The sequence below is a fragment of the Tenrec ecaudatus genome, chromosome 4 (assembly GCF_050624435.1).
Source record: "Tenrec ecaudatus isolate mTenEca1 chromosome 4, mTenEca1.hap1, whole genome shotgun sequence".
Taxonomy (NCBI): domain Eukaryota; kingdom Metazoa; phylum Chordata; class Mammalia; order Afrosoricida; family Tenrecidae; genus Tenrec; species Tenrec ecaudatus.
Window position 1 is genome coordinate 16,944,409 of NC_134533.1, and position 69,499 is coordinate 17,013,907.

Genomic DNA, 69,499 nt, shown 5'->3' on the forward strand with positions numbered 1-69,499 from the left:
ATGGGCCCCTCACCTAGAGGCCAGGGACCGTTGGTCAGGGTCCGGGTCCTAAAGGAAGGGGCTGGCCCCAGAGATCTCTAACGTGGGACGATTCTCGAAATGTTTCATCTCGAAATTATTTCATTGTTAGCATCATCCAGGAAAAGAGATGCCTAGTCAGGAACTGCTTTCAAGTCACTTCTAGGAGCGCCGGCCACTTCTCAGGGGGTTTCTGCGACCGGCCCTCTTGGGTACCAGTTCTCTAAGAAGCACAGGCGGGGTTGGGACCCAGAATACAGAAAGAAAAAAAAAAAAAAAAAGGCCCAACACCGTTGTTTTCGAACATCCCGTGACGTTGGACGATCCCTAGGCCGGACTAGGCCGGCTTCATCCTCCCTTACACAGGGGCGTCCGTTCTGAGCCCACCTAAGGCTGTCTGGTGCGAGGAGGCGGCCTTTAAGTGCCTTGGGCCTGTCCTATTGGGGTCCCGACTCTCCTTTCAGGGTGTTTTCACGAGGGCTGGCAGGAAGGGCCGGCAATTCCTCTCGCCGCCCTTCCAAGGACCAGCCCCAGACTAGCCATGTTGGTTGCCTCCAGGCCCCTCGTGACAGCCTCCCGCCCAAAGCGCTCCTTCGCCTCTGATTGGCTGCCCGCGGCAGCCTCATCCAATGGGGAGGACGGGCTCCGCTGACGTAGGCCGCAAGGCTAATGGGAGGAGAGACGTCGGGCGCCGCGACGCTCGCTACACCCGCCGGGCCGCTGCGCGTGGCCTGTGGCGGGGACGGCAGCCGTAGGCTCTCGCAGCCACGGTCTCCCGTGCATGTGGAGCCGGGGGCAGGAGGCGCCGGCTGGGGCGGGACTGCAAGCCCCGGGAGGCCCGGGGGTGGCGGGGAGGGCGGCACCGTGAATGCGAGCGGATCACCACGCTCCATTCCCAGAAACCTTCGCGCCGAGAAGTCTCTTGAAGGGAGTTGAAGCCTCCCTCGGCCGGGGGGGTCCCAGGACCGACGGAGGACCCGGCTTTGCAAGGCCCACCAGAAGCCCTGCTTTCACGGCAGCCCCCTTTCCAGGAGCTCTGGAGCGAGAAGGGGACCGCCGGGGCTGGCGGCCCACCTGTGCTGTTTTGCTCTGCCCCCACTCGAGGAAACAAGGCCAGCGGAAGAGGGCGCTTAGCACGGAGAGCAGGACCGGAGCAACACCCACGGCACAAAACAGCGGTTCCAGGTGGGGCAGAGAGGTGAAGCCAGGGGTGGAGGGGCCGTGGGGGGTGGCCCAGAAAATCCTCCCAGGGGCTGAAATCTGGGCCTTTGCAATAGTTGCCATTGCCCACTTCCCCATCCCCCCACCCACTCACCCCACCCCCACCCACTCCATCTCTGATCAGAATCACATCTCCCCTACTTTTAATTCTTACCTAATAGCCTTGACCTGAGTTATTTGGACCCTCGGTACCACCTGACAAAACTGCATGCCAGGAAAAGCCACCTTGTGTGTGTTGAGTCGGGGGCCTTTCCCTGGATATGGGTGGAAATTGCTAAGCCTGGAGTCGGGATAAGCAGTTTGCTTTGGGAAGGGTAGAGTGCTCAACCAGCCATGCACCTATTAAGCAGACTGAAAAGCTCAAGGGTCAGAATTCTTTGCCAGCTTCCAGGAGTCCTTTGTGCAAGACATCTGAGCCCAGAGTAACCTAGGTCCTTGTCCATGGTTCTGTAGAGACCTTCCCACCTAGTCCTGCAGATCTCTTTTATAATTGTGCACCCCGTTAGTTAGTGTGATAGAGTGAACTCGGGAAAAAAAGGGGTGTGGTACTTCTTAGAGCTAACTTCATACTCAAGATTGGTGAGGTTGTTTGGGGTTGTTGGTTTTTTAAGTGTTAGGTAATGATACCCATGAACCTGGAAAGGGATGCTCAGGTAGAATATGAGTAGCCAGCACGGCAGGAGTTGAGTTTCAGTAGGTATGTGAATGAGGATAATGATGGCAGCCATCTTGGCGGTGATAGTTATTATGGGCCAAATATGCACTGTGCTAAGCAGTTAATTTTAAAAGCATTGTCTCGTTTAATCTTTAAAACAATATTGTAAGGGCTTATTATTAGCGTTACAAGTACTATTATTCTCTTTCCTCTACTATTATCATCCCCAGAGAGGGGAAAAGTGAGATTCGGATAAGTCAAGTCATTTGCCTTGAATCCTATAGCTCGCTAATGAATAGCAGAGCCAAGATTCAAACTTCGGCTCACCTCTGGGCTCCCACATGTCACTAATGTAATGGTAATTTACTTTCTCATGATACCGTTGGCACAACTTCTGGCCTGGTAGTTCCTCAACTTATTATCTCTCACTTCCAATATTTCCCTGTCCTTTAAAAAAAAAAAGCCAATTAGATATAATCGTGCCTCTGAAATGTCTGTGATTTCACCCACAGGAATCTGATCTGTGAAAACTACCAACATGTGTTCTCCAGGCAGCTCCAAAATCCTGTACCGAAACCCTCGGTTCCTCCAATTTGCATTTTTGCAACTTCGGCACCAGCAGCAGAGTGGTGTGTTCTGTGACGTCCTTCTGCAGGCAGAAGGTAAGAGACTGGTGGGGTCTTAACCGGAAATCCACCATAGAATAAAAGACATTAGGGCTAGAGAGTAGGGGACAAAAGCAGGAAAATGCAATACCATTGTCTCAGCTACTCAGAAAGGAGTAGTTTCTGGGACAGTTCCTGTTTTTTTAAGAGTAAAAATGTGACTAGTCTTTTCTCTTAAAAAAACAAACAAACTCATTTTAAAGCTTTGTCAACACAGATAACAATATAAGGGAATGATTGTGAAGATTGAGTTGACATGTAAAGCCTATACACCAATGCTTTGAAATGTACTCAGCACATTTCAGTGTTCTATGATCCTATTTTCATATTTTCCCATATTCTTGCCAAGCTGCTGCTTAACTTTTTTTCCTTGCCCTTAACTTCATGATTTTTGTTGTTGTTGTTGTTGTTAGAACTAAAAATGTGTAGCTTATCCCCCCCTTCCCTTCATACTTGAAATTGTAAATCAGGATGAGGCACAACCTAATAAAAAGCCCAAGAGGAGTCAGATGTCCTGAATCTTAGCTTTGTGGGACACTAGCTTGCTTTCTCAGGGGCTGTTTCCTCTTCTACAGGGATAGGACAACAAATGTCCAGCCCTCTACAATTTGTAGAATATATCCAATAAAGTTTTCCACTTGATTGCTAGAATAATTTTTAAATAGTATATGATTCTCATCCTACCTCACTAAGTGCCTGTTGTGTACCCCAAACTGTACTAGGATAGGTTTGCTGTATAAATAAGCTATATACCTTAATTCCTGTTCTAAGGAGATTATGCTAGGGGAGACACTTCAGCAATCAGTTCATTACTATGCAGTGTAATACATAATCCCTGGCACACAATGCCAAGTCACTTCCAACTCTTAGTGACCGTATAGGTCAGGGTAGAACTGCCCCTGTGGGTTTCCGAGACTATACCTCTATAGGAGTAGAAAGTCTTATCTTTCTTTGTCCCTCAGAGCTGCGGGTGTTTCAGAACTGCTCACCTTGCAGTTGGCAGCCCAACTCATACTCTGTACGCCACCAGGGCTCCTAAGTCCCTGGTACAGTGGCTGCTGATAGGTCAGTAGTTTGAACTCACCAGATGCTCTATGGGAGAAACATTTGTTTCAGTTGGCTTCTGTATAAAAATTCTTGGAAATCCTGTGAGATAGTTCTGGTCTGTCCTATAGAGTCTGTATAAGTTGCAATTTACTTGACAGCAGTGGATTTCTATGGAATAATAAATGATATGATGGGCTAAGAAGAGATAGATGAAGGAGCCTTGGTGGTGCAGTGGCTATGTGCTTGGGTGCTAACGAGAAGTTTAATGGCTCGAACCCACTAGCAACTTGGGGAAATGTGGCAGTCTGCTTCTATAAAGATTACAGCCTATCCTATAGGATTGCTGAGTTGGAATTGACTTGATGACAGTGAGTTTGGGATTTTGGATTATATATTGAGGTAGGAGTACAGAAGAGAGATTTTTGTTTAATTTTTATCACAAACTATATCCATCCATCCATTGTGTCAAGCACATTTGTACATTTGTTGCCATAATCATTCTCAAAACATTTGCTTTCTACTTGAGCCCTTGATATCAGCTCTTCATTTCCCCCTCCTCTCTCCCTCATGAACCCTTGATAATTTATAAATTATTATTATTTTGTCATATCTTACACTGCCCAACATCTCCCTTCACTCACTTTTCTGTTGTCCATCCCCCAGGGAGGAGGTTATATGTAGGTCCTTATAATCCGTTCCCCCTTTCTACCCCACCTTCCCTCCACCCTCCAGATATTGCTACTCTCACCACTGGTCCTGAAGGGATCATCTGTCCTGTCCAGTGTTTTCAGTTCCTATCTGTACCAATGTACATCCTCTGGTCTAGGCAGATTTGTAAGGTAGAATTGGGATCATGATAGTGGGGGGAGGAAGCAAGCATTTTAAGAACTAGAGGAAAGTTATATGTTTCTTTGTTGCTACCCTGCACCCTGACTGGCTCGTCTCCTCCCTGTGACTCTTCTGTAAGGGGGTGTCCAGTTGTCTACAGATGGGCTTTGGGTCTACACTGTGCACTCACCCACATTTTACAGTGATAACGATTGTTTTGTTCTTTAATGCCTGATACCTGATCCCTTAGACACCTTGTGGTCACACAGGCTGGTGTGCTTCTTCCATGTGGGCTTTTTTGCTTCTGAGCTAGATGGCTGCTTGTTTACCTACAATCCTTTAAGACCCCAGACGCTATATATCTTTTAATAGCCGGGCACCATCAGCTTTCTTCACCACATTTGCTTATGTACCTGCCTTGGCTTCAGTGATCATATCAGGAAGGTGGACACCCACTGATAAGATTTTTTTGTTCTTTGATGTCTGATACCTGGTCTCTCCTACTCCTTGTGGTCACATGGGCTGGTGTGCTTCCATGTGGGCTTTGTTGCTTCTGAGCTAGATGGCTGCTTGTTTACCTACAATCCTTTAAGACCCCAGACGCTATATATCTTTTAATAGCCGGGCACCATCAGCTTTCTTCACCACATTTACTTATGTACCCGCCTTGGCTTCAGCGATCATGTCGGGAAGATGTGCATCATGGAATGCCAATTTAATAGAACAAAGTGTTTTCGCATTGAGTAAGTACTTGAGTGGAGGTCCAATGTCCATCTGCTGCCTTAATACTAAACCTGTAAATATATGCATGAGCTAGGCACGTTGATCTATTTCCCCATCATCCTATATAAATATATTTACATATGTACATGCCTTAATTTATACCTCTATAAATACCCTTTGCCTCCTAGTTCTTTCCTCTATTTCCTTTTACTTTCCTCTTGTCCCACACTCATGCTCAGTCCAGAAGAGGGATTTTTCTCCTAGACTTGGGGACGTTTGGAGGCAGGGGTTATGGACATTATCTTGAGGGTAATGTCCTGAAGGACAAACAGAAGTCAAAGGAAATGGGGGAAAGAACAGGATGTACAAGGTCCAGAGATAAGACCAGGCATTTGTGAGTAATTGGTATGGCTAGAGCACAGACTACAATAGGGATCCTGACCAGTGATCACGCTAGACAAAGAGCAGTCATGTAAGGTCTACAGGCCATGCACAAGGTAGAGAACTTGACTTCAGGACACTGGGAAATGTATTGAAAGATTTTAAGCATCGATGTGATCAGATACCTTTTTTAGAAATAGCACTCTTACTAATGAAGAGTTAATGGATTGTTAATGAGCCGAGACAGCCTGTTGCATAATCCAGAAGAGGCTGGTGGTCGATAATGTGGCAGTAAGAATGAAGAGAAACTTAAGACTGAAGTTGTTAAGGAGCATAGACTCCTGGGCTCAAATCTTATCTCTGCTACTTAAAAAAAAACAAAACAAAAACCATTGTTGGCAAATTAATCCTAATCATGGCAACCTCATGTGTTAAGAGGAGCACTGTACCTTAATGTCTTCTTGGCTGTAGCTGATCACCAGGCCTTTCTTCTGCTGGGTAGGTTCCCACACTGCTTACACCACTCAGGGACTCTGCTACTTAACTAACTGCATAGTCATGAGCGAGTTCTTCAGTGTGGCTGGATTCAGTCATTGCAGTTCACGTGAACCGAATGGATACTGGTAAAAGCGTTAGAATAATGCTTGGCACTCAAGATAATACTAGCTTTTTAAAAAAATCTTATCAAAGAATTAAGGATAACTTCTACCTTTTAGGCTTGGGTAACTTAACTGGGTGAAGGTGGTACCTTATGTGAAGTAGGCACCACAGGAGGTGGCTTTAGTGGGTAGAGAATGAGTTCATCTTCCAAAGGTTCTATTAGAAGTGCTTGCAAGGCATCCATCCATCACATATAGGCTCCAGTGTGCTTATGGTATGAATCTGAGAGCTGGAGGTCCTGGGCACATCACTGTCCTGTAGCAGTGTTAATGCTCAGTAGAGTTGAACCCAGATTATCTGCCTCCACACACGCTTTGTTAAAAAAATACACGCCCAAGTATTTGGTCCTTATTTTTGTCCAGCACTCAATGTGCCCAAGTGAATCAGACAGGCATAGTTCCTGTCCTTACAGAGCTTAGTCTAAACCTGACACTGTGACACAGTACCTTCTTTTGTGCCCAGAAGCACCTAAACCAGAGGAATGTTTTCGGAAGGGAATGATGTCTAAGCTAGGTTTTGAAGGATGAAAAGCTAGGGAAGCAGAAGGTAATGGCAGAAGGAACAGGGTTGTCTCCTACGTAGATTTCCGTGGAAAGAAAATGAGAAAAGGGCCAGTAGTACATTTGGGTAGTAGTCCATGCTTAGGCCATGACTTGCCTGTCTGCATGAGAGAACAGTGTGCGCCTTTCCCTACAGGTGAAGCAGTCCCAGCCCATTGCTGCATCCTGTCAGCCTGCAGCCCCTTCTTCACAGAACGCCTGGAGCAGGAGAGGCCAGCGCAGGGTCGGAAGGTGGTGGTAGAGCTGGGAGGCCTGAAGATCAGGATACTTCGGAAGTTGGTGGACTTCCTTTACACCTCAGAAATGGAAGTATCTCGAGAAGAAGCCCTGGATGTACTCTCTGCCGCCCGCCAGCTCCGGCTACTGGAGCTGGAATCTCTTCAGCTAGAGGGTGGAAAGCTGGTAAAGGCCCCTCAGGGCCGAAGACTGAACCGAGAATGCTTACAGCCTCCTATCTCTGCCAGAGTGGTGGCACCCAGCCGCCACCCTCGAGCCCCAGTACCTGTTAACCAGACACCCTGTAGCACTGGAGCAGTGAGGTTGAAATCTTCAGGGAAGGAAGAAGGTCCCCAGGAGAAAAGCAATCGCCAGAATGTAGAGAACTTGTCTGGCAACCTTCTGCTCAAAAGGAGTGCCAGACCCAGCCCAAATCAGGAAAAAAGCTCTTCACCATCAAGCCACAGTCAGAGGCCTGAGAAAAGCAAGGGTGACACCAACCTTAGCCCAGCAGCTCTTTCCCTACCCAGCTTGTACCCCTCTGTGAGCGACAGACTACCCAGAAAGATCAGGCTAAGCCGCTCAAAGCCAGCTCATGTGTGTGCCTCAAAGACGCCCAGTGTGATAAGTGGACCCAGCCCAGTGCCCACAGCCACTGGCCGGCGTCTTTGGCGACAAAGGAGTGTAAAGAAAGAAGTATCAGAGGACAAACAGAACCCGGGGAGCACTAATCCTCTACAGAGCACTCCAAGCCCATCTAGTGTTGGGAGCAAGAAACGGAGTCCGGAAGGCAGAACCCCTAACTCTGACTCAGTGGAGGAGGGACAAGTGGGGAGAGTGAAACTTCGCAAGATTGTGAATGGAACCTGCTGGGAGGTGGTGCAAGAACCCCCTCTTAAAGACTCTCAAGGTAGCCCCCACATCCCAGAACATGGTGGAGGCTTAGAAGAGCCTGCAGGAACTCAGCCACCTTCACTCATGGAGCAAGAAATGGCATCTGCGCCTGTAGATCCGTGTCAGGACTCCCCCTTGTGCTCTAGTTTTCAAGACATTCTGCTCTCCGCAAGATGTTCCCCAGACCACTCCATGGTGAAGTCCAAGATTGAGTCCAGCCCAGAGCTAGTGGGGAAAGAGGCTGTGCTGGCAACTGACTGCAGAGAGAACTTTGAGTTCGACACAGGACTCCTTGGGCAGCCCTATGAAGCTGAGGAGTACCGGATCACAAGTGCTGCTGCCACCAGTGAACTGGAGGAGATCTTGGACTATGTATTCTGTGGCTCGGACATTGGGCCACCTGTAGGGTCTCTGGAGAGTCCCAGGGCTGAGGGCTGTCAGACCCCCAGTTATCAACTGACAGACACAGGGAAGGACTGGAATGAAGAATGGTGCTTGTCAGACATGGACCTTTGGCCCAGGGAGCTCACAGAATTGGAAAAGGAACCTGTAAGCGAGAACAAAGAACCAGTGGAGCCCTTCAGTCCATTCATCATGCCCCCTGAGAACAAAGAGCCAACCGAGCCCTTGAGCCCCCTAGTCATGCCCTCCGAGATGAACGAAAGTGAAGTACTTTCAATGCGAGGCTCTTGGACTTCAGACCTGGAAATTACCAGCCCTCGCCCATTGGTTGGTCAGAGGGACAAACTTGTCCACATCGACTCTATTGACCATCTGCCAGGGTCCTATGGAGACTTCTCTTCCTGTTCAAACTGGTTAGAGACAGGGTTGGAGGTGTCCCTAACCATGGGTGAGGCATTGTACCCCCCTCCAGAGACAGACAAAATGATCAATGACTCAGAATTGCTGAAGCCATATGCTGACAGCTCTGAAGAGGAGATTGATGTGGTGAACTGGACTTCAGAGATGGTAGTACCCACCAGTGTTCCCTCGGTGTGGCCAGACCCTTCCTCAGAGTCAGAGACAGAGGTCGATATATTAACGTAGCAGAGAAGAGGGCAGGTAAAGGGATCTGGGAAAGGAAGGGAGGTGGTGGGGAACATTAGCTGGCACATGCCATCTTAGCACAAGTGGAGATGCATTAGGCTCTTTCCCTCTGTGGGAACCACACAGTAGCTAAGTGGTACCCTGGGTGGAAAATTAGGAACTCCTTCTGCAATTTACTTTCTAGTCATTAAAAATAATATACCAGGGGTCTCCAGTCCCAGCAGACAAGGCCAGCCAGATTTTAAAGGTCAGAGGTTATTGCATCACTGATAATTCACGAAAGTTGAGAAAAAACATCCTCTGGTTGTGTGTGTTCTGGATAAAAAAACCATTCCAGAAGGTGAAGTAGTGAAGTCTCAGGAGATAAGCAAGCAGTCGTGGAAGGACATTTATCTAGAATTTAATGCACAGAGTGCTTACTCACTGCCAGTCTGGGAAGTCTAGCCCAAACCTCCGTGGGGGCCTAGGAACTTACACTTCTGTCATCACTTCCAAGAAGTGAGTTGAAACAGTTGGGTTTTTTTTTTAAAGAAAAATAAATTATTTACTTCTCTAACCATAGCTGTTGCAAGTGTTTCATATGCTTTGCCATAGGAGTCCCAGATTAAACAATACCAAGAGGATCAATCCCATAAGGCTGTCTTTTGTCTAGGGGTGTAGTGGTTACCTGTTGGCCGCAGTCCTCAGTCAGCAGTTTGAAACCAGCAGCCTCTCCCTGGGAGTATGACAGGAGGGCTCTACTCCCAGGAAGAGTTAAATCAGAACCACAGGCGTTTCTACCCTATCCTCCGGGGCTCTAAGTCAGCATCAACTGAATGGCAGTGAGTTTGTGATTGTTTACCACATGATTAAGTTTTGCTCTATTACAAAAAACACTTTTAGTCAAGAACTTTTATTAACCAAATCCAAGAACTTTTGCAATGCCTTTCTGGAAGGTTGCCTCACAACGGAACCACCATTTCTGGAAGTGAGGAGACTGGGGTTTCAGGCACATGACTGAAGTTTGGCCATGTTCCATCATAAATGCTCCAACATCACCAGGGTCAGGGGACTGCAAAAGTGAAAGGAGGAAGAAAGGTTAGCAAATCAGACCCAGCAACCAAAGCCCTCTGAGAAATGTCTCTCTCCACTCACCCTTTGAGCCCCTCTCCCAACCCCACCCCCCACCCCAAGCTCCAGAAGCCCAAAGACTGTATTGCCTGGCAGGATGTTGGAAAGCACCACGGGCAACACTAGAGAGGCGGCCAGGCCCGCAGTACAATCACACTACACCATGAACAGGAAGCATCAGGGCTTGGGTAAACTAACTCAATCTGTAGTTTACAAAGATCCACAAGATTAAGGGATCCTGTTAAAATGCAGGCAGATTTCCTATCTGGGGTGGAAAGGTGGATTCTCAGCAGGAGGTACAACAGGAAGAAACTGGTTAGAAGCCCACCCAGGTAACAATTAGGGAGAGGGGTAGGAATACAAAAGGCACCTGAAAAGATTTCTGCCAGTGAAAGGAAAGCACGACAGCTGTCACGTGTCAGTTTAATTTACCAATAAGGAACGAATAGCCAGGTGAAAGAATCAAGAGACACGCCCTTATCGGGCATGCGGAAATTATTTCGCAAAGAAATGCTAAACAGCCAGAGGGCAGCAACTGCATTAATCGTCGGCACAATTTTCATTCTACTGAGGTTGAGCGCTTACAACTTGGCACAAATGAGACAGGGCTACACAGAGGACTTAACCACCAAGGTGACGGTCATTTTTCTGCCCGTCTCAATCTCCTCCCAATAAAAGGGGGCAGGGGCATTTCCAAGAGAGGAAATCAGAATGCAAATCCCGTGAGCAATGAGTTTTAACTTAAACTGCCGCTGATTCCCCCCCCCCCCCCGCCCGTAGTCCAAAGTCCAAACCGAGGCTGGGGAACGTCTGGTCCATTCTCCCTACGGAAGGTACTTCTTCAGCTCCTCCACCACCTCCTGAGGGTCCGGGAACTTGAGTTTGCGTGGCGGCCCCTTCTTAATCCCAGTCCACAGCTCCGCACCTGGGAAAAGGCAAAGGTGGCACGCCTCGGCCTCGGGCCCGAACGGCCGGCCGGCCGAGGCCCCCCTCCCCCTCGGCGCCGGGCCCGCACTCACGGCTGCCGTCCGGGCGCAGCAGCGTCACCTCGAAGCTGCCCCTCCGGGGCTTGGCGGGGTTCATCTGCACCGGCAGCTCGGGCGCCTCTCGGCGCAGCGCCTGGCTCAGGGCCGCGGCGTGGCGCCCGTACACGCGTCAGCTCGTGCTGCGGAGGAACGGGAGCCTGAGGGGCGCCCGGGGCACGCCGCCCCCAGCCCCCCGCAACCGCCCCAGGCCTCACCAGTGCTCGATGAGGACCTCCGCCGCCTCCGGGCCGCTGGCCGGCTTCTCTCGCTTCTCGGCCGCCGCGGCCGCCGCCGCATCGGCCTTCCGCTTCCTCCCGCGCGGCGCCATGGCGCCCGGAGCCCTGCAGGAACCGGAGCCGACCCGGGACGGGCTTCGGACAATGGCGACCCTGGCTCCGCAGCCCAGGCCCCGGCGGAAACTGCCTGGCGCGCAGCAGAGGCGCAGCACGAGGGCGGAAAGCGTGGCCCGGGGGCGCGCACGTTACACCCGGGGGCGGGACCTCGAGGTACCAGCACTTGGCTGAGCGGTGGGACCACTCAACCCTTCTAACCGGCGCCCTGGGCTTGGGGTTGGAGGAAGCTCTGTCAATCACCCGGGAGACTGAAACCCACACAGGTACCCATTCTGGCGAAATAGGGCACGCCACGATTCTCTCTGGCATCCGGGACCCCCCACTAGCCAGGGGCAGTCTGTACTGAAACCAGTTAGCTGCCAGCCCCCTCAGACTATGGAGCCATAAGGCTTTTATAGGCTAATTTTCAGACCAGCAGTCCGTTAATTGTAGTCCGATTTTAGATGCTCTATCAGATAGGTCTATCAGGGGTCCTCAAACTTTTTAAACGGGGCCAGTTCACTGTCCCTCAGATCCGTTGCGGGGCCGGACTATACTTAAAAAAAAAAAGCAACTATTAACAAATTCCTATGCATACTGCACATTAACTTATTTTTTTTTAAACAATTTATTGGGGCTGATACAATTCTTTTCACAGTTCATACATATACATACATCAATTGTATAAAGCACATCTGTACAGTCTTTGCCCTAATCATTTTTTTCTCTTTTCTTCTTTTACATTTTATTAGGGACTCCAACAACTCTTACCACAATCCATACATATACATACATCAATTGTATAAAGCACATCCATACATTCCCTGCCCCAATCATTCTCAAGGCATTTGCTCTCGACTTAAGCCCCTTGCATCAGGTCCTCTTTTTTTTCCCCCCCTCCCTCCCCTTTCCCCCCTCCCTCATATGCCCTTGGTAATTTATACCTCGTTATTTTGTCATATCTTGCCCTATTCGGGGTCTCCCTTCCCCCCTTCTCTGCTGTCCCTCTCCCAGGGAAGAGGTCACATGTGGCTCCTTGTAATCAGTTCCCCCTTTCCAACCCACTTACCCTCCACTCTCCCAGCATCGTCCCTCACGCCCTTGGTCCTGAAGGTATCATCCACCCTGGATTCCCTGTACCTCCAACCCTCATATGTACCAGTGTACAGCCTCTGTCCTATCCAGCCCTGCAAGGTAGAATTCGGATCATGGTAGTTGGGGGGAGGAAGCATCCAGGATCTGGGGGAAAGCTGTGTTCTTCATCGATACTACCTCACACCCTACACATTAACTTATTTTGAAGTGAAAAAACAAACGAGGCAAAAACACCCAGCAGGCCAGATAAATGTCCTCGGCAGGCCGCATGTGGCCCTCTGGCTGTAGTTTGAGGATGCCTGCATCTACGAAACTTGTCCAGCAGCAGCCGAGCAGCAGGCAAACCCCACTGACGAGCATGCATGAGAAGCCCAGGCAGGTATCTGGACCCCGGCCTCGGGCATAAGGGAAGTACCTACCACTGAGTGAGTCCTTACACAAAGTAGTATTCTCCTACTCTTGCCAATCCTGGGGACAAAGGTGCACAGCCATCGGATGGAACCAAACTGGCCCTTCTTATACTGAGAAACACAAGGACACAATCAAAAGGAAATCCCAGTCATTTTATTATGGGAAACTGTCCATTGGTGGTGGTAGTAGGAGGGGACCATTGAAGTTAGAGTGTTGTAACAGAGACCACAATCCAGCCTCAGGCCCATACAAAGTCTCCAGTCCCTCCCCAACCCCCACATTTAGGACTCTCCTCAGTGATAAAGATGCGGAGGGAGATTCTCTCCTCAGGACCAGAAAACAAGTTTAGTTTCTACTTCTTACTGAAGGCCATAGCCAAGCTAGAGGGCCTAAGGAAGCAAGGCTCCTTGAGACCCACGAGGAAAAATCAGCGCTGACTCTGCACCTTGGCATCAATCATAGATTCATGTTTAATCTAAGTAGGCTGTACAGCTGCACTAAGGTGAGTGATGGCATAGTGTGGCAGAAACGTGTGACGGATGGACAGCGGTTGTCACACTGACTGACCCGAGCCAGGGAGAAAAAGAAACAAACGAAAGAAATCCAAACTTGAAGGGACTCCATTTCCTGCTTCATTCCATGGGATTTCATGCCCATCTTCCAGTAAGATTGTTGACCACAGCGGGGAGGCCTCTCTGAGCAGTGCAAGACAGTTTACTGGTTGCCTCTTTAAAATCAGAAGCAGAGCCCACCTCCCCCAGGTGCAAGCAAAAGGGGGTGGGGGGACATAAATAACAAAAGGCCGGGCCTAGGACAAGGCTGGCAGCTTGGGAAGAGACTGTGAACAGGGGGTCCTATTTGTCCTTCTTGCTTTCCCCATCTGGCACTGTGGTGGAAGTTGGGGCCTCCGGCTGCTCCTCAGGGATACGGTCTCCTGCTTTTGACAGCTTCTTGGCTTGCTGGTAGAGTTCATTCAGGTTGAATTCTCGGATTACATTCTCCTGCAGAAAAGGGAATCAGGGTTCTTCTCTAGGAACCAGTTGCTGACCCCGGCACGCCAGAGAGCTGTGCTCCACAGGGTTTCCAGTTGCTGACTTTCCCAACTGGACAAAGGGCTTTCTTCTCAGGTGCCTGAGTGCACTACAACAGCCAACCACACCTTGAAGCAGCGGCTTGCTACTTGTGCACTGGACCTCTGTCCCTCAATCGGGTTCCTCTGCGTACAACACACCACATATTTGTCATTTCCACCTCCACCAAAATTGCTGTGAAATTGTGTGAAAATCTCCAAACATCTCAACAGATGCCTGCCTCAAGAAGCAGCAGCTGTGGAAGCCCAGACACCAAGAGGCAAGATCTCTGACATTGAGAAAGATAAATAGGAGATTGTGGAGCAGCACAAGGCTGATTAGAAAGTAGTGCACTTGCAAACTTTGCCTAAAATCAAACCCATTCCCCAGCTCCAAGGCTACATGTGTGCTTTATTCATGCCCACAAATGAAATTACCCTCACAAATTGGTGTTCTAAATTTCTGGCAAAGAATCTAATAACTGATAACATTATTTTTCGGGGGGTAGGGGGCGGTAATTTCATGTCTGCAGTCTTGTAACTAGTCCATGCTTTCAAAGTTAGTGGCAGAGTTGAGAATTAAACCCAGGTTGGGTTCCAAAGCCTACCCACTATTCCACACCCTTTCCTGAACCTCTTGGCCAACTTTTCAGGTACCTCAGAGAAGGTCCAAGAGACAGCTCGTCCTTTCTTGTCAATCTGTGGCCGCCGCATCACCTCCTTGCCACCTCGGAACAGGATCAGGGTAGGGAGCTGCTTGGTGAGGGGTGACGTGCTCACTTTGTACCTAACAAGGCCAAGTAAGGACTCTGTAAATCCATCTATATACATTACACAAAGTGGCCCCTGGCTCAGTCTCCTTGCCCAGGCTCTTACATACCGGGTACTAACATCGGTGTAGCGGCCAACATCCACCTTCCCAAAACTAAGCCCCGTACAGTTGTACCTGAGAAGAATAGGTATTTAACAAACTGAAACGGAAGGACGCAGTCAGTTGAAGGGAAGGAAGGGGGACAGCTTTGATTGGGGTACTATATAAAATCAAGGCCAAACAACAGTGACAGGGGAGGGCCCATTGTCTCAATCTCCACCACCATCTCTCCCCCTGCACTACTCACTTGAGAGAAAGGTCAGCGTAGATAGGAGCAAATGACTGGCAGTCGTTAGACCAATTGGCAAAGAATTCCACAATCCAAGTGACCCTCTTATCCCGCTCCAGCTCTTCCTGCCACACAGGGAGGAAGAGGAAGATGGATTATTTGCGCTACTCCCCACCCACCTCCCTTTTATGGCTTCCCCTCAGCCCTCTCCTCTAGCTCCAGTCAGAAGCCACAGTGCCTGCGACTTCCATTCAGAAGCACTGTTGCATTGCTCCCCCTAGTGGCCAGAGAGTACAATTACAGTCACCCACCAAGGCCCTAGAAACTGAGGGAGGTACTCACTCACATCAATGGTTTTATCATTGAAGTACTTGATGTACTCCGGGCCCATGTACAAGGGGGGCTTGCACGTCATCAGGAACACTAAAGACAAAAAGCAGCAGCCAAGGGAAAAACATAAGACCACACGCAGGCTGAAGGTTTACTTCAGTTACCCAAGAAGACAGTTTGTGAACACACTGGGCATACATTCTCTTCCTCTCAAAATAAACGTTCTAGGAGACTCAAGTCTCATCCGAGCACCATACATCAGTAGTTAGGTACAAGATAGGCAAGAGGGTGGGGAGAGACTGGTTCCGGACTGAGATCTGGCTCCTAAAACCAAGCCTTTACCCAGGGGGAGCTGATCTTACAAAAAAAGGCAGTATCCTCACCTATGCAGAGCGTGAGGTAAAGCAGGCCCATGCGGATGTCCAGGCGGAAGAAGAGAATGGCGTTGGCCACTTTACTAAACATGAAGATGTTGCCTATATGTTGCTCCACGGTAACTGAAACAGAGTTATCATGGGTCAAGTTAGGTTGCACCGTCTTCCTGGGGCAGCTTAAAAAGGAGGTGGGGAGTCCACGTCAAGTTCAGCCTTGGCATGGTATGTGGGACTAGTTCACCTAACACCTCCCCATAGACAACAATGAAAATAAAACAACAAAACACCCTTCTGAACTCCAATGAGCACACCTCCTGGCAAGGAACTGTAAGGACTAGTTCACCCCAGTATCCCCCACCCTCCAAACCCCTCACCTGACTCTTAACTCCAATGAAAGCACCTCTGGATGGCCTTTGGCCCCATCCCGAGAAAGGGACCTTGAACTCAGCTATACTTACTGGATCTGCGGTTCTTCATCATCACAATGGCACTGAGGAACATCAGGATCTCCACTTCTCTCTGTAACAGAGTCAAAATGATCGAGAGGCCCTGAGAGAGGAGGACTCCCCACAGGGCAAACCCGTCAAGATGGTATAAAACCCAGCAAAGACCCAAACAGACTGGCAACCATGATGAGAAAATTGGCATCAGACCCGAAGATCTAGACTCAGTGCCCACCCTGCCACACCCCACCTTGGGTGCCTGTCACCACAGCAGGAGGCTTCAGGGCTTTGTTCAAACTGGCGGCATCTAGTTCAAACTGTGATGATTACGTGAGACAAGGGAGATGAAGTGAAGATATGGTATATGGATGCCCGATAATGGTTTAGCCAACAAAGGGGCTCCAGTAAAAATAAAGCTTTTCTGGTATGAACACAGCATCTGGCTGTTTGTTGGTTTGGCTCAAGTGAAGTCATTCCTCTCCACCGAGCACTCAGCGTTCACGAGCTGAAGGGAACCTTTCAGAGCTCCTTCAGGCCCTTTCCGCACTCTCTGGTTTGCAGTTCTGTCTCACCTTCTAAAATGGAAGTGTGGTGTAAGCCGGTGCAGCAGACAATAAACAAGCAGAGACATTAACAAGCTACTTCGAGAGATTGCAGCAGTGAACAAGAAGCAGGTATTTGCAATAAACCTGCTGCCGCTGGAGTTGATTCTGACTCAGCGCACACCTAGAGTAGTGTACTGCCACGCTGTCGTTTTCATGGAAGCAGACTGCCACATTGTTCCCTCACTGAACAGCTGGGGGGTGCAAACTGCCGACTTCCCATTAGCAGCTGAGGACTTGACCACTGGGCCGTCAGAGCTCTTTTGTATATAACCAAAGCAAAACCTCACAGCCATCAAGGAAGATCCCCACTCATAACCATCCTTCTGAGGCTATAAATTTTGACAGAGCAGACCCCCTCGTCCTTCTCCGTCGGAACCACAGGTGGGTTGAAATAAAAAACCTTGTGGTAAGCAGCCTAACCCACGGTGCCACCAGGGTCCCTTGGAAATTTACAGAGACCCAAGTGATTATTTCTGACAGAACCGACCAACTGATTCACAGTTGGGATTCAAGGACCCAGGATTTTAACTTCAATATTAAAAAAAGACCCTTGTACACCAACGGGAATTCGATATGAACGTGCAAAGTTGGGGAACATGATGGGCCTTGGTAAACATCACACCTTAAACCGAAATTAAGGATTTTCATGAATAAAATCGTGTGGGTTAGAATTGAAACTTAAAATTGTCCCAAAAAGAATGTAAAGAGGAGGCAACTGGTCAAGAAACAAAAAGCCAATGAGGGAGGAGATTCCAACTCATGGCAGCCCGTTTTCCGTGGCTACCTTTCCTTTTAAGAAAGTCGATCACCAGACTGTTCCTTCTGAGGAGCCTTTTACATGGACGTCACTGTGCGCCCAGTTAGCAGCCAAGCACGTAAACTCTACGCCACTGCGTCACTCAAGCACCAACGGAACGTCCCCTAAAGACAGCGACTGGCTGCAAGTACTGCAACCCTCACTTCCTTTCCACTCAGGCATACAATGGCTGTACATTATTTCCCCCCCTCCCTGCATCTGGGGAGGAGCCGTGGAGGCATGGTGGGTTTTACGTTGGGCTGCTACATAAGGTCAGCAGTTGGAAACCAACAGCCGCGCCAAGGAAGAAAAATGAGGCTTTCTATACCCAGAGAGAGTTTCTGTCTCAGAAACCAACAGGGGCAGTTCTACCCTGTCCTACAGGGTCACTGTGGGTCGGAATCGAGTAGATGGCAATAGTGGTATAGTGAAGTTTCTTAATATGGCTTTCCTCAAGGGTTCATGAGGGAAAGGGAGCAGGGCCAGAGGGAGAAAGATAAGCTGATGCCGAGGGCTTACATGAAGAGCTAATGTTTTGAGAATGATGAGGGTAACAAATGTGCTTTATACAATTGATGTATGTATGGATTTTGCTAAGAGTTGTATGAGCTCCCAATAAAATTATTTTTTTAAATATATAATGCAACTCCCACCAAATGCAAACAGGGCATATGGAACACTGATAGAGGGGATTGGTCAGTTTTCGTTACCATCCCCTGGCTATCAGGATGAACCATTTTTGAAACAGCAGCAGAAAGAAGAAATGCTAAGGATCTTGGAAGCACACGTTCAAGATCTCTGAAGTGGCGGAGGCCACTGAGGCCAGATGCATCAATCAGATCGTGGCATGGAGACTCAGAGGAGAAGCACTGAGACGATGGGTACCTTCTTAGCATCTGGCCCTGGAGAAAGGAACTGTAGGACAGAGTGACAGATCGACTGCCTTCCTCCTGGAGGTAAAGGCCAAGAGACCATGTGGCTGAAAGGCTGAGAATCAGACTTGGCTGCTGGCTGAGGAAACCAATGACTATGTTCTTACTGTTTGCTGATCCTTATTTATAGTAACCTATTACTTTCCCTAACAAATCCCCTAATTAGGAGTATCCTAGATGAGTTCTGTGGTCATTGCAAAGAACTGTCAACCCCCGCACAGATGTCGAGTGCGTGGGAGGGATGGGTGGTGTCAGACGAGATAACGAAGGATGGAGAGTAGAGGCATGTGTGACTGACCTTGTGGCAATAGGGAAGCCAGAAGAGGTTAGATATGGTCACCTACATGTCATTTATTGCAGCAGTGAGCGCTGAGCGCGCTGCATCTGGGTAAGATTGTGTGACTAGCACTTGTAAATGAAATGTGAGTGGAAGGGATATGCCATTCTGCACCCAGCTTTCTTGTTCCATCTGCTGACTGGGTGACGTGAGGATGACCTCAAGGACATTCAGATTGCAGACAGAAGGAGCATAGGTCCCGCAGTGACTGTGTGAGGCAAAACTCTCTGAGTGATTGCTTAGGTTTTCGTTACATTGCAATTGGCAGTATGGATGATTTCCACCATATGCCAAAGACAGATACGTCAGCGTGTCGAAGCAGAGTGTCTTAGATGAACTCTGAGAAAGGCACACATGCCAGTCGCTGACCATGGAGCTATTCTCTGTATTTTCTGAGTGCAGAGAACCTGGAGCAGAACCCTCACCCGGGCGTCTAAGTAACAGTCTGAACCTCATTTCCTTCTTCAAGTAGGACAGGACCACCACTTTCCACGGTTTAGGCAAGGCCCTGGAGAAGGTGCTGACGGCTCAGTCCAAGGAGCTGATACACTGTATGGTTTGACCTTCGCACAAGATAAGGTAGACACTTTCCCTCCCATTCCCTGGGAAATTGCTGAAACACAGCATTCTTCAAGAAATCAACTAACTGTACTCCCTATTCCTGGCTTTATCTTCCCCTCGGAGCCACAGAGTAATTGGCTAAAATATTAATGTTTCTTTGTTTGCCTTCAGATAATTGTCAACAGATCCTTTGTTTGGGAACTTGTCACGGAATGCAGGCTATGTGACAAGAGCTGCATAAAAACCTGCCTTGAATAAAGAACTGGGCCTTGGAGTCCCTTCTCCTTGAGCCCCCTATGCCCTGTGTCCCAACTTTGTCTCGTCTTTTATCTCTACTCTGTTTTCTTAATTGCAACCGTGCCCCTCTTGTTCCTGGTCGATGTGTGAGTTGGCTCTCACATTAATGAACCTCTATCACCAAAATTCAACAACAGTCAACATTTTGCTAATCTGGTTTCATTGCTTCCATATTACTCATCCCTCACCTTTTTTCCCATGAAATATTTAAAGCAAATTCCATCCACATCGTTTCACCTATAAACACATGAATATGCATCTTTTACAGATAAGGACTTAAAACATGCACACACAACTACAATGTGTATCATATTTAACTTAATAGTTCCTTGCCCTCATCTAATATTTGGCCCTGACCCAAAGGACCTTGATTGCCTCAAAATGCTTTTGTATAGTTATTTGTTCAAGTTAGAAATGCATTTGAAAAAAAAAATGCATTTGACTGATGTGTTTCTTTGGTCTCTTTAATCTCTAATGGATCTGTCCTCCCTTTTAGCCCAGGCTACTGATTTATGACAGGCGTTGCATCACTGGTAGTGTGCTTTTCTGGATTCATAGTAGGTGTTCTAATAATATGTGTTCTGATAACAAACTTCTATCTTTCATATTTCCTACAGAGTAGTAATGAGATCTAGAGGTTTGAATACAGTAAGATCCGAATCTTTTGGCAAAAATACATCCTAGCTAGAGCATACTTCAGAAGACACACCAACTTTCCATCTGATGAAGAAGGCATCCACAGGTGATCCCTGCCTAGGTTCATTACTTCATCGGGGTTTGCTAAAAGGATGGGTTTAAGGTTCTACCAATCCTTCTGTATTTATCAATTCAATTTCTTCTACTGAAAAAAATCAACTTTCCCATATCAATTTTTTTGCTTACCCTAGAAGAAATGATATTGTAAAAGGCAAAATAATTGCTTGATTCTTTCCTTTTAAGAAATAAACTTTTGTTCTGTTTAGCTGGAATTCTGGAAACTTAACCTGTTACCGTTTTAATACAGACTCTAACATTGCTAACATACACTCTGAGAGGGGCATTCAGGCGACACTCCCTCAGCAGAATACAGACCCTGCCATACAGCACAGGGCCCAAGGGAGGCTTCAACTCCTTTTCCGAAGCAGCCTCTCCACTCGTACTTGGGAAGTACCACGTCCATTTCACATTCCCTTTACACTAAGCCTAACAAGTTCACGTTTGCACCCTCAGGACCCAGCGGAGTACCCCGTATACAGGTTGCTACCTGGTGGCTTGGAGTCCATTTCAATGCACAACCACAGGGAAGGACTGCTCTATAGGGTTCTCTAGGTTGTAATCTTTTTGTGTGCTTTTTGTTTTCTCTCTACGTTGTAATCTTTAGGAGGGCAGATGGCCAGGTCTTTCTCCCGCGGAGCCGCCGTGTGGGTGTGTTCGAACCGCCAATATGCATTCCGGAAACGTTCGCTGAATTCAGAAATGGCTAGTAGAGTGTGCAGATACTATGGGCAAAAATATGGTTTCACATCTCAATCACTAATTGCGTGCGCTCTGACAAGTCGCCTAACCAGGCCGAGATCAATGTCTTCATTGATAAAACGAGAATCCCACTACTTGCCTCATCGACCTTACTGGCTCCTTAGGAGGCCTGACTGACACCAGAGACCTTTAAGACCCGCGAAACGTTATGATGACTTGGTAGGGCTGTGGACCAAGACGAACGGTAAATGGGGAACGGTGGGGAGGCCCTGGGGTTGGTCAGCCTCTATAGCTAACCAGCGGTGCAACCCCGAAACGGTCCTCCTCCCCGATTTTCCCAGCGTAGGGTCATGACAGTCCGGACCCTCCGCTGTCCTCAGAAAGGCGACACCCAGACCTTCCAGATGCACCCTTGAGGCGGGAAGCTTCAAGGTCGCGGGGTCCCCAAGCAGGGATCGCTCACCCAGTCAAAGTCACACGGATTGCCGTCTTCCCGTTGCGTGGGGAGACCGTTGCACAGAGGCGGCAGCTTCCTCAGGAGTAAGAAAGATGCTGAAAGCAGGGCTGACAAGAAATAGTAAGGTCTGGCTAGCCATCGGGAAAGCCGTGGCACCGAGTACACAAGTGCAATCAAAGGTGCTAGCACCGCCATCTTCCCCGTCCTGGCGGCGCCCGCCGCACCGGCCGCCGTCAGTCAGGCCTCCGCCCCCACCCGCCGCTCAAATGCCCATTGGATCAGATCTGCCATGCGCCGACTGCTGACCCGGAAGTATATTCCCATTGCACGCGAGGGCCGCTACGAGGGATTTAATCCCGAATTGATCGATCTAGCTGCTATTTTCATTTGTTTTCTTTTTTTTTCATTTAAGTTTTCTGATTGGGTATACGACTGTGGCAAGCGGGGCTAGCCGAAAAGAATTTGCGTGCTGCAGAGTACTTTCTGAGCGTTCTTCTACAGCGACGGAAGTAGTTGCCGGAAGAAGGTGGGTGGAGACTGCGATATCCAATGATAAACGGCTCCGGGAGTTGGAGGGCGTTTCCTCGGGAGAGGATTGGCCAATGAAAGCCCTCAACTCCAGAGCCCTGGGCTCGGCCGGGGCTGAGGGGCAGGATGGAGAATTTCACGGGCCTCTTTGGGGCTCAGGCGGACCCACCACCGCCTCCGTCCACACTCGGCTTCGGCCCGGGAAAGCCGCCACCTCCGCCGCCGCCTCCTCCGGGTGGAGGACCCGGCACGGTCCCGCCCGCCTCCGCGGGCACCGCTCCTCCTGGCGCCGACAAGTCAGGAGTGGGTTGTGGCCCCTTCTACCTGATGCGGGAACTTCCCGGTGAGTATTAAGCTTGGCCGGGACAGCGCCTACCGGAGGCCCCGAGGGGCGCGGTAACCTAGGCAACGCGTACTCGGACTCCAGCCCTCGCCCCAAGGGACTCCCGGAACGACGTGAATTCACCAGGTGCTGCCTCTCGGAACCGCCTTCCCGCTCGGTCTGTGCTCTGTCCCGGACACTGGTGTGGTGTTAGGTTCAACAGAACAAAACACCGCCCGATCTTGCGCCGTCCTCGCAATTGTGATGTTCGAGCCCCTTGTGCATTGTGCATTGTCGTGATGGAAGGAAAATGCTTCAGAGCAGCTTTCCTGACCTTTATCTCACAATTGCAGCTGTCAGTTATCTTAAAACTTCTTTCTAATACGTCCTCGTGATTGTCTTAACGCCCGTTGAGGAAAACCTATTGATGTTGTTGCTGTAAAGTGCCAGGGAGTCAGGTTCTGACTCATAGGGACTCTGTGCCGCACAACGAAACACCTGCTTCTGGCCCGGCGCCATCCGCATAGTTGTTCGGATGCTTGTGCCCATTGTTGCCGCCACTGTGCCAGTCCATGTCATCGAGGGCCTTCCTTTACCCCCGCCCCCCTATATTTCCAAGCAGGATGATCCTTTCCAGGGGCTGGCCTCTCCTGACAACACGTCCCCAGTACGTGAGACCAAGCCTCACCATCCTCCTCCCAAGGAGCATTTTGGCTGTACTTTTTCCAAGAGAGATTCATTTGTTCTTCTGGCAGCCCACGGTACTTTCAATAGTCTTTGCCAACGCCGTAATTCAAGCTTACCGATTCGTCTTTGGTCTTCCGTATTCACTGCCCACCACTGGTGTATGGCTTCCTACAAGTGGTCCAGGGTTTGAGTTCAGTGCAGTCCTTTGAAGTTCAGAGCACACTTAGTTACGCTGTAGTCTTTCAGTTTTAGAACACCGTCCCCTGTGTTAGGTGCTATCTGCATTTTATAGGTTAGAAAAGGAACAAGCTGAAAGAACTCTCCTACGACTATTAGTTGGTCTCCAGGCCAATCTATTTTCAACCTTTCTACTGCCTTTCTCTGAGGGTACCATTGTCAGGTGATGGGTATTGAACATCTATCTGTTCTAGGCAAGTGCTGGGTGTCTGGAGCATGGTGGGGTAACGTGGGAAGAAGAGAGTAATATCTGATCCTTGCTTTTAAAAGCTAGCCTGTGTTGTAGTTGGGGGTGCATGGATGTGATTTTAAGATAAATAATGTGACTACAATCTTGGCCCACCTTATTACATTGTGGTCTTGTGTCACAGCAAATAACATTATAGAGGCTATTAAGAACTACACGGTGGTTCTCAAAATGCTTTCCTTGTAATCCCAAGTGATTGCACGAATAAGATGTGACTTGGGTGAGACCTTGAAGAATTCAAATAATTTGCAGAGAGAAATAGTGATTGATAAGTTAGAATAAGGCCCACCAAGCCTCGAGGATGAAGAGGACCCTAGGTAGGGCTGGCCCCACCACGAGACACCACATCCCCTCACTGACCCACAGCGTTACTGGAACAGCACTGGAGATACAGTGCAAAAATTGTGTCCAGTCTGACGCCCCCCACCCACCCCCCAACAGTGGTGAAACACAAAAGGAGTGTTACAGAGCAGCAAGGGGAACAAAGCAATGGATTTCCCAAGGAATCCCCAAAATAGACTTCTGATGGTAGGGTGGTGGTGGTGGTGGTGCAGGGCTTGGCATCTCATCCAACCCAATTTGAAAGCATTCACAAGGGTCAGCAGACAGACTTAGAACTATTTGTAGGCTCTTTCCTCCCCCCCTACCCCTCACCCCCCACCCCCAACCCCCTGCCCCAGTCTATCTATATGAGATAGGCAGGATTGTTTACAATCCGAGGGAGAAAGAACTGGACTGGCGGTTCCGGCAGGACATGGGAGAGGAGGTGGGGGAAAGGGAGGGGGGCACCAACAAACCCAAAAACAAGGGAACAGTAAGAGATCTAAAATCAGTGGTGAGGAGGATGTAGAATGCTTGGTGGGGTTTGGTCGTGTACAGTGTCGCCACGAGGAAATTAGTGAGAGGCAAATGAAGGGTGAACATGATAATGGGACTAGAGGAAAGGACTAGTAGGCAAAAGACATTTATAGAGGTATAAATATAAGCATATATATATGTAAATATATGTGAAGGATCTAGGTCTATGTACTTATATTTATATGTTAAGGATAAAGGTAGCAGATTGACATCAGGCCTCTATTCAAGTCCTCCCTCAACACAAGAACTTTGTTCTACTAATCTGGCATTTTCTGATGCTTACTTTCCTGACACAATCACTGAAGACAAAACCAGGTGCATAACCACATGTGAAAAAAGCTGATGGTGTGTGGTTATTACAAGATATAGTATCTGAGGTCTTAAAGGCTTGAAGTTAAACAAGCAGCCATCTGAGAAGCAACAAGGCCCACACGGAAGAAGCACGCCAGCCTGTGTGTTCATGAAGCGTCGATGGGATTGGATATCAGACATCAGAAGACCCAACACAGTCAATCATATCAATGCGAACAAGGGGGGCTGAGGTGGAGACCCAAAGCCCATCTGTAGACAACTGAACATCCCCTCACAGAAGGGTCACAAAGAAGGAACAAGTCAGCCATGGTGCAGTATAGCACCAACAAAACACACAGCATTCCTCTAGTTCTTGTTTTGTTTTTTCACGTAAAATTTTTTTTATTGGGGACTCTTACAGCTGTTACCACAATCCATACATATATCCATGTGTCAAACACATCTGTACATATGATGTCATCATCTTTTTCTTTTTTTTTTTTTTGTCATCATCTTTTTCAAAACATTTTCTTTCTACTTGAGCCCCTGGCATAAGCTCATCTTCCCCTCTCCCCCATTTCACCTTGATAAATTTTTTTTTTCATGTCTTACACTGACTGGTCTCATTTCACCCACTTTTCTACTTTCTGTCCCCCTGGGAGGGGGACCATATGTCAGTCATTGTGATCGGTTTCCCCTTACCAACCCTGCCCTCCTTCCTTACCCTCATAGTATTGCTGCTCCCCTTATTGGTCTTGAGGGGTTTATCTGTTCTGGATTCCCTCTGATGCTAGCTCTTAAACCTGTACCAGTATCCATGCTCTGGTCTAGCCAGATTTGTAAAATAGAATTGGGGTCATTGTCATGGGGCGGGGGAGGGGAGATAGGATGCATTAAAGAACTAAAGGAAGATTGTGTGTTTTGTCATTGCTATATTGCACCCTGACTGGCCCTTCTCTTGTGGCCCTTCTGACAGGGAGTGTCCAGTTGACTACTGATGGGCTTTGGGTCTCCACTCTGCCCTCCCCCTCGTTCCCATTCATATGCTTTTTGTTTTGTTTTGAGTCTTTGAAGTCTGATACCTGATCCCCATCAACACCTCATGATCACACAGGCTGGTGTGCATCTTTCATGTGGGCTTTGCTGCTGCTCAGCTAGATGACCGCTTGTTTGTCTTCAAGTCTTTAAGACCCAGACACTATATTTTCTCTCCTCTAGTTCTTTAGTGCTTCCTCCCTGCCACTATCATGACCCCAGTTCTACCCTACAAGCCCAGCTAGACTGGAGCATGTACACTGGTACCGATAAGAGCTCTCAACACACAGAATCCAGGAAAGATAAACCTGTCAGGAACAGTAATGGAAAGAGAGATACCATGAAGGTGGGGGAAAACGATCAATATATAACCTTCCCCCTCCACCCCCCGCCTCCCATGGCCAAACAAAGTAACATGGGTGAAGGGACACAGCGGACGATGTAAGATATGAAAATAATTTATCAAGGGTTTGTAAGGATGGGAGTGTTACCAAGGGCTCGGGTAGAAAGAAATTTTTTAAATGATTATGGCAACATATATACAAATGTGCTTGATACAATTGATGTTTGGATTGTTATAAGAGTCCCCAATGAACTGACTTATTAAAATAAGATTTTGTTTGGTCCTACGAGTCAGAGGAAGTTAAGCATAAGGATTAAGGAGTCTGGTGGCACTGTGGGGTAAACACTGGGCTGCTCACCATACTACCCACTACCAGCTGCTCCTTGGGAGAAAGATGTGGAAGTCCATTCCTCATCAAAGGATTAGTCTTGGAAACCTTCACAGGGGGACTGTGAGGTGGAATCTACTCATTGGCATTGGGTTTGCTGCAGGTAATAGGAATTGAGATGTTTTAACTGAGGAGTTCCACTTTCTGAAACTCCTTGAGAATGTGGGTATCAGGTTGAACAAGAGAAGTCATGAATGAGATGGGAGATTTGGAATGTAAAAAAACAAGTGATTCCTCTAAGTTGCCTAAAAGGAAATTAGAAAGGTAAGATTCATATTTGGACTGGGGAGAGATTTATAAATAATTTTTATGAACTCGAAAGTCAGCAGGAAATTGAGTGATGAACACACACAGGTTAAAGTGTCTTCTTGCCTGTGTATTAAACATAAGCACATGGAAAGAGAACTGGTAGAAGGTGAGGGTGATGTGGATATGGTAATGGCAGGAGATGGCACCCAAAGAGCTATGGGAACAGGTTCTGTGGCACTGGTCTCCTGCCTCTGCCCGCTCTTCTAACTATTAAGCACCTTGTTTGCAATTGACTGCCAACCTAAAGGATGACAGTTCAACCCACCAAGCAGTTACAGGGAAGGGAAAAAAGCCTGGCATCTGTTTCTGTCAAGATTGAAACTGGCACTGCCACCCAGTCAGTTCTGACCCACAGTAACTCTGAAGGGTAGGGTAGAGCTGCCCCTCTGGGTTTCCGAAAGTAGATCTTTACAGGAATAGAAAGACTCCTCTTTCTCCCACAGCAACTGGTAAATGTGAACTCCTGGCCTTGTGGTTTAGCAGCCCAACCCATTACAGCCACGAAGCCTCGGTGGAGCAGATCTTCTTCAACATGTGGGGTTGCCATGAGTCCAGGGCCACCTCCAGACCCAAACAACTGTGTGTTGTGCTGATAACCAGCAGCACGAGCATGATCGTGACGTCTCTCCGTCAAGTGGCTCTCAGCAGCATGAGTTTCCGGCCCCAAGTCAGGGATGATGAGCCAACCCATTGTCATTTGTACCATCCATGTTCATCTTCACTCTAGTTCCACCTCAGAGACACTGCAAGCTCAGTTCCAATTGACCACAATCAAGGGCAGGTTTCTGCTTTCCCGGTATGTTTACAGTAAACACAGGAGTATTAAGTGTGCCATGGCGTTCTACTCCCATAAAGTTACCGCCTCAGACTCACAGGGGCATTTCTACTCTGTCCTCTAGGGTTGCTACAAGTCGGCATCAACTCGGTGGCAATGAGGCGCCACCTAAGAGTTAGCTGTCTGGTGAAGGCCAGGGGGAATAGAGCCTTTTCCTTGGGTTCCAGTACTTTCCTATAATGCCCTATTTAGATTCCTGCCTGTTTCCTGTCCTTCCCATGCTAGCCTACCATTTCTGTAGTTTGTATTACAGGCAGTGCCAGGTTACAAATAAGTTCCATTTCTAAGCTTATTTTTGAGTCAAATTTGTAGGTGAGTCAGAATAGTTAATTATGGTTGGTATCTAATGTTATATGTATGTCTTAATATATATCCTATCATATGCTTTTACATGCATAAAAAATTATCAAAACACACCCATTCACCAAAACATCCCTAACATGATATGGTAGCAGCAATATGAATGCATTGATTTCAGCTGCAAAGTAGTTCTCCATTGTCATTATGAGCCATTGTAGGTGCCTGGAATTTTTAATATAATAGCCTTTAAAGGGTTTTAGTATTTGTTATATAAGTTAGTATTTTTTTTTACTTTAAAAATAATTTTTTAAGCTTCTAAATTTCACTTAACAGCCCTTATGTACTTTAAAAGTAGTCCTTCACTTTGGGGCAGTGACTGAAAATTTTTAATTCACTATTCTTTAAACTAATCATTGTGCTGTTATTATCCGTGTCCGTAGGAAACACAGAGCTAACAGGCAGCACCAATTTGATCACACACTACAACCTAGAGCACGCCTATAACAAATTCTGTGGAAAGAAGGTGAAGGAGAAGCTCAGTAACTTCCTGCCTGACCTGCCAGGAATGATTGATCTGCCTGGTTCCCACGATAACAGCAGCCTCCGCTCCCTCATTGAAAAGCCCCCTATTCTTGGTGGCTCTTTTAATCCTATCACAGGGACCATGCTGGCTGGCTTTCGCCTCCATACTGGCCCGGTAAGTCCCCTCTTGGGGAGGATGAAGGCAAATGGGGAAGCTTACAAGGGATAAAGGTGTTAGGCTTCCCATTCTGCATCTGTTTCCTATGTCTTAGTCTGTTCCTTCGTAACATCCTGAGCAGAATAGATGATGGGTGTAGGGGATTTCCTCCCTCAACTCATGTGGATCTTCCTTTTGGTTCCTTCAGTTGCCAGAGCAGTGTCGTCTGATGCATATTCAACCTCCCAAGAAGAAGAATAAGCACAAGCACAAACAGAGCCGGACCCAGGATCCTGTCCCCCCAGGTAAGAAGTGCTTCCATTCACAGCCAGCCAGTCTGACCTGGAATCTGGTTCAAAATTCCTTAGCTAACAGCAGTTGAGTTCCTCACAGATCCCTGGCTCTGAGATTCTCTTGAAGAAAACACTGATGTACAGGGTCCTTGGGGAAGTAGAACTTGGGACAGGGTCTTTAGCTGCATCTTTGTATCCTTTCTGGCCAGTTGGAGAAAAGCACTTGCCCATGACTTGGGGTTTCATGTAGTCTTGAGACTTTGTAGCAGTAGTGGATTTTGAGCTCTCCACATGATGGGCACCTAATGTCTCCTGCAGAAACCCCATCTGATTCAGATCACAAAAAGAAGAAAAAGAAAAAAGAGGAGGATCCTGAACGGAAAAGAAAAAAGAAAGAAAAGAAGAAAAAGAAGGTAGGAGGTTCATCACTGCAGCTTAGAGGTTCTCTCTCCTCCATATTAAGTCAAGTTCAGGACCTCTACCTCAGGGTGGAACTGGGATAGAAAACCCAGGATAGTTTGCAGGCCTCCCCCCACGCCCTGGTCAAGACCCCTACATCCCAGGTGTTCTCTTACCCTTCTTTTTCCTTCTTTCCCAGAATCGACACAGTCCAGACCACCCAGGTATGGGCAGTTCCCAGGCCAGCAGCAGCAGCAGCCTGCGCTAACAGGACTGCTGGACTCTGCCCAGAGGCATTTCCTGCTGTACTGAACCTGCTGCCCGAAGCTGCCACCACCTGAGCGCATCCCCGCGAGGCCGATGCCAGTCCCTGCTGGGCTCAGCAGAACGTCACGTATTAGAAAAGGGACATGCTTCTGTGAGGCCCGCCTGGCTGGCTTTCTTGTGGACAACTCTTCCCCTCCCTGGAAACTTTCATTCCATCTCTTTTGTAGTTTATGGAATCTAGGGTTTGCTCTGGTTTGTTAAAAAGGTTTTTCTTAGAGGCGAAAAAAGTATTTATCAAACTGGCTGAGTGTGGCTGCTTATTAAAAGTACCTTTCCTTAAGGATCTGCCTTTCAACCCAGGCATTAAGTTCTGAAGGGATTTGGTCGTCTACAGGCAAGGAAACCAGCAAACAGATTGGGAACATGATCCAAAAGTAATTCCTCCAGGATGAGGGGCTGGCTGATACTGTCTGCGCAGCAGAGAACATCATGACGTGGACCATACAGAGCTCAGCTTCACCCAAGGACCAAGCACCTGGGATCAAACAGGTGCAACCGTGTTTTAGGCCCATCTAGTGCTGAAACAATGGCCTGTACTTCAGCAAGGTTGGTTCTCAGGTCTGAAACCAGTGATCAATTGCTAGCAATCCGAAGTCTGACCAGCCTCCTCCCTTCGTGAAGACCATGAAATGGTTTGGCTGATGTGAAAAGCTTCTAAGACAAGCGGCCTAAACCAAAAAAAATGTAAGGCAGTAATCGATTTAGTTTTTGCAGTAGACTAGTTAGCTGAAGGAGCCCAAGTGGCTTCTGAATTAGGCTGTGGACCACAAGATCAGCTGTTGGAATGTGGAAGATGTACAGCCTTGGAAATCCAATTGGGGCAGTTCTACCTTGTCTCATGGGATTACTGTGTCAGAAGCAACTCAATGGCATTGAGTTTGATTTACTTTTTAGTTCACTGAAAACTTCTGAGAAAATGAATTGCTATCATGTGGCTTCAAATATGACACAAGACCTTCTGAGCCAAGGGGGTTTTCTAAATCCACAGGCTCATAGAATGTCCCAGCAAAATGTTACACTTAAGAGTGGAAAAAAAACACTTGGGTTCTGGCATGGCCTCTTTCTATAAGTAGGAAATCCAATTGCAATGGCATCCCTGCTTTTAAATAGGCACCTTTGGCTACATAAAGATGACCTGGTAGGGGATCCCTGATGGTGTAGTGGTGTTGCATTGGGCTGCAATCACAGGAGAAAGATGAGGCTTTCTACTCCCGTAAAGAATTCCAGTCTGTGGAAACCCAGAGGCAGTTCTACCCTCTCCTATAGGTTTGCCGAGTTGGAATCGACTTGACGGCAGTGCGTTTGGTTTTGCTTTGTACAGACAAAAAAGGACTCTCCTTAAGGAGTCATTGCGGCACAGACCGAGTTACATAAGCTTGGGGTGACAAGAAGGGCTGTTGGTTGGAAGACTTTTCAGGTGCTTCTGAATGGAATCGTCCAAATTAAAAGCAGGGCCTGTTGTTTCAGGTGGCTCGTTTCACAACAGTCCTGCCTGGAGCTGAGCAGGGACTAGAGGAGCTTGTGTGCTTACTTGGTGACTTCCCACCAGCGGTCAGTCACCCTGCCTTCACCAGACAAAACAACACAAGTCGGGGGGAGCTGGTTAGATCAGGATTTCTTTTTATTCCTTGTTGGTTTAAAATGGCTAGTCAGAATAAAAAATAAAAGGGCCTCTGTCTAGAGGCTGGGGTCTCCCCTTGTTGAGGTTAGAACCCAGGCATCCCCTCTACCCAGCACTACACTGAGGTGGGTGAGGGGTCACCCCCAAAGACAACTGGAGGGACCTAGGCCTGCCACTCGTCTCTATCCCGTTTTTGGCATGTGATGAAAAATATTGCTTTTTGGATTCTTTTCCAAACTGGATTTAAAAAGAATATAACTGAGTTAGGGGGAGGCTTTGAGGGGCTATTTAGAAGTTCACCCTAAACCTTTTCCTCCCAAGAAGGGGGATTGTTTCTTGAGCTGGGTCAACCTCTTCATGATCTTTCCCCACCACCACCATCATGGGCTTTACCCTGTACCTGGAGAAACCAAGTGCCAATGAGGCTAGAAAACTACCTTTCTTCTCCCAAGTCCCCAGGCAGGCTCACCTCATGGGCTTCATTCCCGATCACTTAGCACCAACAGCAGGGGGTGCCATTTCCTTAGTTAAGCGGAACAGAAGAGGGAATTGTGGGGGGAAAGGAAGACTGGTGTCTCCCTTCCTTTCCTGCTGGTCTGAGAAGTGGGAATAGACCCCTCTTTATGCATCTCCCTCCCTCATTTTCCCATCCCAGGATAGATATAGAATTTCTTTGATATTTATAATATATATATGTATATATATATATGTACACACACACACCTGGTAACGCAGAAGAGGAAAAAATAGAATCCGTAACAATAATAAAAAAAATTATTTCTGATTTAAAAATGATCTGGTTCCCTCCAGGGCGAGCAATTGCACAAATGTCCACTGAGTCTGGTCCAGGGGTTAAAGGAGTCGGACAGGCCTTAAAAGGTGAAAGGGGCTTCTGCCCCAGTCTCAAGACTTCCCCAGCCCCACTGCATTTTGTAAAAGCTCTTCATCCTCTTGGGATCGGTAGTTTAGAAATGTCCATGCAGGGGAGGGGAGCCCTTAAGGGAAGGAAGGTGGCCACTGGGGCCCTCTGATGCAGGTGCAGAGGCATTGGGAGGGCCAGAGGGCTCACACTGAGATCTCATAGGTGGTGCCGCCCACGCCTGACACTTTCTTGACTCCTCCTCGTGTGGGGCTACTGAGAGGTGGCTGGCCCGGAGCAGGGGAAGCTGAGCCTATGCTCTTGGGTTGCCCATTGGATTTGCTATAGGTGGTCTTGAGCTGTACTTCATCTCTAGGAAGAAAAGAAACGGGCATCAGGAAATGCGAGCATCAGACAAGCTTTCCTACTCAAAACACTTAAAAAAAAAAAATCTTACATCTTGAAAACATACCCAATTCCTGGTCCCCCTCATTTACAAATCTCCCAGCAGCTATCTCTTATACTTTTGGGAAGGCAAGATTAAAGGGAAAGTGTTCATCCTCAATGTACTACTGGAAGAGCCCCACATGGGTAGCTGGAGCAAGAAAGTGGCACTAAAGAGCTACCAAGCAGGCCCACCCACGCTCGAGTGCTCTCAGGAAGCCAGGATGGTACCAATACTTACTTGGAAGTCAGTAATGGCTGCAAGGCCACTTCTTCCACCTCAGGGACACCAGGTGGGACTTTTTGGCTGCTGTAAGATATAGATCGGCCCAGGTATGGGGCATGTGGGCCTGGTTCAGGGGAACCCAGTCCCCGGGCCCTTAGCCCATCTGGCTTGCCGAAACGGGGGGCAGTTGGGCGGCCCAGTGGAGTCTTGACCAAAGGTGATCGCTTTGAATCCTCCGAGGAGGAACTAGTACGAGGGGCATGGCCTGAGCCTGGTGTTGACTGAATGCCCGAGTCCCCCATGCCTGGTTCTTCCTCACGGCCTTGGAGTGGCGGTGACTGGCGCAACAGCTTCTCTCGTTCCTGGAGGGAGGCCACAATGTGGCGTGACAGATTGTCGTACCGGACAGGTGAGGGCTCTCGGTGTGATGGGCCAGTTGGCACCAACCGTGGGTGCCTGTCAGCTTCCCGCTGCTGGGCCAGCCGGGCTGACAGGAAGGGAGAGGTGTAGCCTAAGGATGGCTCCGGCTCGGGCCCCGCCTGCACTGACTCAAAGTCAGGGCTGTCTGAGGGTGTGAGCAGGCTGTCGTAGGACAGGCTCCCGTTGCGGGTCTGGTTGGCCAGGCTCTTGTAGGAGGTGGAGGTTGTCCCCTCCGAGCGGATAGACTGCAACTGGCCCAGCTCAAATCCTGTGCCTTGGGCTGACTTGAGGCTGGAGGAGCGTGAACCACTCGAGAGTGGATCGAAGTGAAAACTTTTGCCAAAAGTGGGTGAGCGGAAACTCTCTGGCTCCAAGCTGGGCTCTGAACGGTAGCTGGGATGGCGGCTGCTCTCGGCAATTGAGGTTGGCTCCTTCAAGCTGTCCCCACGACTCAACTGAAGGAGAGAGTAATGCCAATTAAAAACAGGACACTTAGAACTTTAATACGCATTACCCTATTTAGGCTCTAGAATAATCTGGGCTAGAAAATAAATCACATCTCATTTCACAATGCAGAAAATGAGGCTTGGATTGACTAACTTGACCCTGGTTGTAGAGCAGGGCTTTGAGTTTAGGCCTGACATTCATCAGTGCTTTTATTTCTGCCCTGCCTCATCCCTCCCCTCTCTGAGGAAAGACACACTTCAGTCCCACTAATGCCAACAACTGGGGGAAAGTTTGGTTTCCTTCCTCCTCCCCCCCCCCCCAATCATCGTGCCAGACACAGCCGGCATGCACTATAGCCCCCTTTCTTCAAGGAGACTCCGTACCTTGGCGCTGGAAGAATGAGGCATGGCGGCGGATGTGCTGCTGCTACTGTAGCCTGGGCGATACTTGTACATGGTAGGTGTCGGGGGGCTGTCCTTGCTTAAGAGGCTGCTATCTGCAGGGGGAAAGGGCCCGGGGGTACAATGTTAAGCCATTCTCTTAGGGGAAGGGCAAGGTAGGCAGAAACCACACCCAGCAAAAGGAAAGTTGAGGGGACATGATGTTGCTGAAATCAAGGCTAGAGGGTCTCAACTCCAGAATGCAGGGAAGTCAAAGCACCTAGCAGGTCCTGGGATGTTCTCTGGTCCAGGAGTAGTTTTACACAGAAAAGCCCAATTCCGGACCAGTAGCTCAATGGCAAACCCTTTATTCTAGCTATTCTAGGAAGTGGTCTAGGTACCACCGAAGGGGTACACCCAGTCACAACAGAAACAGCACCTCCCCCATCCCTGGCCCATCTGCCCTATAGTTTTCTCACTCCTGCCTGCCATTTTTAGGGTCTTTCAGGTTGAGGTGGGCCTTACCTTCAGTAGCAGCCAGGCTGAGGTGTGTTCGCAGCCCTGTGTAGCGGCTCAGGTCTGGCTTAGGAGGTGGTGGAGGCTCAGCATCAGCAGACTGGCTCTCCGTGATCTCCAGGCTTCCCTTCGACTGTAAATTGGGGAGAAGAAATGTAGATTGGAAAAAGTCAGTCTCAGGACAACGCAAAATGACTAATATAGAGGAGGTACTGGGAGTCAAGGACTTGAAAATAAGCCACAAGAGTACTGGATTTTAAGAAAGGTTTCCATCAACATTTTAATTCTAGTATATTTGTTCATTTCAACCATGAACTACTCATTATTGAGCTCCTACCAACTCTAAGCAGCTTTGTGGAAGTCCTAGGAAGACAACAAAAATGAATGGAACGAGTTTCTACTGACAGAGACCTTACAATTCCATGGAGACCAGAAAGTGACATACACTAAAGCCGACGTGCGCCGCACAAAGCCATGTGTCCCCCTCTGCCACAAGGATGAGCCGCCACTTCACCTACACTGTTCCCCAAACCCTCACCTTAGTTCTCCGTAATTCTCCCTGGATGCCGTTGTCCATGATCTTCACGGCTATCTGCCCATCGGACACTTCGGGTCGAAGGAAAGGAGGCCGGATGACAATTGTCTTCTCTTTCTTTGGTCTCCCCAAATACCTGAGTGTCAGAAAGTGAGGACTTTCATTCACTCAATCGCTTCGAAATATTTACATATACAGTAGGTAAGAAACTTGTGCCATCAAAAGGATCCACGTAGCATTGATTCTTGGACTCCATGAAGAACTACAACAAGATGAAGCCTGTGGCCAAATGCCTCTGCAGGCTCAAGGCCCTTTAAAGCATAGCGCCCTAGCAGGGAAGCCCTCCTACAGCCACTTTCCACCAGCTCTTCCCCGCCAGAAGCAGCTCAAAGAGGACAAGCGCTAGACCACAGGGGCGTTGTACCTGGGTGCTGGGGAACTGCAGAGGACACGGCTGACATTGTTACAGCAGCCATTTGTGAAGGGGTTCACACCTCCTCGGAATTTACCCGTAACCTAGTGAGAGGGGAAAAGGGCCAGATCAGTCAGATGGGCCTCCAAAGGCCAAACACAAAACAGCAGTCAGTGTCTATCCACTACCTGGGGGGCATCAAAATGAATGAGCACAGTCCTGCCCTTACTTGTGAGGGTTAGGAACAGGGCATTGGGATCAGGGTCCTAGGTTCGAATTCTACATCTCCTTTATCACAGAGGTAGTCTCCTGACCATAGTGTAAAATAAGGACAAGAATACTTCTTGAAATACTGAAAAATAAGATTACAGACATGAGTAAGCAATTAAGATAAATTATTATTATATGCATGGATCCCTGGTGTCATAGTGAGTTCTACCGTTGAACTTCTAAGCACAGGGTCAGCAGTTTGAACACACTAGTGGCTCCAAGGGAGAAAGATGAGGCTTCTGCTCCCATAACAACTTACAGCCTCAGAAACCCACAGACAGTTCTACTCTCTCCTCTAGAATCACTATGAGTTTAAACTAATGAGATGGCAGGGAGTTTGATATTTTTTTAATTATGTGCACAAAAATAATTGTCTCCCTACAAGCTTTTTGAGTGCTGAGTGAGGTTTTATTTCTCTCACCTCACAGTCTAAAATATCCAGCATACAGTAGGCAGTCAATAATGTTTGTCCATTAGGAAATGGTCTCAAGTCTCATGTTCACGCGAGAAACTTGAAACCTGGGGCTACCTCACCCCACTACCACTAGCTTCTGCTTCATCATCCAAAGTCTATACTCTAAACAGAGAGTTAAGAGACACAGTTCTGCTCTTCAGACGTGACCATCATGTCTCCCCGTACCTGTTCATTGGTTGTGCGTCCCCTAGCCACCAGCACCACATGAAATCCCGTGAGGCCAGCGACAGGGATGAAGAATAAGCCAGCCACACACATCACTGCCATTCTGAAGTCCAACTGTCAAGGAGAACAGAGTATCTTCTCTTTGACTTTCTCTCCCTTAAAACTCAACTTTCACCATCCTTCCCCCACCAAGTCCCCCACCCACAGAACTGGAAGGATACGTGACAGCCATGCGGACCCCTGAGAGTTCCTCCATATGGTAGAGGACATAAAGGAGGCCAAAGCCAAACACACCCATAATGTGGGCTGTCAGGGAAAGGAGGAAGAGGAAGAAATAACGGTAGTTCCGGCGACCGATGCAGTTGTTCACCCAGGGGCAGTGGTGATCAAATTCCTAGGGGCACAAGAGAGACAGGCTGAGAGACATGTTTTGCTTTTAGTAATCTGTGATCAGATTTCAAAAATAAACTGGTCGTGCAGCTTATACTGCTCTATCCATCTCCAATAAGGAAGACTTTTGAGAAGTTGGTCTAAGGTCAAGGCTGCTCTCAAGTTTTATCCTATGTTACCAAGGGACTCTACAAAGGGGATGGAAGACTTTGTAAAAACGTTAAGAACTCTCGAGAGGGACAAATGGCAGTTTAAGAAAGAAGGTAAAATAAGACAAAAGGATGAGAGGGGGACATGAAGGAAGAGAAATAGAATTGCAGACAGTGAATACAACAGTATGATGTTGTGGAAGCAAGAGAGAACAAAGCCAGGACATGTATCACCACAAAGATGCAGCCAGAGGCAGGATTCTTAGTGCTAGGAAGTCTAGGTCTGCTCATCTAAGCTTCCCCAGGAAGATCCATTCTGCTTCTCATGTGTGTCTATCTCTGCTCAGGCCTTTGGGCAGCGCTAGATCATGTAGCCCAGGTAGCTAACCAGGACTGTACTTCACCAAGACCCAAGAGTTACAGGATTCGATTCTTACTATATGGGTAATTAACCTAAGTGTCAGGGACTTCTCCCACCCAGACCTCTTACCTCCACACAATTGTCACAGACGCTGCAGTGGGAACATCGAGGAGGCCGGTAAAAACGGCAGGTGGCGCACCATTTCATGCGCACCTGGATGCCCTTGATCTCCACTGTTTTGTAAAGGGGAGCTCTGAAGTCGTCTTCTTTGTCCTCATCCTCCTCAGCTGGAGAAGGGAAAGTCGATTAAAAACGCCTAGACCCGACTTTAAGGAGCACCAATGATGTTGAAAGTGCAGCCTCTGCCTTTCAGGAATTCAGTCTAGCAGGCAAGTGGAACTAGGAACTAAAACACTGTGAGATCAGCTCTGTGTATAGCACAATGGGAACAGAAATGAGGAAGCAATTTATTCTGAGTGCTCTCGCCTCCTTGAAGAGAGACTAAAAGGAAAGTGACACGGAGGAGACAGCTCACACTTGTGTACACTGATGCTCTTTAATTTTCATACTGTGAATAGGTTTTAAGAGAGATGAATAATTAACATATGAAAATACATACATTTAGGCTTTGCATAGCAGTCAAAGTCTACAAGCATATGACTGAACTACAGCAAGCCAAGAGACGAACCAACATCCGTCTTTCTGCCATACATAAACCCCTTACCCACAAAGCCTTCCCTCAGCTTCTCCTATGTGTATTCCAGTATTGTCTGTTGCTTAAGCCATTCTTTCCCTAAATACCCTTGCTCCCAATTTTTAGCTAGTAAATGCCTACTAACCATTTAAAACATAAAAAGCATTATTTGTCTTCACAGTGCACAACTTTTATTTATTACTAATACCTTTAAAATTTTTCCATGGCCACAAGATTGGATATATAGCTCCCCCACCCCAAGGGGACAAATAACATAAATGTGGGTGAAGGAAAACAATGGGCAGTATAAGATAAGAAATAACAATAGCAATATATAATTGATCAAAGATACATGAAGGTGGGGGGGGAGGGAAGCGCTTACACCAAAGGCTCAAGTAGAAAATATTTTGGAAATGATGATGGTAACATATGTACAAATATGCTTGATATAACTGATGTATGGAATGTTGTAAGAACTGTTTAAAAAAAACAAAACTGTAAGAGCCCCCAATAAAATGATTAAAAAAAAAAAAAAACTCCCTTCCATGAGAAGGAAAAGTTAAGTAAGTGATGGTGTAGCCATAAAAATTTAGTTTTCAAGTTTTACTGACTTGGAAAATTGTATACAATACATATAAAAAAACACCCCAAAAATACTAAAGGAAAACTACACTGTGATAATGACATAATCTGGTGTCAATTTGAGATCTGCCCACCAAGCCATGACGATGATATTCCTACTCAGAGCAGCCAATCCACAGAGAAGACCATATGGTCGGTCCCACTATGAGACATGACAACCCTCATTGACCCATAGCCCTGCAGGGGCAACACTGGAGACACAGTATGGGAATTCTGTCCGATCTGATCCCACCACACCAAGGTAAAACACTAAGGGCATGGAACAGAACAGCAAGGGGGACAGAGCAATGAAGTTCTCAGGGAATACAAAAAAATATATACCAAAAATATAGACTTTGGGGCCAGGGTTTGATGCCCAATCAGACTTGACCGGAAAACACTCCTAAAGGCCAACAAACAGCCCTTGAACTAACTAAAAGCTTTTCTTTCTTGTTGTGTTTTGTTTTTTGTCACTGGCTTGTTGTTGTTTTTATTTGGTTGCTTGGTTTTGCTCTGACTTATTTTTGTGCATATTATCATCTCCACAAGTCAGTCTAAATAAGATAAGCTGGATGAACAATCTGGAGGAGAAAACAACAGGACCAACAGTTTCTGGGGGACATGGGAGAGGGGAAGATGGGAGGAAAGCAAGTGGTGCTAACAAACCCAGAGACAAGGGAACAACAAGGGATCCAAATTGGTGGTGAGGAGGGTGTAGGAGGCCTGGTAGGGCATGATCAAGGGTAATGTAATCAAGAGGAATTACTGTAACCCAAATGAAGACTGAGCATGATAGTGGGACAAGAGGAAAGTAAAAGGAAATAGAGGAAAGGGATAGGAGGCAAAGGGCATTTATAGAGGTGTAAATAAAGGCATGTACATATGTAAATATATATGTGGATGGAGAAATAGATTTATATGCATATATTTATAGGTTTAGTAGTAAAGTAGCAGACAGACATTGGGCTCTACTCAAGTACTCCCTCAATGCAAGAATTCTTTGTTCTATTAAACTGGCATTCCATAATGCTCACGTTCCCGACACAACCACTGAAGACAAAGGGGTGCATAAGCAAATGTGGTGAAGAAAGCTGATGGAGCCTGGCTATCAAAAAATACAGCATCTAGGGCAGGGGTCCTCAAACTATGGCCCGCAGGCCACATGCTGCCCACCAAGGACATTTATCTGGCCAGCCGGGTGTTTTTGTCCGGTTTTGTTTTTTACTTCAAAATAAGATATGTGCAGTGTGAATAGGAATTTGTTCATAGTTTTCTGGTTGTTGTTTTTTTTTTTTTTTAACTATTGTCCAGTCCTCCAACAGGTCTAAGGGACAGTGAACTGGCCCACTGTTTAAAAAGTTTGATGACCCCTGGTCTAGGATCTAAAGGCTTGAAGGTAAACAAGCGGCCATCTAACTCAGAAACAACAAAGCCTACATGGAAGCAGCACACCAGCCTGTGTGATCACAAAGTGTCGAAGGGATCAGGTATCAGGTATCAAAGAACAAAAATTCTTATTGTGAATGAGGGGGAGTGCAGAGTGGGAAACCAAAGTCCACCTGTAAGCAACTGGACATCCCTTCACGGATCGTGGGGAGATGAGTCAGTCAGGGTGCAGTATAGCAATAATGATCCCAATTCTACCTTACAAATCTAGCTAGATCAGAGGATGTACACTGGTACAGCTAGGAACTTGAAACACAGGGACTCCAGGACAGATGATCCCTTCAGGTCTAGTAGTGTGAGTGGCGATACAGGGAGGGTGGGGTAGAGAGGGGGAACTGATTATAATGATCTACATATAACCTCCTCCCTGGGGGACGGACAACAGAAAAGTGGGTGAAGGGAAACGTCGGACAGTGTAAGATATGACAAAATAATTGTTAAATTATCAAGGTTTCATGAGGGAGCAGGGAGCAGGGAGGGAGGGAGGGGGAAAATGAGCTGATGCCAGGGGCTTAAGTGGAGAGCAAATATTTAGAGAATGATGAGGGTAAGGAATGTACAAATGTGCTTTATACAATTGATGTATGTATGGATTTTGATAAGAGCTGTATGAGCCCCCAATAGAATGATTTTTTCTAAAAGTGAAGGGGTGGAGTTTAGCCTATCAATCTGGTCAAAGCTTAATGACCTAATCTGGAGGCGCTCCAGAGATAAATAACTCACTGGAGGCCAGACCCATACTCTGCTTCGTCTCCCTGTGAGATAGTTCTGTTGACAACCCACGCGGAGCTATGCTGATGGCAACCAGAGCCTTGGAGGAGGAGCCACATGGAGACCCACACCAGCGCTATGATGCTTCCACCGCCACTGGATCCACAAGACTTTCCACACACTGGCCTTTGATCTTCCTGCACTTGGCGTCATTGAATGTGCTGCATGAGTCTGAAGAGGAATTTATAGACTGGTATCGGACATGTAGGCTAATATAGGATTTATGCACTTGATCTGGACTGAGGTTGGGATGTTTTCTCAATATACACACCAGACGTGAGTTCATTCTCCTCTGAAATACTCTAGCTCTTTGATCATCCTTATAAGTTATCATCCCTACATTTATTCCCTTGTAGATGAAGCTATATGAAAACAAGGATTTTTTTTTTTTAAGAAAGGCTGATGATTTCAGGTTAAGTCCTCTTCTCTCACTCTCAACTAACTTGATCATTATTAGTATCAGTCTATAAAGAATATGGTGAAAGGGATTGGGGGGAAAATTGTCTACTACGGGGTCTATATAAGAGAGGGTCCTGGTAGGTTAGTAGTGGCTACTCCTAGGAGAGAAAAGGAAGCATTCGGTATTGTAACTGGTGAAAATAAAAATACACCCTGCTCTTTGCTGCTAAAAAAGCAAAACAAAACAACAGAGGATTTTTTTTAAATTGCTAAATGACTGCCCCAGTGCCTTCCACACTTAAGCACTAACCTTTCAGTTAGCAGCCGAGTTTTAACCATGAAGCCACCAGGGCTCCTTGTCTTCTACCCAGTACAGTCCATCAATGAGCATTTGCTGAATGGACATCTAGGGCTCATTAAAATAGCCCTCCTTGCCTAAGGAACTCTTCTTCCACTCAACTAATCTTTAAAACAGAAGCCACGAATGAGGTACAGTAACTGAGGTTCTAGGAGGCTGAGATTATGGGATGCCACAGTCCTTCCCTACACAATTTCAGAAAAGTGTAATCTCACCCAGATGCTATGCCAATCCCATGTGTCTCACTCGTTACAAGATAATCTCCCATTTGAGAGGAAAACTAAATGTCATCAGTAATAACCTCAATTGACTTGTCTTTCTACCTCTTACTCCGCTGATGACAGTTCTTACTCTCATAGTAAGAACTCACAGATGATGTCAGAAACAGCCTACTTCACTAAGTATAATCCTTCAACATGCAGGGAAAAGCATCTCTTCCGAGAAATTCACTCTTCAATTTACTCCCTTTCTTCAATTTCTCTTCTCACTTATCTAGTTTGTATCCTCATACTTATGAACATGTTAAAATCTTTCATAGTCTTAAAAAGAAAACAAAAAAACTTCACTCTGCAAAGTCTTAACAATCAAAACAGCCTGGCACTGGTATAGGACAGGTGCAGAAATAGCTGGAATAAAACTGAAGCATCCAGAAGTAAACTCCAACCAAGTTCATTCAATGGGAAAAGAGCCCTCCTAAAAAATGGAGCTGGGACAACTGGATCTCCATCCACCAAGAGAAACATAAAGTTGAACCCATACTTTCTAGCCTATGTGGAAATTAATATAAAGCAATGACCGAAGTATAAAAACTAAAAGGAAACAAAGCTGTAAGACTTAAAAATGGATTAGATGGCAACAAAAGCACAAGCAATAGGTAAATTGCATTTCAGAATTAAAAGCTTGTGTGTATTAAAGAACTTTATCAACAAAACGAAGAAACGCTATAGAATAGAAGAAACTATCTAGGAACCAAAAGAAGGAGCTTCGGACAGTGTAACACATTAAAATATTAATTTATGAATTATGAATGGTTCATGAGGTAGAGGGGAGTGGGGAGGGAGGGGGGAAAGGGCTCAAGTAGAAAGCAAATGTTTTAAGAATGATGATGGCAACAAAGGTATACAAATGTGCTTGACACAATGGATGGATGTATGGATTGTGATAAGAATTGTACGAGCCCCCAATAAAATGATTTTTTTTTTAATTGACTATATGGGGTCTTAAAGGCTTGAAGGTAAACAAGCGGCCATCTAGCTCAGAAGCAACAAAGCCCACATGGAAGAAGCACACCGGCCTGTGCGATCACCGAGTTGTCGAAGGGATGACATATCAGGCATTAAAGAACAAAACATCCTGTCATTGTGAATGAGGGGGAGTGCGAAATGGGGACCCAAAGCCCATCTGTAGGCAACTTGCCATCCCCGCCCTCCCGGCCACCCAACATGCACACTATCATAATCCCAATTCTACCTTCCAAATCTGGCTAAACCAGAGGATATACACTGGTACAGATAGGAACTGGAAACAGGGAATCCAGGACGGATGATCCCTTCAGGACCAGTGGTGAGAGTGGCGATACTGGGAGGGTGGAGAGAGGGTGGGTTGGAAAGGGGGAAACAATTACAGGGATCTACATATAACCTCCTCACTGGGGGATGGAAAAGTGGGTAAAGGGAGAAGTCGGACAGTGTAAGATGTGACAAAATAATAATGTTTTAATTATCAAGGGTTCATGAGGGAGGGGGGAGGGGGAAGGGAGGGGGAAAAATGAAGAGCTGATGCCAGGGGCTCAAGTGGAAAACATATGTTTTGAGAATGATGAGGGCAGCAAATGTACAAATGTGCTTTGCACAATTGATGTATGTGTGGATTATGATTAAGAGTTGTATGAGTCCCCAATAAAATGATTTTTAAAAAAGAAAAAAAAAAGGAGCTTCAAAGACTTGTGGAAAATTTCCATTATCTTTGAATTCCACTTTTCTATGGACTTTTTCAAGGCCCCTCATATATCGTAGAAGTGTTTCATATCCAGAATACATAAACTACAACACAGTAGGGTGAGTGGGTTGGAAAGGGGGAACTGATTACAAGGAGCCACATGTGACCTCTTCCCTGGGAGAGGGACAGCAGAGAAGGGGGGAAGGGAGACCCCAAATAGGGCAAGATATGACAAAATAACGAGGTATAAATTACCAAGGGCATATGAGGGAGGGGGGAAAAGGGAGGGAGGGGGGGAAAAAAAGGAGGACCTGATGCAAGGGGCTTAGGTGAAGAGCAAATGCCTTGAGAGTGATTGGGACAGGGAGTGTATGGGTGTGCTTTGTACAATTGATGTATGTATATGTATGGATTGTGGTAAGAGTTGTTGGAGTCCCTAATAAAATGTAAAAGAAGAAAAAAAAAAAAAACTACAACACAGTAATAACAAAAAACACACAACTCCATTTAAACATGGGCAAAAGACATGGATACACAATGAAAATATATGAATGACCAATAAATACATGAAGAGATGCTTAACCCCATTAGCCATGAACCTAGTAGCTGTTGAGCTAACACCAGCTCAATCGTGACCTCATGTGTATTAAAATACATCAGCTCAATCGTGACCTCATGTGTATTAAAATACATCGTGGTCTGAAGGCTGCTTTTTTAAAAGTGGTTTGCCAAGCCATTATTCTGAGGCACCACTGGGTGAAGTTGAACTTCTAACCTTTCAGATAGAGGCCTAGCATGTTCACTACTTATATGAACTAAGACCAAAAACCAAACTCATTGCCATTGAATCAATTTTGACTTATGGCAACCCTATAGGGCAGGGTAGGACTGTCTCTGGGTTTCCTAGACTGCAACTGTTTGAGACTTGAAAGCCTCATCTTTCTCCCTAGGAGCTGCTCGTGGTTTTGAACTATTGACCTTAAGGTTAGCAGCCCAACAAGTAACCCATTCCCTATTAGTCATTAGGGAAATGCAAAGCAAAGCCACTTCATACCCACCAGGATGGCTACTACTGGGAAAAGCAAATCACAGATGTAGGCCAGGGCATGGAGAAATTGAAACCCTCAACTATTGCTGGTGGGCTTGTCCAAACAATGCAGCTGTGGAAAACAGTTTGGAGTTAAACATAAAATGACTATATGGCCCAGCGATTCACTCTTACATAGGTAGGAACCCAGAAGAGCTCCCAAGGGCACTCAAATAGACATGTGTACTATACTATTCATTGGGGCATTATTCACGACAGCCAAAAGGGGGAAACGACTCACCAAACAATGGATACATAAAATGTGGCAGATCGTCCTATAATGGAATACTACTCAAAATAAGTTTAAGACCCCTTAGGACTAACGATCTACATATAACCCCCTCCCTATGGGACAGACAACAGAAAAGTGGGTGAAGGGAGACATTGGTCAGTATAAGACATGGGGGGAAAAATTATCAAGAGTTCGTGAGGGAGGGAGGGAGGGTGATGAACTGATACCAAGGGTTCAAGTAGAAAGAAAATGTTTGAAATAATGATAGCAACATATATACAAATATGTTCAACACAATGGATGTATGTATGGATTACGATAAGAGCTGTATAAAGCTCCAATAAAATGATTTAAAACAAATAATAATTTTAAGAGAAATTAAGTTCTGATACATGCTACATTAGACAGATGTTGAAAACAGTATGCTGAGTGAAATAAATCAGACACAAAAGACAAATATACAAGCCCCCTTATCTAAAATAGAATAGGCAAATGCAGAAAGAGACCGCTTGAGGAAAACAGGAGCAATACGTAAAGGTACCAAGTTTCTGTTAAAGGTAAAGCATTTAGAATGAGTGTTAATTAATGTTCCTGAACTGAACATTTGTAATAGGAGCCTGGGTGGTGTAATGGTTATGTGTTAACCTCAAAGGTCAGTAGTTTGAAACCACCAGCCCCTCAGGAGAAAAAGCAGGCTTTCTGTTCCCATACAGAGCTAGTTAGGGAAACCCACAGGGGCAGTCCTCCCTGCCCTACAGGGAAGCTATGAGCTGGAATCGACTCAATGGCAGCTGAATGTTTAGTTTAATAGTCAAAATGGGAACTTTTGCTATATATTTTTCCCCAATAAAACAAAAACCCTCTCTTCACAATAAAGCATTGTCCCACCTCTTGCTTTCTCTGCTTAACTTCTTGAAGTAGTAAAAATCAGAGTTTATATGCCCATTTCCTATTCACTGTTCTCCAAAACATTACAATTTAGTTAACTCGGCTATATCCGTTCCTGTTCCTGTTTCATGCAGAAACATACTATTATAACTGTAAGACCACTCATTTCATAATTACCCTAACAATCGGCAATTTTGAATTCCCAGACTACTGGAGCTCTCATTTCTGATACTGCTGACCTTAAGCTACTTCATGCGCTGTCTTCCATTAATTTCCTTTTCCCCTCTCCCAGTTTTTTTTGTTAACCTTTCTTGTTCAATTGTTCTCCACTTGCTCCTCCTTTTCTGCTCATTATTAAAATGTCAGTATTGTTAAGGTTTTACCTCGATTCTCCCTAATTTTCACTTTACATACTTCCTCAGGACAAGTTTACTCCCTCCTCTTGCATTCAAATATATGGGAAAGACTCATATAGAGTTCTTTTGACGGTGACAACTCAGTTCCCAGTGGGTATTACCCACATGACTCTAGACTATTCTAAACTAGAACATGAATAAGACAGCTGTCTGTCTGTCTTCCTTCCAACCCTATTCCATTTGCCTATAACCTGTATCTTGGTTTATAAAACTCAGCACCCAATTTTTCTCCAAGTTTGGAACCTTGGTACTATCCTTGCCATTTCTTCCTCCCTCCTACTATCCCAGAATAAGTAAATGCTCATAATAAATTCTGTTGTGTCCACATTTGGTATCTGTTAATCAAGCCTTGAATTCAAGTTCTCACCTGGATTGTATTATTAAAATAGCTTCCCAAAAGATATCTGTACATTATTGTGTTTTTAAAAAATTATCTATGTAAGACCAAAGGAGCCCTGGTGGCGTAGTAATTACCAGTTGGGCTGCTAACTGCAAGATCAGTAGTTCGAAACCACCAGCCACTCCACTCCAAGGGAGAAAAGATAGGGTTTTTCTGCTGATGTCAAGAGTTACAGTCTTGGAAAGTCACAGGGACAATTCTACCTTGTCCCACAAGGTTACTATGAGTCGGCCTCAACTAAGTGGCAGTGAGTTTGTTTGGTTTTGTTTATATAAGACGAAAGGGTCAACAACTATTTTAAAGCACAGGTGAAAAGAGAGATTTAATAAATGGAAGTCAAAGGACCAGAACAGAAAAAATGAATATGTTGACACAAGTGAAGGATGTAACCTGTGTCCATGGTCAGTATGTCTAGAAACTATGGAAAGGAGCAAGTTTTGTTTGTGCTACGTCTGCTCAGAATGCCTTTCCTCTCCCACCCTCAACTTGAAGTCTTTCCTACCCACCTACAGCAGCATTTCCCCAGTTTACCTGGACAGACATTAGCACCTTTTCTACATCCCTCTTAGAACCTTATTCAGAGCTCCATTAGTTTGTATCAAAATGTTTTTAGCTTTAGAGCTGGCCCCAAGTGGATCATATGCCTAGAAGTTACGGCAAATATTCCTAATTTTCATCATTAGACTTTCAAATTACCCCACAATCCAGGACAACTGTGCCCAGATCATTATTTGTCAAAGGTAAGAGCTAGATTCCAAGAGAGGAGAGGGAGATCTTACCTCGAGGGAAAATGCCTGGGTCCATGAAGGTGGCCATGCTGAAGTTGGCCAGCACAAAGAGAAAAACAATGGCATTGTAGATGGGCACTGCAGGGGACACATACACGCTGAGTCCTGGACACCTGCATGGATGGTACAGAAAATCAGAGGGTGCCTCTAATGACCCTGGACACCAGCTACACTCCAAATCGGTCAAGACTCTCCGAGGTCAAGCTTGTGGGGGGGGGGGGCAGGGGCATACACGGGACAATAGCTGAGGAGCCTCAGAGCTAGCCCTGTATGAGTTATACATCATAGAAAGCTGAGAGTCCCTTCCTATGTCTCATCAGTAACAGTCAAGATTCCCTGGGTCACTCAGCCTCCACACCTATAACAATCTTCCCTCATTTTCAAATCAAGGTACAAGACACAAAGAATCTCCCCTACGTTAACCCCACGCAGCACTTCTTCAGAGTCATTCTGGAATGAATTGAAACTTTCAATGTTTTAGAATGTGCCCCTATCACCTCTCTAACAAGACAGGAACACTAAGGAGAGATCACCTATGTAACTGACACGTCACACATTCCTTTCTTGGGAGCTGGCTGAGGTCATGTTCCACTGACCTTCACATTGGCTTAAATTAAATCACAGGCTACCATCTACTTTCTGGCTGCCTTGTCCCCTTCCAGCTGGATCTTAACCACTCTCCATTGCCTAAAGTTTCTTCACTGTTTCAGAAGCTAGCTCGTGGAGAGTGGGGGAGGTGGGAGGAGATAAGGAGACACAACACAGATAATAGAATAGACATCAGAACACAGGAGACCCTTGAGGTCTAAATCTCAATGAGGGGGGGCCTACCACACTCTAAACGCCCTAAATCCAATAGGAACAAATGGCTAAATATATCCAATATTCCACAGTATTCAAATGGAGACATGGGTCATGGTCCTTTTAACAAAAACAATAAAGTGTTTCCCAATTCAGCACTAAACTATTGTTTCCTCCAGGGACAGGAGTCAAAGTAGGAGCCCGGCAAGAGCTGTGCCTTCAGCCCTGCTGGTGCCCTGGGAGCTGGGTGTTTCAGAAGAATATCTGATGTGCCTCTTGCTTGGTCAGTTGGATCCCACGCTCTAGCTCTATCTCAACTCGGAGAGAGCTTCCTACTGCAAGACAAAGGCCGAACACTCTAATCTACTTTGTGGCTGAGAACTTAATCTCCAGAATTAGGCCAGCATCTGTCCTTGTCCCTTTTATCTGGACCAGTCAGAAGGAAAGCCAGTGTCAAGAGAACAAAACCTCCTATGAGCCTAGTGAGTTCGTCCATAGCAGTCCTGTCCCCATCAAACTAGAACAAGAATAGCCCTGAATTGTGATTCATGATGGCTTGGAGGAAGCCTCTCTCTTCTTTATGCAAGTCCTCGGGCTCAAAAATATGGCCCCATGTCTGGGCAAGGCTTCATTGGGTGGAATAGAAGCAAGAAGGAAGGATCTCTGAACTGCCCCACCCCAAAGCCTTGACCTCCTGGGTTCCTCTAGGGAGGGAGAGAAACTGAAAACCAGTCATCCAGGTCAGAGCCCCTCCCTAACACTGAGCTGTCGCTTCAATTTCCTCCTGGGGAAGAAGAGAAAAGGGTGACTCATTGGACTCCCACAACCTGGGAAGACAATTAGAAGGGAAAAAGAAATTAAATCTTCAAAATACTGAGGAATCCGTGATTTAAAAGCCATTCCTAGAATTGGCTACTGTGGCCTCATGAGCTTCTAAAAGAAATAGGCAGGCTGCCCTCGGTTCCTGGGGGCAGCGAGGTTTCTGGAAGAGCTGGTGAACAGGAATGACATGCCAGCACCCTCGGAGGCTTCCAGGTCAATTTCCTGACTTCATGTTTTCTTCAGCCTCATTTCCAAAGAAAGCAAGAGCCTAATTTCTTTGGTATCCTGCCAACCACCTACCCCTCGATGATGAATTCACCCTGACAACTTTCTAGATAACCACCCACCCCAGTTGAAGTGTGTAACCCTGGAGCTGAGTTCCAAGATGTTGCCAAAATAAACCCTGGCCCCAAAGTGGCAAGAGCTAGAAACGATGCAAACAAGGCAGACAACAGAGCCAGTATTTGCTGTCCAATTCTCATCAGAGACCCCCAGCTTTGAAGCTCAGGCCAAGGCAACAGCCCACCAAGAAGAGGCCCCGTGAGCAGAGCCTGCCCGGGTCACATCTCCCACACGGTTTCGTTTGAGTTTTTTCTATTGCCAGATTCCTGGGTGACCACCCCAAGGAGCCTGTCTGAATCTGTTCCCTTTGATAGTAGGAAACGAGGCCTGAGCTGGGGAGTTGTTGGGGCTTGTCTTCAGCCTATGGCAATAACCCTAGCGCTCCAGAAGCTTAGGGAGTGGTCAAAGCTCAGGAGCGAGGCTGACTCACAGATGGGTCTCCCAGACCCACACCAGCCCAAGGAAAACAGGTTCCTTGGCCCATCATGCAGCACTCCCATTTCAGGGTCAAGTGAAAATTGGGAGAGTGGGTTTCAAAGCCACACTTCTGGCATCCTGTTTCGCAGTTCTCCTTTTAAAGGGTGGTGAAAATCCTAGAAAGAAAGAGCAGGAGTCAAGAAGCTTTGGGTTTTAATCTGATCTCAATCAATGCTCCCGATGTGATCTTAAGTAACATCCAGGGAGCTCTTACTTCACTACCCAATACAGATAGGACAATGAAGGAGGGGATGTTTGAAAAGATCCTGGAATTCTTTTTAAACATTCTGGCTCAACAGAGCACTAGCTGGCCGAAGACAGGCAGATACATTATTAACCATCATCAATTATCATTCTAGCTCCACCTGCTTCTGTGATTCCACTTCCCCAATCTGAGCTATTAGGGATGTGAGGACACTTAAGACAGAGAGGCACTCAGCTCTTACAGAACAGGTCTGTGCATTCCGCCCGTGCCTAAGACATAGTTGGAATAAATGACTAGTGTTCCTTGCTGAGAGAAGGGTGGAATGAATGTCCCACTTCCTGCCCTTGGGGATCTTCATTGGGGACTGCGTCATCCTCTGCCTTGTTCAAGATCCCATGGGCAAACAATTCTCCTTACAGATGGCAAATTCTCTTGGAACACCTGCTGATTGGGGAGGGGTGGTTCTGGTGCCCAGGCTTTCCAGCAGCTGAATGCTAGATGTGGAACCTGGGCACTTATTACTAGATATGAAAACACCCAGGGAAGAAAAGGAACAACTACTGCTCAATTAAGCCTTAATCATGAGCTGTTTCCACTCAAAGCAGATGCTAACACCTCTGCCTTGGTGGGGAAGGAAAAAGGGGGGGTCGGACCAGAGGGAGAGCCATGAGGCTGCCTATTGGCTTTGGGTAAAGGGTAGGAGGGGCCAGAGGTCGACATTGGAAGAAGCATCGGTACTGTGGGTGGGTCGTTAGAAGACCAGGGGTTTCAAACTTTTATCCTTCCTCCTAGGATGCCCTGACCTCCTACCCACCCACTTTAGAAACAAGCATAATGAGACACTAGCTGTTGTAATTGACTTCGAATGGTGTTGCAGGAGCCCTGTGAGCCTCAGGGCCTGAGGAAGTCAAAGAGAAGATACCACGGGGCTGGGCTTCACAGACTCACTTGAGCCAGAGCAGTCCAACTTGTATGTTTTAGGTACAGGCAATGCCTGGGCTTCTCCTACTTGCCCTTAAAGGTTATGTCTCATGTGTAAATGACATGACTGGCGCAACCCCTACACGTCACTTCCACTTGCTCAAAGGGCAGCTTTTCAGTCACGGGGAAGGTTCCGAACCATCTCTTGCCTTAAGTCAGTCTAAATAAGAACCATATGTACTGCTCTGACTACAAATTCGACTTAAAGGCATTTCCGAACAGGCCTTGTACAGCCTGTCCTGGAGTTCCACATATTTCATTTCTAAAAGGGTCATGTTGCTTAAATAAACTGTTCAGGTTCAACTTCCTCATTATAGAGGAAGAAACTGAGGCCCAAACAGGTTAAAAAATGTAATAGCCTGACCCCCAAATAATGCTTATCCCACTTATCTAGCACTGCTCCTTTACCAATCACAAAAGGAGTGGGTCCACCTGAATTCGTATTTAATAAAGAGCCCTGGTGGCATAATGGAGTAGGCATCTGGTTGCTAACTATAAGGCCAGAAGTTCAAAAACCACCAGCCACTCCAAGTGAGAAAGATGAGGACTTCTGCTCCTGAAAAGACTTACAACCTTAGAAAGCCAAAGGGCCAGTTCTGCCCTGTCCAATAAGGGTTATTATTCATCAGAATCAACTCAAAGGCAGTGAGTGAATTCTTAATGGGAAAAGAAAGCGTTACTTTCCCAGCTGCTCTTCTTCTCAAATGGGGAAAGGGAGCTGATTAAGATAGGTGCCCCAATCACGCACCCGGCTAGTGTGGTATCGGATACGGTCAGTGGATGAAAGGGATCAGGACTTAGGGGAGGAGGAAGGTCTCAAGATTCTGAGGCAGATCATCACCATTTCTTTGATGAGCAGGTCCAAATCGTAGTTAATTTCTGCTTATAGTTTTTCTGCTTGACAGAGAAATATGGAAGGTAAGCTGTTCCTAATTAGCTGAAGCCTACATGCCGTCACTAATTATATCATCCAGCTGAAAGGGACTCTCCCTTCTACTCCCAGTCGTTTATGTCTTCGAGTTAATTCTCACCTGGGGTTTACAGTGATGTAAGAACCACCATTTGTAGCCTAGTGAAGAGAGTAAGGTGGCAGTGTACTTACAGATAGCATCAGATTACCCAGTAAGCAAGGGAAGCATGGGCTGACTTGTGCTTATTTCCCTAATCTGTAGTAAACATTTTCACCCTTTTCACTGCGTCCAAGATTCTCCTTCTCTAGCTCAGCCTAGCATCTGCCTCTCCTGAACCCCACAGCGCCTTCCCGTCGAATCAAAGCCTCTTTCCAAATTTATAATCCCTGACAAGAGACAGAGCAGCCAGTAAGGTAAACATGAAAAACCTGTGTAACTGTTTACTACACATGCGTAAGTAAGCTTAGCTTGCTTAGCTGGGTTAATCCACCCCTGGTACAGATTTAAGGACCTAAACCAGCCCTGGTTCAAAGAAAGCGTTGCTCTTGCCTTTCCACTTGAAACCAAGAATTTTCATTCGTGTGTTGTTACAAACACAGGGTTTTCCAAGGAACTAAGCCCCAAAAGGGGCAGCACCCTCAGGGAACAGTGTTTCAAAACAGTGAGTAGCACCTAGGCCCCTGCCCGCATGCTGTTGGAGGAAACCCTACAGTCAGAGAATTTCAGAGGACAACCCTAACTTTTCTTCTTCTTTTCAAGAGTCAGGTGATAGCGAAAGATAAACAGGGTACTTCTGCTTCCACAAGATCTTTGAGAGAAGCCAACATGCATGGTAGAAGCTAAAACCAAGAGAAACTCAATGTTAGAGATCTATTAACTCTGGATTCGAAGCAGTAATTCCTGGTCAGGACTTATAAGCAGAGTCAATCTTGCCCTCCCAAATCTGTTTGCCTGGGTCTCTGAGACCACAGAATGAGGAGGCCCCCCACTTTACTGGCACCAGTCAAGAGGAAAGTAGGTTAAATGGCTTCAACTACCAATTGAGAAACTGTCCGTGTCAGGACAACTCTGGGCAAACTGGTATAACCAGACAAGCACTCCAATGGTTCCAGATTAGCAAGTCAGGATCAAAGCCTCTGCTTGCCCTGTCCTCAAGAACACATGATCAGAGGGAAACCACTCAGTCCCTGAACCTCCTACTTTCTCCAATGGCTTTCCCTCTTGAAGGAATAACAGACACTCAACAATCTGGGTTCTAAGGGGGCCAAGGGAGCCAAACTGGTCTTGTAAACACACCTCCTGACACAGCATGACTATTGCAAGGGTACTAGGATCTGATCGAAGTGTTCTGGGCTAAACGGTTGATTCTACTGACAACAGAAACCAGAACAAGTCCTGACACTGATGACTCACCCCTCTACTGGTAGTCAATGCATAAAGGGTGCACCAGGGAACACGGTGAGTTTAAGCAAGAGAAAAGGAACATGACGAAAAGAGACGCTGGATGGGAAGAACGGGGGCTCTCTCTAGAGCCCTGGGGATCAACAGACCTGGTCAGGCTGGGCAACCCACCGCCGAAAGGCCCCCACCCCTCTGCTTCAGGGGGATAAAGGGGGAGGGAGATGATTCTTCTACTTTTAAATAATGGGTCATTCATCCTCATTTAAGAACTAGATGGAAATAAATCACTCTTACTTTGCTGATTCTTCCATGTTAGAATTCCTTTTGCATCCAGAGCCCAGTCGTTTTCCTTCCTTCTCAGCTCAGATTTAATTCCTGCTCCCACCCCACCAATTCTCATTTAATGACTCAACAAAGGCTCAGCAACCTGGCACATGTTAATTTATAAGTGGATCACAGCACAATTCTAGATGCTTGCTAGGTCAAAAGCTACGACGGGGAGAGAGGAAAGACGGCATAAATGACTCAGTCTCTGCCACTAACGAGTAGATGAACACAATTCTGAAATAGGTGTGACACAGATCCTAAATGGGAACTCCTTCAAGTAACAAATGTCCTTCCCAAAAGGACTGGGCATGGTAGAATTACTGCCATTTCATTCACCAAGAACAAACATTCTAGAATTCTCTTCCTAAGTAAAACGACGTGCCCTTTTCCAGTGCCCTCCCTTCTCCAGGCTTCAGCTTGAATAGAGAGAAACACATCTGTGTAACCAACAAAAACTGTCTCTTAGGGTATCTTATAAATCAATTCTGAAACGTCCCAGCACTCAGTTCCCACAATCGCAAACCCAAGCATCAGATATCCTGCGGAAAAGTCAGAAAAACCCTTCGTTTCGTCTACAGCTGTTTCTCTTGTAGAATTGATTACTTAAGCTGGGGCAGGCCTCTGGCGGTTTCCTCCCACTTCCTTCCTAGTTTGGGGTATCTGATGAGGGAGCCGGGTAGGATATCACCAAGACACCTATGATTACAAAGGTAGGGAGGGAGGAGAAGGTAGAAGCTTCTACAAGTAAAAAAAATTACCAGAAAGCTGCACAAATATAGGCCTTTTCTCTTTCCCAAAAGAACTGGGAATGGGAGTTACTGCCATTTCGTTCAGCAAGAACGAACATTCTGGAACTCTCTTCCTAAATATGTGTCCTTTCCCAGTAGTCCTTGCTTCACCAGGCTTCAGCTTTAATAGAAAGAAAACCACTTTTTCTTTTTTCTTACTACATTTCTGGATTTGAATTTACCTGTATCAGACATCACGTATTCCCAGTCACTTGGCATTGCAAGTCCTTCGCAATACTCATGAGAAAAAGCACACCCCCGCAGCCCCACCCCCCCGCCCCCTGCCACTCCCCATGCATGGGAATGCCCCCAACCCAAATACAGTATGGAGAGAAAACTCACGTAAAGGCAAAGAAGAGCGTTGTGGCTCCCACTAAGAAGATGGCGGCTGCTGAGACCGGGACATACTTGCTGGGTTTGAATCTCTTTCCAGACTCTGCGGGCATGGTGGAGCTCTGTTGGGAGACCTGCCCTGCCGCATAGCCCAGGCCCACACAGCGGAGGAACAGCCAAGAAAATGGGATGAGGGGAACGACAGGGAAGAGGGCAGAGGAAAACCAGGATCACAGATTTTAAAAGATCACCCTTCCCCCTCCCAAGTAAAAGCAAAGGTCAAAAGATCTCCGATTTAAGAACGCATATGGGAGGGGGAAAGGTGATTCCAGATGATGAAAAACAACCTCCCCAGAACAAGGCACAGGGGAGAGTAAGAAACACAAGTTGCACAGTTTAAAAACTGGAGAGAAACAATATGCTGCACACATGCAAATGGCTGTAGGCGGAGAATATGGGCAACCAGACAGGCCAAGGAACAGCTCATGGATGGCGGCAAGTCTTCAAAAGGAAAGGAAGGGGAGAGCAGGCGACTGCAGGCAAGGAAAAATTATGCCAAAGAGATGCTCTAGCACCTCCCCAACGACCACGCGTCCACAGAATGTGAGCGGCACCTTCAGGAGGTGTGCCCTGTGTTTCTATTTTAATCCAAGGAGGAACCAGTGGCCCCTTCCAGCTTTAACCAGAAGCTGTTTCACTCCAGTCCTTGTCCCTTTTGGGGCATCTCTTCGATGGCACCTCTCCCACACCTCGACTTCTCCAGGGAGCAGTCTAGCAGTGGTGGGCTAATTGTGTTTCCCCCTCTGTCTTGCTTGATGGCTAAAGCTGGGCAACAGCTGTGACAAGGTGTTCTTTGAATCCTGTTCCTTGAAGGAGGGAAAAGAGAAAGAGCCGGCTGGTCTGTCTGCAATCTCTTCTTGTTCTTCCCAAGCCCTTTAATGGCTTCCTTTCCTATGGAGTTCATGCAAAACTAAATGGGGATGTAAAATCCCTGAAGCCATAGTCTTCCCAATAAGCAGGAGAGGCTGAAGCAATCAATTCCACTCAATGACACTTTATGAGGTTCCTGTGGGTGAAAGCAAAGCTCCAAAGGTCTCCCGTTTCCAGGCGAACAGACGTCACTGATCTTTCATCTTCAACCTTGGGCTTTCTGGGAACGGAGATCAACTGGGTCACGGTGCCTCACCTGGAGGAAACAAGAATCTTGATCAGAGAAATTCTTTGAGGACAGTTCCTCAAAGCACCAAAGCTAAGACTCCACAGGCTGCTCTGTTACTGAGTGCCTTGGAGAGAAAGATTAATTTCCACTTCGCTTTACACGGATTCAGAGTAGGACTCCAAACTGGGAGGGCAATGGGTTCCGAATGCCTCACAATCCTCAGTGCTGTTCTGATTGGAGCGAGGACAGCAGGGCTTCAGCTAGCCTAAGGTCAGCACAGCACTAGGTGTTACATTAGGCTCTTGCAAGGGGCCTGTCTCATCTGACACAAATGGGCCATACCAAATACCAGGAATATCAAAATCTAAAAACAGACAGACACAGCAACGAAGGACAGTCCCAGGAAAGAGATTTCTTTCTGGACAAAGAGAGCCTTTATTGCTACAATGACAAAAGTAACCTCAAAATTAGGACAGCGAGCTTCTCTCTCTTTTTAGCTATAGCCCTGAAGAGGCAGAAGCTAAATTTTCAGGCTTTGGGAATTCACTATCAAAGGGCAAGGTAAAAAACAGCCTTGCACTGAAAGGTGAGATACCGCCAGAGAAAAACCACTGCTACCATCAGGGTGGGTCCCCTTCTTCCTAATTCAACAGTTTTTTCCTTCCTACCTCGGCCTATTAAGCAAACAGAGCCCCACCTACTCCTGATTAAGAGTAACAATTATTTCTGTTGATGATAGTAACAAAATAACACCAGCACTTTGAATTTTATAGGGTGCTTTTCATCTAGTGATCTCAAAGCACTTTACTCACATTAGCTGGTGACACAGTCCCTTATCCCACTCAGTAAAATTGAAGGCTGGAGAATGCCTGAGGCCATTCCACTGAATCACTGGAGTAACCAGGTTCAGAGTCCACATGCCTCATTGCTGATCCAAAATCTTTCTACCTTTCTCATCCACCACGGGACCTGCCCAGGATGAGAACTTGCCATCTGCAAACCAAAAATTACACTTCAATTAAAATTTTAAAAGTTCCCTCACCCTGTCTCGTAGTTCCATTAAAACCTAAAGCAGAAATTAAAGACTTCAAACCTTTCCAACAGTGAAATTCAAATGTGCCCTGAACTTCATCACCTCTTGTCTGTCTGTCTCTCTGACTTCTGGCACAGAAGGCAAAGGGTTCCTTTCCTTGAAGATCTCTCTTTTTAAAAACAGATAGGGTTATAGAAGACCAAGTGGCAACACTAGAACAGGGAGAATCCTGGCAAATATATTATTACAGTCCTACAAAGACCAAACTTTTGTAGCCCGATTTTATGATTTAACGCCCAGTTTCCTAAAAGAATCAAAGCCCAAACTTCTGAACTTAGGTCTCACTATGGCATAATGAAAAAAGAGCCCTGGTGGTATAAGTTATGTGTTGTGCTGCTAACCACAAGGTTAGAGGTTTGAAACCACTTGCCACTCCTCTGGGAAAAAGATGAGGCTTCCATAAAGATTTAGTCTCTTGTGCTCACTTCGGCAGCACATAAGATTTAAAAAAAAAAAAAAAAAAGATTTATAGTCTCAGAAACTCACAGGGACAGGACGACCCTGTCGTATAGGGTCACTGTGAGTTGAAACTGAATTCCATGGCAGTGAGCAGTTTGTGGTTTATGCCATAATGGATTATACCTTGACCTGGTAGCAGTAGGTTGGCGGTTCAAAACCATCAGTTGCTTCTTGGGAGAGGTGTCTTGCTCCCAGAAATATTTAAGGCTCAGAAACCCAAAAGGGGCAGTTCTACTCTGTCCTACAGAGTCGCTATGCATCAGAATCAACTTGATGGCAGGGAGCTTGTTTGTTTGTTCCCAATTTGTTAAAGGGGACCTGGTGGCACAGTGGGTTATACACTGGTCAGTAGTTCAAATAGCTTTCTCCTCAGTGAAGATTAGCTCCCCACCCCCCGCTACCCCCACAAAGTTTTATGGCCCACAAACCCCTGGTTCTTGTTAAAAAAAAATGAGGCTATTTTTGGTTTACAGGTAGTTGTTAAAGCAAACTTTCCTTAAAACTCCACAGATTACAGAAGGTAAAAAAATTATAATACCTCACATTTCATCTAGAGTAAAACATTATGTAGACACCATATATTATTTAAGATTTTACTTTCTAAGGGGAAAAAGAAGTCTAATACTGCCATGGTCATACGGGGCCAGGAAGGCTATACAATTTCATATCCCAGAACAACAGTAGGATACGAAAGATCTACAAGGATGTTAGAGGAAAATACATTAGAAGGGGCAGTATAATTCTACGAATTTACTGGGTACAAACAAAAACAAACCCTATCTTAACAGACGATCATAAGGATAAGGATGAGGCCAGGAAGGGGTGTGTTCAGAGCTAGGGTCCATCCACACCCGGATGAGAAAGGGGTACCACAAACTGTGTAGGGCATACTCAGAATAAATAGGATGGTGATGTACATTTGAACCTGGATAGGTGCTTCAAAGGCTAATAGCAAAACTCTAGAAACCGATCTATGAGGTGTGTGTAAAGTACCAGCGATGGTCAGGCACCTCCGTGGAAGCAGAGCACCACTGACAGCACAACTATTGTTGGTTGAAATATAAATATAAATAAGTGGTGTCATAGTGCAAACTAGTACATCCGAATATGCATCCGTTTGGTACCCCGGGATAATCCACATGACACGATCATGGAGGAAAGGCTATGCAGAAGTGAAAAGGTGTTTTTGAGAGAGCAAAGTACATGTCCGTGTAATTCTTGTAAACACTGGGTGGGTTCTGCAGATGGGTGATAATGGGCATTCTGAAGAGATTTGCTCCAGGAGAAGGAGACCCTGGGGATAAAGGATGAACTTGGGAATGCCAGCCCAAGATGGCATTAACCAGGAAGTGAAAAATCCACCTCCTCTGACCTATGGCACAGCATCTATCTCATCTCTCACCTACCTCCCTTCTGAACTTTAAGATACTTTCTTTTCTTACTTCTCGGTTCAATGCTCTCCTCCGGCCAAGCGGGGAACACACTTTCCATCGCCCTACCCCACAAAGAGACTTCCACAGGCAAAAGACTGGCGGACACATTCGGGATCCGATCCTCAAAAGTACATACTACTAAAACGCACGGAGCACCGGCTTGGGAGGAGTAGAGGGGAGGAGGGCGACGGACTGGAAAACACGAGCCCAAACACTTCGCTCAGTCGAGTGGGGCGAGGGACCCACACGGCAGGGCAGTAGACGGGAACAGCACCCGGTCTCCACCCCAGCGCTGGCGCGGGGTCGGGGGGCAACCCAGCGGCCGTCGCTGAGCCCGAGAACACGGAACCCACAGCGGCCGGGCCCACGGAGGCGGCGGGAGGCGGCTGAGGCGGGTGGCAAAGTCCGGAGCGCAGGGCCGGGGGCGGAAGGGGCCGGGAGCCCGAGCTAGGAACGGGGGTTCCAGCACTAACCGGTTTCTGAACCCCGGCGGACGAGGAAGCCGGGCCTCTCCTGGTCCTCCGTTTCCGGGGCCCGCGGGTCTCGCCACAGTTGGATGACCCGGCCCCGCAGAGGGCTAGGGCCTCAACCACCTCCCCCCTCTCCGGTCCCCCTTCCCTAGAGGTCACCCTCCCCTCCCACCTCAACGGCCCGGCACTTCCGGTTCCGCAGGGGCCAGTGTCTCCCGTACTCACCCCGCCGCCGTGCCCGTCAGCGGCGCCGTCGCCTCGTCGCCGCCGCCTCCCGGCAGTGCCGTCCGGCCTCTGAGAGGCAGCGCGCGGCCCCCGCACGCTTCACGCCCGCCCTGCTCGCGCGCGCTCCCGTCCGGCGACGCGCGTCTCCCAGCCGGCGCGCGGCCGTGGCCCTCAGTGCCGGGGCTGGAGCCGTCCCAACGTTCCCATTGGCTCCCTGGTCCGGGCACGCGCGACGTCTCGCGCCGGGCACGTTTCTCTCATTCATGCGACTCGCGCCGCCGCGCCAGCCCCCGCTCACTCGCCCATTCACCCATAACCCCCCACCCGCTCGCCGCTCGGGAGCGTGCGCGCGAACCGGGGGCGACCGCGGCGACCTCGCGGTCTGATTGGCTGGAGGAGCGCAGCGCCGTACCCACGCCAGGAAGCGGGAGCGCGCCCGCACGGCCGTCGGGCATCGCAGACGCCTGCGAGCGGGTTGACACACTGCGCAGGAGGCAGGAATGGGGAAGTGGTCCGAGGTGCCTTCCAGATTCGTGTATGCCATTTCCTTTTCTTTCTGTACCTGGAAGCCAACCTTCAGAAATATAAGATAAATCATGACTGCGCAATAGAACGGATCGAAAGCAAGCGGCCACCCTCCCGAATTCCCCAAACCACCTCCCAGTTAGCGTGGTACAGGCTCGACATACATCGGGTAGAACCAATCACCGATAGGTTCCCCCCTTTTCCTACTTCAGTCCTTCACGCATTGGTCAGCTGTCGGACGACTGACAACGCTTTTTTTTTTTTTTTTGCTCCACAAATAGTGGAAACTTTATTTAAATCCATTTTGATGGCGAAGTTCCCTGTACTGTCCGAATCCCCGTATCATAGGAAAGACTGGGCTGCAGCTCCCAGATGAGTGGCTAGCCAGGCTGCTGCCAGCGGGGAGGGAGGGGGGAAGGGCAGTGTGCGCAAACCTGGGCGCGCACGATCTGTGGTGGTGGCAGTAGTGCCCGGAGGAGCAAGCTGGCCCTTGGCTCCCAGTTCGTTACGTTCTCGCCCCGTACCTAATCTCACTCAACCGGGGAAGGAATACAGGCTTGAAATGAAAAGGTTCTCTGAAAACCACTAACTGGCGGGCTGCTGGTCAATGCTCCCTCATCACAGCGCCAAACTTTCCCCGATTAGCCTAAAACTGAACTATTCTGTCTTCATGAAGCCCCAAACCATTTCTCTTATGAGAACACGTGCGGTTGTTGTATAATTGTCTTTCTACAAAGTGTCCATCAGCCACTTCTCTGAAGCCAAGGTTTCTTGCCTCTCACGAGTGATCTCTTCTCGGCTTTGGATCAGATGTTGCTGGTTTAACTGGGCTGCTGATACTCTTAACATTAGGCAGCTAGGCAAAGGAGAAAAGTCTACTTTCTTAATTTCTAGGTCTAGTCTAGCTAGTTCCTCTTTGACATGGCCTGAGGTTCAAGTTTATTCTTGCTAAGGGCTTCAATCCACCACTTAGGCATATTACAACATACCCTAGAATTCTCTTAATGGCAGTGGTAAAAAAATAAAAAAATATATATATATATATATATATATATATATATATATATATATAATCGGGCTTTATAAGGAGCAAATTTACGTACTGGGCTGCTAATCACAAGGTAAACAATTTGGACCCACCAGCCCCTCCATGGGATGAAGATGAGGCTTTCTACTCCTGTAAGATTTACAATCTCAGAAACCTACAGGGGCAGTTCTAGCCTGTCCCTTTGCATCAGAATTGACTTGGTGACAGTGAGTTTAGTGGGGTTTTGTTGTTTTAGTGAGGATCCAATAGAAGCCATAGTGGTGCAATAGTTCAGCTGCTAATCAGCAGGTCAGCAGTTTGAAACCAGCAGCTCTGCAGGAGAAATGTGTGGCAATCTAGTTCCATAAAGTTTTACAGCCTTGAAAACCCTTCGGGGCAGTTCTGTTTTGCCCTTCTTTGCATTGGGTTGGAACCTACTGAGCAGCAGAGGGTTTGTTTTGGGGATACCGGGAAATGCAGTATGTAATTCTGATTTTATTTCCATGAAATATTCTCCCTTCGAGTCATGTTATTACATTTCCTAAGGAAGAAGTCAAACTTCATCTTCAATTTCCTTGGATTTTAAGACTATTTCACTTCCTGAGCCTCACAGAGTAGGCCCATTCTTTTCCTTCCTACTAAAAGAATGAAAATCCACTGTCCTGTAGGTGGTTCCACCACGTGGTAATTCCATGCCATGTGTTACAGAGGAGAAGCTTAAGTAAAGCTGCTCCGTAGCATTTTCTTGACTATAATCTGTATAGACTAGAGGCAGAATGCCAGACCTTTCTTCCACAGATCCACTGGGTGAATTGGAACCAAGTTTTAGGTTAGTAACCAATTGTAGACCACTGGTGCCACTCAGGTACCTACTTTGAAGTGTTATTACGTGTTCTTGAGTCAATTTTCAACTCCTAAGACCCCATGTGACAGAACATCATACAGAATATCCCATAGAGGTATTTTCTAGGTTCTAGTTTATTTTAAGCTAGGAAACAGATTTGTTGTTGTTATTGTTGTACAGGTATCTTATTTGAGTCCTGTTTTCAATTTTTTTAAATCATTTTATTGGTGGCTCATACAACTCTTATCACAATCCATATATATACACATCCATTGTGTCAAGTACAACAAATTTTATTTTTCCCTTTCTTTGTTTTATTGGCACATAATCCACATATCATACAATTCAATAGTTCAATCATATCAACAAGAATTATACAATCATTATCCCAATCAACTTTAGAATTTTTTGTTTTTTGTGGTTCAGTCGCTTTTCAAATGAGTTTAGCAATCACAATCTGTTCTAGTGCTCCCTCCCCCCTCCTGCATACATTGTTTTCTCCCTCAACCTCCTCCCCCTCCCTATCTTCCACTCCCACCCTAGTAAATCCTTGCCTCAGTCATTATCTCTATGCATCTACTCCTCCTGTGCTTCACAAATTGGAAAACCCAAGGAAAACAATAAAAAACAAACAAAATTAAGTGGTAAGGATAAAATAGTAATACAACGATAAAAATACATGTAATGATTAAGAAAGAAAAAAACCACCATCAGTATTTAAAAGGCTAGGGAAGAAATTTTTGTCATGGAACAACCAAGAAATACTTGCACCTAGAACAATTTCAAGTTGGGTCATGAGGGAAATCAACTGACCAAATTAAGTAATCACAACTGCAATGATCTCTGATAGTAGAGCTGTTGGAGACCCTTCCCTGTGGCTCAAGGGGATCTGCCAGAGGCTTAATCTGACTAGGTACTCTGCAGATTGTTTTTGGCTCCCACTGTCTTCCATTTCCTTCTACAAATTGGATGTCTGCAATTTAGGCTCTGATATTTTCCCCTTTGTAATATTTGAATGTTGTTATTGTTGTCTTTGGATCACACAAGCTGGTGTGCTTTTTCCATGTGCACTTGACTCCTTGCTTATTTGGCTGCTTGTTTGCATACACGCTTTTAAGACACCATTCCAATTGATAGCTGGGTATCATCTACTTTTTTCACCACACTTTACTGTAGCACCCTTATCTTCAGTGATCATCATGAAGGGGAGTACCAAGCAGGAGCATGTTATCAAAACAAACTGTTCTTGGATTGGGGCTAGAGTTAAGTCGGGGTGCAGAATCCATCTGCTTGTTCCTTGAATAGATAGGATTGAGGTTTACTTTGGCTGTCATAGTATGACAAAATCAAAACCCCACTATAAACAAAACCAAACAAACTAAAGGCAGGAAAAACAAAACCCCATAGAAACAGAAAAGTAAAATATTGTCCATTACCCCCCTGGAGTATAAGGTAATTCCACCGGTAACATCAGTTTTTCTAATGACCCAGCACTCCCGACACTGTTGATATGAGTCTATGCAAGCACACTTCCACCGGGAGCTGCAACCCATGTGTTGTTGCTCCACACAGTTTGATCTCCCATTTGAGCTCTTAGATTGTAATCTTTGTAGAAGCTATTGAGCAGTGGTTTTCAACCTTCCTAATGCCTAACCCTTTAATACAGTTCCTCATGTTGTGGTGACCCCCAACCATAAAATTATTTTCGTTGCTCCTTCATAACTGTAAGTTTGACAGTTATGAATCATAATGTAAATATCTGATATGCAGGATGCATTAGGCAACCCCTGTGAAAGGATCCTTTGACCCCCAAAGGGGTCTTGACCCACAGGTTGAGAACCGCTGCTATGGAGCCACTGGATGGACTTGAACCACAAACCTTTAAGTTAGAGAACTAGTAACTTACCAGCATACCACTTAAAATTCTGTAAACAGTGATGTCTTCTGGTTTCTAAAAACTAAACCCATTGGCATCTATGTAGTCAACTCCAACTTCTAGTGACCCTATAGGACAGAGTAGAACTGCCTTTCGGATTTCTGAGGCTGTAAATCTTTACAGGAGCAGACAATTTCATATTTTTCCCAGAGGGTCTGGTGGATTCTAACTGCTGACTTTGCAGTTAGCAGGTCAGTCTGTTAACTAATATGCCATCATGCCCCCTCTCTCTTAGTCAGAAAGTGGTAACTGGGAGGGGGGCAGGGACTCATCCTGCCACTTCCCAACCATACATACTAAAGAACTCCTGTGGAATGCTACATTACTACTAGATGCCAAATTTCTAGTTGGACGAGTACCAACAGTGGCATTAATCCCAAGATTCAGAGAAATTCCATTTTCTTGCTAGTTTTCAAGTATCTACTGGTCCCAATAAAAATGTATCTCATGTATTTTGGACAGGTAATCAGGAGCAAGCAGGCCCTGCAGAAGAACATCATGATTATGAGAGGGTCAGTGAAAAAGTGGAAGACCGTCAACAAGACGGCTGGACACACTGGCTGTAACAATGGGCTCGTGCATAAGGATGATTGTGCGGTAGTGCAAGGTCAGGCCGTGCTTTATTGTAGTGTGGGGTGACTATGAGTCAGAACTGACGAGAGCACCCAACGACAGTATCCTTCATGGTAATTCCTGGAAAGGATGTTTCCTGAAAGGCTTTAACTGCTTCTGAAAAGTGTTCTACAGTAAAACTTAGGCTTAGACAAGGAGATAGGCAATCCACCAGTTAATTTGCTGGGGCCCTGGTGGCATAGTGGGTTATCCTTTGGTCTGCCAATCACAAGGTCAGCAGTTTGAAATGACTAGCTACGATATGGGGGAAAGATGAGGCTTTCTACAACCATCAAGAGTTTATCAGGGGAAGAAATGGGGAGCTGATATCAGGGGCTCAAGTGGGAAGAGAATGCTTTGAAAATGATGGTGGCGGCACATGTGCAAATGTGCTTGACACACTGGATGAATGTATGGATTGTGATAAGAGATGTAAGAGCCCCAGTAAAAGTATATTAAAAAAAAGAATTTGTCTACAAAACCCAAAGGGGTCATTCTACCCCATTCGATAGGGTCACTATTGACTCGATGACCGTGAGTGCATTACTTTGGTATGGGCATCAATTAATGCACTGTAGTTGAGCCCGTCTTGACTTTTCCAAACCCATTTCACTTGCGGTTTCTCACTCTTGGACTTAGCTAATCTGTCACAGAGAACCATCCTTGTCTTGCCAGCAGTAAAACCACCAATGACCTTTGTGTTAAATACTTCCATCCTAGCCTCCTTAAATGTGTTGGTGTTACAGGAAAATCCCTGCTGGGATCCCACTCCCTCTTGTCTATGAAAGGACTTCACTGCTGCATTTTCCTTTTAAAAATGAAAAGCACAGAAACAGTGTCAGGCACACATCCATTAATTTCACTGCCTCTGGAGTATAAGTATACTGAGAAACAGCGTCTTATCTAAAAATGAATGCCCATGACTCCACATCACCTTCCCTGGTGCGCCTCTGTTCTTTTCTAGTAAAGCTGCTTGAGTTATCCCTAGTTCCTGTGCTCACTCAGTTTACACTCTCTCTAACTTCTTCAACAGAGCATTTGTCCCCACTATTAGTCTTCAAAATCAAAAGTGAGATCCCTGCAAAATCGATAATCCAAATCTATAATTCATCCAAATCTTTAATCAAATCTCCTTTACTACTTGCTTCCCCACTACACAGCTTGCCATACATACTGTGGTAACTTGCAAATTGCTGTGGTTGGTGCTGGAAGCTACTCCATCAGTATTTCAGATACCAACAGGGTGACCCATGGTGAACAGGTGGATTTCAACAGAGAGTACAGACAACCAACAGACTAGACAAAAAGGGAATACTCGCTCCACTTCTGAGGGATTAGTCACTGAAAACCTGTGAACAGCAACAGCGCATGGTCTGATAGAGTGTCAGAGGATGAGTCCCCCAGGTTGGAAGACATTCAATACATGACGGGGAGAGAACTGCCTCCTCTAGGTAGACTCCACCTTAATGACGTGGATGAAGCAAAACTTTCAGGATCTTCATTTGCTGATGGGGCTTGAATCGCAGCAAGAACGAACAGTTGCAAACATCCACTAAAATTGGAAAATCTTGAAGTATAAATCTAGGAAAATTGGAGGCCATCAAAATTGAAATGGAACTCTTAGAGATCAATATTCCTAGGCATTAAGGAGCTGAAGTAGACTGGCATTAGGCATTTTCAATTGGACAATCATAAGGTTTACTATGCCAAGAACACATGGGTTACGCACACCTTAGTCCTCAAAGTGACATCTTTGCTTTTGAATGCTTTCAAGGGGTTCATTTGAATTTTTAACTGCTGCCTCTATAGGCATTGATTTTGCATCTAAGTAAAACTCAATCCTTGACAACTTGAGTATTTTCTCTAATTACCATGATGTTGCTTATTGGTTCATTTGAAAGGACTTTTCTTATGTTAAGATATATCCAAACTGAGTGCTATAGTGTTTGATCGTCATCAATAAGTGCTCCAAGTCCTCTTCACTTTCATCAAGCAACATTGAGTCACAGGTACTAAATGATCCATTCTAATGCCATGTTCTTCTTCAGAGTCCAACTACTTACTTCCTCAGCATAGATACGGAATATGGTGAAAGGACAGAACCCTGAGACAAATCTTCCCTAATTTGAAGCCATAGTCTCTCCTGGTCCTGTTTGAGCAAATGCCACTTGGTCTCCATTCAGGTTTCTGGAATTTCATTCTTTGCAATATTATTTTTCATTTGGTATAATCCATGCAGTTGACTAGTTAATAAAACAAAAATGGGCATCTTTCTGATATTCTGTCTTTAGCCCTATCAGATTCACCTGCTATCAGCAATGATATACCTCATCTTCCCTCCTCTTTTGAATCCCACTTGAATTTGGGGCAGTGTCGTGTCAGTTTACTGCTACAACTATTTAGGAATAATCTTCAAGATTTTGCTTGTGTGGCATATTAATACTTTTTTACAGTTTCCACTTTCTGTTGAGACACTTTTCTTTAGAACGGACTTAAGTGTGGGTCTTCTAGTCGGATGACTAGGTAGCTCATTTTCCAAATTTGACAGAGGCAAGTGAGCACATCAAGAACTGCATCCATGTGTTGAAGCATCTCAACCGGCATCCTGTAAATTCCTAGAATTTTGTTTCTTCCCAATTTCTTCAGAGCTGTTTGGACTTCTTCCTTTAATACAATCAATTCTTCTTAATATGCTACCTCCTGAAACGGTTCAAAGTCAGCCACTACTTTTTGGTACAATGACTGTATCTCATCTTTTGATGCAGCCTGTGGCATTTCTTATTTTGCCCATAGACTCCTTCAACACTGCAATTCAAGGCTCAAAATTTTTCTTCATTCAGCTTGAGAAATAGTGTACATGTTCTTTCCTTTCAGTTTTCTAGCACTAGGTCTTTGTTTTTTAGAGTTGCCAGATTTTGTTTTGTCAATCAAGTCAGTGAACCATCCAATAATTACCTGCTTTCATCGTCAGTTTTTTAAAAAACATTTTATTGAGGGCTCTTACAACTCTTGTAACAATCCATACAATCAGTTGCATCAAGCACATTTGTATATATGCTACCATCATTATTTCTTAGACATTTTCTGTTGAACCTTTGGTATCAGCTCTTTCCCCCCCTCTGCCCCACTCTAGCTCTAGGTCTTTGTACAGTTCATGATACTTTACTTTGTCCACATGCCCCCGGAATCTTTTGTTCACTCATCTCTTTTACTTATTTCTTCCATTTACTTTAGCTACTCTACATGGAAGAGCAAGTGTCAGAGTTGTTTCTGAAATCCATTTTTGCCTGTTCTCTCTCTCTCTCGTACCTTTATAGTGATATTTCATATATGATATCCTTGAAGTCATCCCAGTTTCTGGTCTTCGATCATTCATGTTTAATGCACCAAATTTGTTACTGAGATAGTCTCTGCCTTCAGGTGGGATAGACTCGGTGTTTTCTCTTCCTTTTCTTCAGCTTCTGTAAGAACTTGCACATGAGCAATAGTCTGTCCAAGTCAGCCCGTCGCCTTTTGTGGCTCCTATCACAGAGCTGCTGTATCATCTTTCCGCGGATGTACTTGGCTTGCTGATGGTGTATGCCATCTTGCGAGGCCTACTTTTACGGTCACTGTTTGTTTATAGTGATAGGTCAAAATTAGTCCTATAAAATTAAAGGTATTTCTAATGAGTAAGTTTTTGGTTTTGCAAAATGCTGCCATGCAGTCTCTGGTAGTGATTCTCTTACCGAAGCCATGTTTCCCAACTACTGCTCCTTCTGGTTTCCTATGCAGTGTTGCAGTGGGCTTGACAGTAGTGGGTTTGGGACTCCTTCTTGCTTCCAACTTTCATATTCCAGTCACCATGAATGACCAGTGCATTTTGATGGCATGTTTGATCAATTTCAGACTGCAGATGTTATAAATTATTTCAGCTTCTTCTTCAGTGGCACTTGTGGTTGGCACATAAATCTGAATAGTTATATTAACTGTTCCTTATTTGACTATACATTTTATTCTATCGTTGACAGAATTGTACTTCAGCACAGACCTTGAAATGTTCTTTTCGACAATTACTATGCTGCTGCACCTGTTTGTCACTCTTGGCGTAGTCCTCACTTACTCACAGTCATAGAGTGGATTCTAATTCTTAACAGCTCTATAGGACAGAGTGGAACTCCCCATGTTCTAAGGCTGTAAATCTCTATGGGAGCAGAAAGCCTCAACTTTCTCTCATGGAACATCTACTAGGCTTCAGCTACAAACTTTTGTGGCTAGCATATGAATGCATAAGCCACTTTCCCATTCAACACAACCAACACCAGTCCAACACTGTACCAAATGAACTATCAACAGTCCATTTTAGGAGGTAGCATTTGAGCAAGAATCTCTGGTATTGAAAGAAGTTCAAACTATACTGAATGTGTTAGCCTAAAACACGGCTTCCAGGAATTGACAGGATACCCATTGAAATGTTTCAACAAGTTGAAGCATTCTGGAAGCACTCATTTCTCTATGCTAAGAAAGTTGGAAGACAGCCACTTGGCCAACTGACTGGAAGAGATCCATATTTGTGCTTATTCCAAAGAAAGGTGACCCAACAGCATGCTCAAACTACAGAGCATTGTCATTGATATCGCACACAAGTAAAATTTTGCTTAAGATCATACAATGGTTGCAGCTGTACATTGACAGGGAGGGAACTGCCAGAAGTTCAGGCCAGATTCAGAAGAGGATGTGGATGTTAGGTGTTAGGTGGATGTTAGGTGGATCTTGGTTCAAAGCAGAGAATACCAGAAAAAATGTTTACTTGTTTTTCATTGATATGCAAATGCATTTGATTGTGTGGACCATAATAAACTGTGGATAGCCCTTTAGAAGAATGGGAATTCTAAACACTTCATTGTGCTCATTTTGAA

At 46.3% G+C, this 69,499-nt stretch overlaps 6 protein-coding genes across 10 annotated transcripts in view; 2 read left to right on the top strand and 4 right to left on the bottom strand.

Moving 5' to 3' along the window:
• The first annotated feature begins 2,432 nt into the window (after positions 1-2,432).
• BTBD18 (BTB domain containing 18) lies at positions 2,433-8,915 on the top strand. Its single transcript, XM_075548108.1, has 2 exons — positions 2,433-2,556; positions 6,895-8,915. Exons 1-2 carry the CDS (start codon positions 2,433-2,435, stop codon positions 8,913-8,915), a joined length of 2,145 nt encoding a protein of 714 aa, XP_075404223.1.
• An 876-nt stretch (positions 8,916-9,791) lies between these two features.
• SELENOH (selenoprotein H) lies at positions 9,792-11,511 on the bottom strand. The gene is made up of 4 exons (XM_075548110.1): positions 11,266-11,511; positions 11,045-11,190; positions 10,820-10,950; positions 9,792-9,966 (listed from the first exon to the last, which is right to left on the bottom strand). The coding sequence occupies exons 1-3, from the start codon at positions 11,376-11,378 to the stop codon at positions 10,850-10,852; spliced, it is 360 nt and encodes a 119-aa protein (XP_075404225.1). The 5' UTR covers positions 11,379-11,511; the 3' UTR covers positions 9,792-9,966; positions 10,820-10,849.
• A 1,510-nt stretch (positions 11,512-13,021) lies between these two features.
• TMX2 (thioredoxin related transmembrane protein 2) lies at positions 13,022-21,897 on the bottom strand. Of its 2 annotated transcripts, XM_075545687.1 has the most exons (8): positions 21,651-21,887; positions 16,220-16,280; positions 15,771-15,884; positions 15,404-15,480; positions 15,076-15,182; positions 14,838-14,903; positions 14,615-14,744; positions 13,022-13,889 (listed from the first exon to the last, which is right to left on the bottom strand). In XM_075545687.1, exons 1-8 carry the CDS (start codon positions 21,837-21,839, stop codon positions 13,743-13,745), a joined length of 891 nt encoding a protein of 296 aa, XP_075401802.1. In that variant the 5' UTR covers positions 21,840-21,887; the 3' UTR covers positions 13,022-13,742. The 2 variants fall into 2 exon arrangements, with proteins under 2 accessions (XP_075401802.1, XP_075401803.1); XM_075545688.1 differs by lacking the exon at positions 13,022-13,889 and having other exon boundaries at positions 14,620-14,744; positions 14,849-14,903; positions 21,651-21,897.
• A 381-nt stretch (positions 21,898-22,278) lies between these two features.
• MED19 (mediator complex subunit 19) lies at positions 22,279-29,964 on the top strand. The gene is made up of 5 exons (XM_075545689.1): positions 22,279-22,515; positions 28,465-28,721; positions 28,912-29,008; positions 29,315-29,409; positions 29,595-29,964. Exons 1-5 carry the CDS (start codon positions 22,299-22,301, stop codon positions 29,661-29,663), a joined length of 735 nt encoding a protein of 244 aa, XP_075401804.1. The 5' UTR covers positions 22,279-22,298; the 3' UTR covers positions 29,664-29,964.
• Positions 29,965-31,325: 1,361 nt separating this feature from the next.
• ZDHHC5 (zDHHC palmitoyltransferase 5) lies at positions 31,326-59,978 on the bottom strand. 3 transcript variants are annotated; one of them, XM_075545683.1, is made up of 12 exons: positions 59,658-59,978; positions 54,828-56,004; positions 47,422-47,543; positions 37,522-37,679; positions 36,714-36,886; positions 36,493-36,595; positions 35,595-35,686; positions 35,174-35,306; positions 34,645-34,768; positions 34,123-34,235; positions 32,888-33,747; positions 31,326-32,574 (listed from the first exon to the last, which is right to left on the bottom strand). In XM_075545683.1, exons 2-12 carry the CDS (start codon positions 54,929-54,931, stop codon positions 32,409-32,411), a joined length of 2,148 nt encoding a protein of 715 aa, XP_075401798.1. In that variant the 5' UTR covers positions 54,932-56,004; positions 59,658-59,978; the 3' UTR covers positions 31,326-32,408. The 3 variants fall into 3 exon arrangements, with proteins under 3 accessions (XP_075401798.1, XP_075401799.1, XP_075401801.1); XM_075545684.1 differs by lacking the exon at positions 59,658-59,978 and adding an exon at positions 59,436-59,570; XM_075545686.1 differs by lacking the exon at positions 59,658-59,978 and adding an exon at positions 56,790-56,928.
• A 2,630-nt stretch (positions 59,979-62,608) lies between these two features.
• CLP1 (cleavage factor polyribonucleotide kinase subunit 1) overlaps positions 62,609-69,499 on the bottom strand; it is a 14,918-nt gene continuing 8,027 nt past the window's right edge. For both annotated transcript variants that reach the window (XM_075545690.1, XM_075545691.1), the window contains exon 3: positions 62,609-69,499. This exon is cut by the window's right edge and continues 3,816 nt beyond it. The gene's annotated coding sequence lies outside the window, so the exon portion shown is untranslated.

Bases quoted from the DNA above. Each gene is read 5' to 3' on its own strand.
- ZDHHC5 (XM_075545683.1), bottom strand. From the start codon at position 54,931: ATGCCCGCAGAGTCTGGAAAGAGATTCAAACCCAGCAAGTATGTCCCG. The intron at 36,596-36,713 runs GTATCCTTCCAG...GTTGGACTTCAG, and splicing joins GGGGTCCGCATGGCTGTCAC to AATGGCAGTGATGTGTGTGG. The intron at 35,687-36,492 runs GTACGGGGAGAC...CCCTCTCACTAG, and splicing joins GACGCACAACCAATGAACAG to GTTACGGGTAAATTCCGAGG.
- TMX2 (XM_075545687.1), bottom strand. From the start codon at position 21,839: ATGGCGGTGCTAGCACCTTTGATTGCACTTGTGTACTCGGTGCCACGG. The intron at 15,885-16,219 runs GTAAGTATAGCT...ACTCTGTTTCAG, and splicing joins GATGAAGAACCGCAGATCCA to TTACCGTGGAGCAACATATA. The intron at 14,904-15,075 runs GTGAGTAGTGCA...TATTCTTCTCAG, and splicing joins TACGCTGACCTTTCTCTCAA to GTACAACTGTACGGGGCTTA.
- MED19 (XM_075545689.1), top strand. From the start codon at position 22,299: ATGGAGAATTTCACGGGCCTCTTTGGGGCTCAGGCGGACCCACCACCG. The intron at 28,722-28,911 runs GTAAGTCCCCTC...TGGTTCCTTCAG, and splicing joins TTCGCCTCCATACTGGCCCG to TTGCCAGAGCAGTGTCGTCT. The intron at 29,009-29,314 runs GTAAGAAGTGCT...TGTCTCCTGCAG, and splicing joins CCAGGATCCTGTCCCCCCAG to AAACCCCATCTGATTCAGAT.
- BTBD18 (XM_075548108.1), top strand. From the start codon at position 2,433: ATGTGTTCTCCAGGCAGCTCCAAAATCCTGTACCGAAACCCTCGGTTC. The intron at 2,557-6,894 runs GTAAGAGACTGG...CTTTCCCTACAG, and splicing joins CGTCCTTCTGCAGGCAGAAG to GTGAAGCAGTCCCAGCCCAT.